Here is a 52,270-nt window from a genome sequence, read left to right on the forward strand (position 1 = left end):
ACAGATTTACAAAGCAGAATTTCTTATCCAGAGGTTGTTCACAACTTCCCATGGGGTGATGCATGACGCAGTGCTTGTAATAAATACTGAATATCATTTCACACACACGACACGTTTCTGTCATTGTTAGAGCTTGCCGTCACTGAGCTCATCTGTTATTACAGCATTCAAAATAAACCTCGAAGCATCTGATAATGACATCTGCACCAAGCCACAGTACCGAAGAGCAGTAAAAAAAGAAAGACAGGAGAGGGAAAATTCACCTCAAAATGTTTTTGTTATTTTATTTCTTCCATTGTAGTCCTTGTTATCCTAAGCTTGCAAGGTCTTGTCACTCTTTTTCCCAGAAAGCTTCTGCATGGATGTAAGGATGTAGAAATACAAATCAAGATAGGTGGCCTCTAAGTGGTGACTCTCGGGTTTTACTCCCTGTGCAACTGTTTGACTCCACACTCTTTTATAGATGAGACAAACAGAAACACGTTCTGTCACAGGTCACTGGCTAAAATAAACACACATGAACGAGACAGTAGATTGTAAATGCAAATTAGGTTTAGCATTTGCTTTAATTGGTTGGCAAAAAACTTAATGAGTGGTGCTCACTGTGCTGTTAAACAAGCTGCTGATCACATAACTGAAGAATGATGAAAGTAAAATACTGACATTCAGAGTGATTTCGTTTAGATTGGGGGATTCGTGTCACCGTCAGCCAGTGTTGTCGAGCTTTAAAAAAAGAAATAGGGAAAACAGCTAAAAAATACCAACTGAGCCAGGTCTGTGCATAGAGAATTAAACTGCATAATGTGATTAACAAGGCAGTTTGTTTTGTCCCAGGTACAACAGGCTCATTGCATTCAAAGAAGAGCTGAAAATAATACAACGGTCTCACTCTCTCTCTTTTTTTTTGCAGTTATGTAAAATGTTAATCTGATTATTATATTAGATCATTGTCAGCACCCTGGTCTTGTAGTCACAGACGGTGAAAAGCTATTTCAACATGTTGACAAACGGCAAGTATGAATTGAATCATTAAAGTGAAAGGTGAATGAGATTTGGCTAAAGTTTCTTTTCTGTGATTGAAGTAAAGCTGACACAGGTTTACAGTGAGTCAGTTCTGTGTCAGTGCAGTGAACATACACAAAGAAAACATCTTTCAAAAAACAAACAAACATTTAAACTGACAAAGAGGTTAACATTCTTCATAAATATAGAATAAATATAAAAAAATTCAACCCCACACATTCACTGTTGTCTATTCTTCCTCCTTGCTGCTCTCGGGATTTGATTTTTCACTTTAACGGGAAATCCAAAATTGGAGCAGAGCAACACTCACTTAACACAAAGTTCATCTGCAGCAGGGCGCTCAGGACTGAGGGGGACAGAGTCATGATTTCTGGGTGCAGGCTCGTTCATATGCCCTCTTCAAGGAGAGCTCTCTGTGACCTCAGTGTAACTAATAGTGTTGTTTTCACTCAGCAGCAGCTTTTTTTTTCTTTCTAACTAAAGCTTCTGCAGTTGACCTGATCAGTGTCAGTGTGGAACGAGTCCTGGAGTCGCTGTGGGAATTATTCTGTAAAACCTGAACTATATCGAAAGGTCTAAGCAGCTTTAAAATGCAGCGACGTGTCGTGACAACATACTGTAGCAACAGAGAGAGAAAACCGGCGCTAGGCTTAGTTCGGTGTGACGGTTATTTGCATTAACACTGTCAGATATGTTTTCAAGAACAATTCAGTTCTTAGAGGTCACACACAAACACCATGTGAAAAAAAAAATCTATTTATTTGAACACTGGAAGTTTATCTGTGGACTGAGGGTCAGTGCCCATGAACAAAGCCCACTCTCAGGCTCATCTAATCTTAAAAAAATATAATACTACTAAAGGATATCACTTTGTTCAACCTGTGACAAACTATCAAGAAGATGATTCGTCACATGACCATGTTTTCCACGATGTGAGGAACTCATTTGTTAAATATCAGCTTCATTCTGGAATAAAATAGAGCAATGTTGATGTGATACCGTTTCAGTAATCCATACTCGTCTGTCCAACTTTCTGATAAACTTTTTTTCCCCTCTTAAATAGCTTGTAGATATGTTCATATGTACCAGATTTAAGATATGTACTGAAGTGGACAGTTTACAGTTGAAAAATCAACATGCTCTGTGGTGGACAAACCACACTACGTCATGGAGACACTGTTCAGAAGCTGCAGTCATATGCAATTGACACCGAGACATCTGTGATTAGTTCAAGGCTCTGCTACAAAAACCCATACCAATCAATTACTACCCTCATCACAGTGCCAGCAAACACAAAGTTGCAGTCTGAGCTTAAGAAACATTAACCGACTCAGAATCTGAGGCATCAGTCGGTTTCGGCTGAGCTGTGGTTCTGTGGACGTTATTAGTTGATTTTCTGACCCGTCATATCCTTCATAGGAGCGGAATCAGAAAAACACCTTAGCTATGAGTAGGACCACGAACTGATCCTTCAGAGTACAGACTGTGAGATTATTTAAGCCTCCGCGAAAGAATTAGTGGGAAATCTAGATCATAGTTTACACTGAATTTATAGCATTATAGGGAACTCGCATTTCCACCAAAACATGATCATCAGTAACAAAACCATGTGACCAAACATCCTCCATCAGATGGCTGCTTTGCTTCAACGTGTTGAAGCTGTGGGTTTGGACAGAATGAATAAGATAGAGCAACAAACACAAATCATGATACAGTATGAACACTGCAGCAGCTCACACTCGGCTCTGCTTTGGGGGAAAAAAGACCCAGAAACCAGGAGCTCACTCTACTGAGGTTCCCTCTACAGTGCAAAGAAAGTGGACTAATGAGGTAAAGAAAAATAATAATAATAATAATTCAGTGATGAAGGGCGTTTGTGTGTTTCTATTTTCCAGCACTTCAATAAATAGTTTGCTGTATGATAATTATCCTACACAGACATGTACTCGTGTATCTGCTGACAGATTTCACCTGAAACATAAGGGGGTAAAGTGAAAAGTCAACATCTGGATTTCAATGGCAGCTGGTCTTAAATTCCCAGGATTTTCAGACAAAGTGTGCCAGACCCTCCACTGAACAAAAATATCATAGAGCAGCATGCTGTTCAAAGTGCGCACACACACATACACACACACACATGTATAAGACCAGATTCACACCATGCACCCAAACCCCAAACACACACACAGACAGACACACAGAGACACACACACACGCACACACACACACACAATTTGGCAAAATACTCCTTGGTAGTTTGAACTAGTCTCTCCATCCAAGTCCGCTCCTCCTCAATGGCAGCTTTCACGCGCAGCTTTTTGCATTCCCTGTTAAAAAGTAAGACTTGGTAGAATAGGAGGGATGCAAAATGGTGACGTCTGCGACATCAAGTGAAAGCAAAGGATTGATATCAGCTTGTTACATCTGTCCTCCCTCCCCTCCTCACTGCTCCTCCTATTCTGCAGTCTGTTGCTGATGAAAGTAAGGCAGGAAGTATTTCATTTCATTATCTGACTAGTTTTTCCTCTGAGCTGCCGGCAGACGCTGCACATTGTTGTCCCTCTCCTCTGATCTCACACTAGAGGGCGGCAGAGACATAGACAGCCCGGTGACTCAATGCTACGTCTTGAAATGACACTCCGATAACACACTGGCACCTCACAAACAAAAAGAAATATCCACACTTCTGTTGAGAAGGCTATTCCTCGTCCTTCAACGCACTCCCTACTCATCATCACCTCCTCCTTTTCCTCATACACATCCTCGCCCCTCTCCTCTCGCAGGTTTTCAAAGCGCTGGTCGCAGGCCAGGAGTAAAAAACAAGAGCAAGAAAGCACACCCTCAGTGGCTGTTTAGGCCATGTAGATGAAGGTGTTGATGTCTGCCTCTTCTCTCTTTATGTACTTGTGCTCGATGAGCCACTCGATCTGCTCCTTAATCATCTTCTTCTGTGGCAGAAACATGTTCTTCAGGATCTCCACCAGCTCCGTCTGCAGCTGGGCGTTGCTGATCCTCTTCCTCATCTTCATGATTTGGATGATGGCCTCCTGAGCGGGAAGAAATGAGCAAATGTTACACATTTAACAGCTCTACCGGCCTTCAAGAATATCAAACAGGGCTTAAGTTAAGAGATGCTACAAAAGAAGAAATGATGAAGGGTCTGATGAGCCCCAGAAAATCATCATTATCTGGCAGCTGGTTTCAGTTTACAGTGGCTCAGGGAGTTGCCCGCTATTGCTGAGATGGATCTCACTCGAGACGTTTTTGACCATGAATGATGAGACCTTACTATATAATCTATCAGCCTTGCTTCTGTGTACTGTACTCATACTCTCACCTCCTGTCTCACCCGTCTCAAGTTCTTTCTACTTATGAATCTGTCCCTGCGTCAACTTGAGTAACTCTCCGAGCCTCTTGGTCTGTCTTTAGTGTTTATGTGCTTGTTCTAATCCCAAATCCACAACCTTTAACTTCAGCAGCGAAGATACAACTTTCAGTGACAGAAAAATAGTGTGATGAGGGGCTAAAATAATATTAATAATAATTCAATTAAATATAAAAAGCAACATTTTACTTGATACATGAGCAACAGGTTCTCCCTTAAATTTCCATCAGTCAACATCCAGATCAAATCCTATTTGTTTTGTTTTTCATACCTGAGTTCTGAGTATCCTGAGCTGAACGATTCCTTCATTCTCCTCCTCTCTCATTCGCTCAGTGGTCAGCTGCAGACGACCAATCAGATTGATCTTTCCCCGCTTCTGCACTTTGGAGTTTTTGCTGAGAAAATGAAAGACGCAAAGAGATCCCAACTCTTAGGTTTAACAGTCATTTCAAGTGAGGTGCATTCACAATGCATATTGGTGGGTTTAATAAATAATGACAGCATTTTTCATACACACAGAAAAAAAAAATTATTCACTATGTAGTCCAAAAATGACATCATATTACTCTTATTTGTAGAAAGACCACTACATACATGAGGGAGAACTCCTGGTTGACGTAGAAGAGTGTGCTGTCTGTGAAGTCTTTGGGTGAGTTGACTGGAGGGTCGTAAGACAACACCTGTCTCTTTAGTTTGGGGAAAGCAACCAGAGACTGCAACAAAACAGACAGAACAGACGCTCACAATCCCGTGTACAGTTGTTACAATGGTCCCAGTTGATCATATTCTGATTATCTGTGTGCATAGGACTGTCCTACCCAGTTGTATTACTGTTAATAATAATGGTCTCACACTCCAGGAGTTGTTTTTGTAGATGAGAAGAGGCTTCGATCCTAAAGTCTGCCTGTGTTCTTTACCTGCACAAACCTTTTCTGATTAAATGATCAGATATTAGTCCCCATTAGAAATGTCAATCAAGACATTTAAAGAGTGTAGTTAATCTTAGTAAATGTTGTACTCCTGTGTACTTTGTGTGTAATGTAACTGGTGGATAGTAAAGCTTGGAAAGTTTTTCCTGCGGTCTCACCCAGAGTGTTCGGCGTAGCTCTGCGTCAGGCAGCTCTGTGGCCAGTTTGAGGTTCTCAAAGCTGATTCTCTCTCTGGGTCTCTGGTTCCAGGCAAACAACACTGCAAGCTGGAAGGTCGTCACCTCCAGGTCGTACTGACCCACCTCGTTCTTAAAGGTGATCTGAACAGAAGGGAGGACAAACAGAGGAGACAGCACGGGAGGTGAGAAGTGTCCATTCAGTGTCACTCTGTCAGTTTGGTTTAGTAGCCTGAAAAATGCCGAGGAGAATTAATAAGAGAAAATACTCAAAGCTGTAACTAAAACTACTGCCCACTCCTCACTCTCTTTCATTATTTCATCAAGTTCAGTTTTTCTATAATACTGTCAGTGTGCTCCAGCAGAACAGCCTTTTGATGGTTGAACAGCTTCATGAACGAGGAGGTGGTCTGCGTTCTGGTTTATCTTGTGCATGCGGGCCCACCCTTGTGATGTACATGATATGGTTTAACTGCCATGCTGCCGTGCAGATGGGTAAAATGGATTTAGTCAGATATGATGCATTTGTCATGGCGTCTACAGAGCATGACTAACAGTCTGCGATTTTTGTCAACACATCATATTTAACATTTTTGTAAGGGATGAATGAAACCTGCAAAAACAGCCACTGTGAGCTGCAGGTCACAGGCTGCACCCTCCAAAGCATCATTGAACTAAACAACTTATTTAACAGATGCAGGAAAAATAGAGGGGTGAAGAAAAGTGGGTTGAAAGTAAGTGAGGATTAAAGCAGAAGTAAGCGGAATATTTGTGTTAATATAAGTCTTAAATAGTTATATCTTCCGACGGCAATCACTTACATAGAGTGTTTGGTCTGAAACACGGGTCTGTCAGTCACTCTGCCCTGCTGTAAGCCGAGGAGAAAACTTTCCTTGTATCCTACAAGCTTTATCCAATGAGGAGAGAGAACGGCATGAAGGGCTGTGTGTGCAGCCAAGGGATGCGCGTGAATGTGGTGACGTAGGGACGAGGACCAATAGATCCATGACGAGGGCGGGGGCTGCTAACTCCCATCGGCTGACAAGAAGTTAGCCAAAACGACCGGATTGCTTACTTCTGCTCAAGGGGGCAGTTGTCGGTCTGAGAAGTGAAGCTCACTTCCGCGTTCAAAAAACTGCAATCCCCCCGGCTTCCTCTAGGGGCTGGTACCAGAAGGGAGCAACTCCAATTGAGCCCTATGTTAAAATAGCCGACTTTACAGCTTAAAAAAACATATTTACAGCCTGGTACATTTTATTTTTTTTGGTCTCAACCGATAGTTTCTACCCCCGCACACACTCTGAGGGGAGTGAACTCTACCGTTTTACTGTTATTAGGTTAAAGTTCTGGCCAATTAGGGCGCGGGAACGTTGAGTGACAGGAGACCGCTGCTTTGAGGCCAGTGGGCGGGCTCTCGGCCGGCCAACGGCCGCACCGCTCCAAATATGGCAAGTCAAATCCAACATGGTGCAGTTCAAACCCCCGTAGTAGCGGCACAAAACAGACCCCCCCCAAACCAATGGGTGACGTCACGGGTGCTACTTCCATTCTTTTTACAGTCTATGCTTCTGCTTTAATATGAGGAGGTTTAAAGACTCTACAACCAGGAGCAAAAGTAATTTTCATCTTAGTCATTTCCAAAACCAAATTACATTTTCCAGAGGTTTAAAAAAGTATATTCTAACTCTGTGAGATTCGGACTGTTGGTCCCTCAGGCAGCAGGAAGCCTGCAATGTCTACTCACAATGCCGTTAGACATGAGGTGATGCCAGTGGAGTTTGCGACCACTGTGATTCCTCTTGTAAAAGTCTTCCACCTCAGGGATCAGGTCCTCCAGCTCTGTGGGCAGCGAGACAAACACCTTCTCACTGCTTCGTGACCAAGCTCCTGCGTTCAGGATCTTAATGTTCACGCTGTCCGCTGCAGGACACAAGAGGAGAGAGAGAGTACAGCTTAAAAATATATTCTTCCATCCAGACAATCAAACACACACACTTTCAAACTAGTGGCAGCGAGTTACAACGCAAAACTTAAAGTTAACCCACTGGGACATAGGGCGTGCTCCCTTTTGTTTGGGTCCCCTACCACAAGCAGTTTTGCTTCTTTGGCATTCCCTTTAATGTACATTTGTTTGAAACTCCAGTGTCAAAGTGTTTTACACTGCTCTGTCTGTCTGTGTGTGTGTGTGTGTGTGTGTGTGTGTGTGTGTGTGTGTGTGTGTGTGTGTGTGTGTGTGTGTGTGTGTGGGGGGGGGGGGGGGTACCTGGGAGTGCCAGTTTGTTGTGTTTGTGCATCTCTTTGAAGACCTGATTGAGGTCTTCTGACACCTTGATGTCCTGAAACATCCTGGCCAGCTTGTTCACATAATCGGCGGGCATTCCTACTTCCTACACACACACGTGCATGCAAGAACACAAACAGGAACACACACACACACACACACACACACACACACACACAGGGGACATAAAAGCAAGACAATAATTCACAGTGTTCTTGTCAAACATTGCTCAAACATTTTTCTTTCACCTACAGTTGATTACTGAACATTTCTACATCATGCAACATTAAAGTGTCAAATACCACAGCATCTGCCAAGTTTATTTATATTCTGATTGAAATAATAAAATTGCTTGTTTGATGATGCCGGCACAGCACAGTAAAGGGCTTGGTTTATCTCTATGATGAGTTGGAGCTGTGCCAGTTTGCACTAACCACAATGTGCAACCTGCTCTGTCCTGGGACTATTCCTTTGACCTTTCCTCCCTGTGATATTTAAATCCTTTCCTTTGACCAAGTAGCAGTAAATATACAGTATGTCTATATTTTGTTGTTACACATTTTATTGAGGAGAAGCACCATTCACAAAGTTGACTTACTGACAAAAATAACGTCACATTTCCAGAAACTGTTGAGCAAGCTAAAAAAAACATGAACATGTTTTTGGTCTTTCATTAGTGTAAATGACATGAACCAGGTCAGTCGAGAAACAAGATTAGACCGTGTTAGATTCAGTCAAAGTTCTTCCTACGACGCTGAGCAGCTCTGAGTATTTTATCTGATTTATTCTGTACTTTTATTGCCTGTTGGTACGTATTGTAATGGGAAAGTATGATGCTGGTGCTGGTATTGGGTGTAGTAGTACTGTAGTGTAGTATTTGTGCCATAGATGCTCAGGCCAGCTCTTGAGAAGAATTCAAAAGCAGTGTAACTCACTCTCAGCCACTCCACCATGTTCTCTTCAATCTCGCTGTCTGCTGAAATGTCCAGAATCAGGCGGCGGGTCAGGTGAGCTTTGTGGTATCGCATGAACACGTCTTTATTCTGGACATACTTAAGCACCAAGAGCTGTAGGTAGAGGTAGAGATCAGCGTGAGAACAGAGTGATAAGGGAAGGTGTGAATAATAATGATGAGCCCCGTTTAGGAAAAGCCCAGCTAACAGAGCAGAGACTCACCACTTCTTTGAGTTTGAGCTCAATCTCCTCTGAGGTGAGTTTCTTGCTGAGAGGAGTTTTCCTCAGCAGCATATCACAGTAGTTTGCCAGCAGCTCTGGACATTTGGACTCCGGCTGAGTCTTCATACCCACACTGGATGAATGTGGAGACACACACATTTACATGAAGACCATAACATAACAACTAGCTTCAATTAAACAGAAAACACAATATTGCATCTTGATTCTGGACAACAACACCAGGGCCCAGTTGTTCAAGATGATTAATCTGGATCAAAATGATCTGGATTATGCCTTTCATCATGCCTTATTTTGCCTTTCAGGATCACGTAATCCATTTTACTTTTATCCCAGTTGTTCACTCAAAGTGTATTTATTTGAAAATAGAGTGTATGTATTGCTTTCTGTGCTGTTTTTTGTTTCTTCCATGTCTTTTAAACAGCCAGACCTTATCTGGCCCACAAAACAATAAATAAAAAAGCAACTATACATTACATTACTCAAATAGATTATGAATATCGGGAGGATATGGCGAAGTTAAGTGCGGCGAAGGCTGCAGAGGAGATGGATGAATAAAAGAAAAATGGCATAAAAAGGCTCTCACACCATCCCAACAAATAATAAGTACACTGGACTTTTGCTCTCTGTCGATTGGACCATTTTGTGACTTTGTGACATGCCAGGCTACAAGATGAGACTGTTGTTCACTCATGACGGACTAATATGGACACATGTGCAGACACACACGTAATCTGTATGTACTGTCTAGAGCTAAACTTCAGCTCTGTATACTACCTACTGCTGTAACACGTTATGTCAAAATGTCATAAGTAAAAGAATGTTATGTCAAAATGTAAAAAAGCAAAAGAAAAGAAAAGATTATGATAAAGATTTTTATTCTATGGGTAATGGGGGCGGGACTAGATAAGCTTTTGCTTCTCCCGCTTTCCCTTTCGGCCATGTGTATTGTATTATTTGAACTAAGATGAAGTGTGATGATGATGATTTAAATTGACATGCCCAAAATAAACAAATTGATTGATTGATAATATTTTTCCATGTGCTTCAAATTCAGACCTCAAATTTCAAATTCAAACTTCAACTTTCATTTTATTTAAATGTGTATATACTACATTATAAATGTTGTTTATTTGACCAGTTTCAATTTAATTTAAATTACATTTTGTTCCTGAAATCCACCCTTGGATCAAAGTTATCCCGATCCTACCAAAAGGTTTTGAACAACATAAACTGAGAGTTTGATCCAGATTAAAACCAAGTTTGAATAACGTGATCTAATCCACTTCCAGAATCTGTTTTTAGTTTTGAACAACACATTTTCAAGATTTGAGCCAATCCATAATCCGAAACCGGATCAGATTACTTTGGAACAAGTGGGCCCTGGTCGCAGGATGAAACTCACCCTTTCTGTTTTAAAGGCAGCTCCAGTTTGAAGATTGTGGCATCATTGACAACAGCTTTGTAAGCCTGGAAACAAACAGCACATTAAAATGATAACCACCATTGTCATAACAGAGGAGTGTGCAGGCGTCCCCCTAGAGGGATACCAGTGCTGCTTTGTCTCCACACGTCTAAATGCAAAGTGGAGCTGTGCTGTGGCCTGTGCTACAGACTTAGTCCTTTGTGAATGCACTAAAGAAACACAAGAATTCAAAGCTGGAATGAACTCAAATCCCTTGAGCATACAGGAGATACAAAATATTACACTTGGTTGATTATCATATCTTCTAGGAGTGATTCTCCTGGTCATGTTTCTGAATTGTGTGACGCTTTGGAGGTCACACACCTTATCTCTTGCAGTGAGGAAGCGAGGGTCATCCTGGAAGGCCTCCTTCACCAGCTTACTGAAGCGGTTAAACAAAGTCAACAACTGCTCCACGTACTTCTCAGAGTCCTGGATAAACAAACAAACACACAAAAACAAAAACATCTGACTATACATAATTATGTAGGCATCATCTGTTTTGACATTTTCATCTAAAGAAAAGAGGAAAAAGTGCTCAATCCAAAAGTCAGATAAACTTGACTGAATAAATTAAAGTAAAAGTCAAGGTTTAATCAAGACCATGTGTAAAAACTGAACATGAGACTGAGGAGATGTGCACCGTGTGTGTGGTTAGTGTGTGTTTGTGCACATACAGCAGTGATAGTCTCGGCAGCAGCCACCATGTCTGCTAGTCCAGCACTGATGATATGATCCTCCAGGTCTTTCAACATCGGCTCAATCCCATTGGGAACTTTGTCCATGAGTGAAAACATGAGGTGCAGACCTGCTCCGTGGAGAAGACAGTCAGTGTTACACAGAGGACAGGAAGCAGATTGGCTCAGTTCAGAACTTCAGGCACTTTCATATACACTGTGTGTGTGCTCAATTATTAGGCAAGTGAGTATTTTGACCTTATCATCATTTGAGCCACTTTGTCTGATGTAAAGAATGGGCTTAATATAGGGTGTTGATCACATTGGCTACATCCTCCTTCATCACACAAATACACATCACCCCATTATGTTTAAATCCAACACACATTCACGTTTATAAAACGTCTCCAACTGAGTTTCTGCCAACTTCCATAGAAAGTCCATGACAATTTGTTCATAAAGGTACAAATACCTATTGGCAATATATAGATCAGAAACTACTACTGATCATAAATAATAACAATAATAGCAATAAATTACAGATAGTACAGTTTGTGTCCTCCAAAACAAACCAGGCTCACTTTACTTATTGCGCAGCACTAAAGAAAAAAAAGCCATGTGACATCAGTGCAGCGTTACTCACGGTCTGTCTCGTTGCGTTTGATCATCCCTGGACATTCAGCCAAGATGGTGTCTTTGAACGACGTCACCAGAGCGTTCACACAACATTCCATAAGCTGTGAGGACACACGCACGCACACACACAACAAAGACTCACTGTTATAGCAATGATGAAATACACAGACAGGCATCACATTAACGTAAAGAGACTCCTCCAGGGTCATGATATTTTTTCAGGGTATGTTTGTTGCTGCTTGAACTAAGTGAAAGAAATTACCTAAAAGGAAGAATTTCTGAATAAATGGGGACACCGATTCATATCTGATATTCAGAGATCAGTCTTTCTTCATTAGTATTCAGATTTGACAACATGACGTCCATGTGGATTTTAAAACCCCATAAATAACTGGATGAATAAAAACATATATGACGTATGACATGTTAGAAACCATGTCTTCATTGCACAGTTTGTTTGCCAAAGCACACAGACAAGTTCCTGCTACTGATTTATAAAATACAAGTCTGTATAATGCTGTTCTACACCTGAATATAATGTGACAGACAGCGTAAATGCAAGTTAATCCAGGGGCCATCAGAGAACCAGAAAAACAGCTCATATCAATATTTGAGATCCTGTCAGTGACACTTACTGCTTGAACAGAGTTACATTCACGTCGTGTCTCTAGATATCTAAGTGCTCTCTTCTCCTCTTCTCTCAGCTTTGTGTCTGCCTGCAGGGAAACACACATTAACACAAAACACAGATACAAGAAACCAAGGCTCTTCAAACAATAAATAAACCCATAATTAAAACTCTGTCACACAAACACAGTCAAGGTGACAACTGTGGGCATTTCTGTCCAAAAGGTTTAGCTTCAAACAGGGTGATATTTGCAGTTTGTAATATTTTAGAAAAATATTATCAGAAAAATAGTGCAATGGAAAAGGTGAGGACAAATATTTGAAACTATAACAGATCTAAAAATAACTCAAGAAGACATCAAAGTGCTGGATTATTAAGGGAGGCCAGTTTGTGGGTTGAATGAATTTGTGTACACTTTAAACAGCACGCCTCCCCACATCCCCCAGCGTTTGTTAGTGACTTTCATTTCTACATCTAAAAGTGGGAAATCCCTCATATCAACACATCTACTGCTAACAGTCAACATTATTGTGGCGTACATATTTCATGTAGTTCTGGACGCCATTCTGTTGCAGGTAGGACGGTGCCTGTGTTCTGTAAAACCTCTCTGTGGAGTCCAGGTAGGCTTTCTCAAAGTTGTCCCTGTAGATCTGCAGCTTGTCCTCTGGGTTTGAACACAGGTTCACTGGTGTGAGACAAGAACAGAGAGTGGGTTTAAGAGTGGCCATCAGTGAATGCTTTCTTTTAAAAATTAGTTTATTCAGATGAATGTCTCTTCTCCTTACATCCCATGCCTTATGTTTACACTAGAAAACGGTAGAAGTAAGGGTTTATCACATACAAATCACTTCTATTTCTGTTTCTATCCATACCATCTGTGTTTCTGTGCCCTGCCACATGTGTGTTTCTGTCCATCTCACCATATGACTCTCGGACCCCTATAACCAGCTGGGAGTCGAAGGCCTCCCCCAGCCTCTCAGCATGGACCAGCTTCATGGCGCTGTCCTGCAGGCGACTCTTAATGTTGGAAAAGATTGACTCGTTCCATGTGTCCAGCATCAGCTGGAGAAATAAGGCGGGGGGGGGAGTAGTAAATGTGGATCAAGTGCACAATAAATGTTACATCCTAAGTCCATTTCCTGCATCCAAGAATAGTCGAGTTCATTTTATTCATGAGGTGCTTTTACTGAAACTTCTCTGGTCTGTCTGCTGAATCATTCTCCACCCACAACTTCCTCCTCCACAGCACTTTACCTGACACCTTCATCTCAAGGATGAAATATCACATGATTCATACTTTCAGCTCTTGTCTTACTGGAGGATTTCTAAGTTTACTGGCCCATAGTTGCTCACTGCATCCTACTTTACATTTAGACATACGTTTTCCTCCGTGTCAGCCACTTCTCACGACCTCTTTGTTTCTTTTACAACTGCTCTCCTTTGTCTCCTCTCCTGTCTTGATGTACTCTAGGGGATTATGATTTCAGGTCATTCATACATGATTTTTTTGCTGTTGTTTTAATTAATCTATTCCCCTCCTGCTTCTCTTAACTGTTAAGCGAACTGTTATTGCTGTCCACACTGAAGTTCTACCTTTTCCTGCCACTTCTGCACCCTGCTGCTTCCTCTCCTGTCATCTCATCACCTCATTCTTCCTGCTTTTATTCTGTGCGCTTGTTGTTGCTCAGCTTTTACACTGAATTCCTGTGGCCACAAAGTTGGGTGGGTTTTGCCCTCTCACCTTGCGTACGATGCTGTCCTCCACGTTTGTTTTCTTGTTGCTGCCCTGTTTGCCCATCAGTGTGATTTCCAACTGGCAGAAGGGTTTGGGCAGGATGTCGCACTGGGTGAAGAACTTCCTCCACTCCACAATGTAAGCTTTTAGCAGTGCGGTGTCATCCTGGTGGCTCAGCACGCGCTGTCATGGCAACAGATGCAAGTAAAAGTTAGGAGTGACAAAGGTCGACTTTGGCAAACTCATAATCCTTTGATCCATGCAGCAATTGTCTGACACATCTATCACTTTCTACAGGATCTACACAATGAAGCAGAGCAGTCAGTTTGACCACAGACGTTCTGAGAACAAATTCTGAGCTTTGTAAAGTGTAATACATGTGATGACCATTAAAACAGTCAGCTCTGATGTCTCCACCAAAACTCAAAATAGGGACAAAACAATTATTCAAGCCATGTGGAAGTACGGTGTGGTTCACAGTTGTTAAGTCAATTCACCATCTTTGATACACAATATTAGTTCAAGATGCTCAGCAACTTCATAAAATTCAACTTCAAAAATATTGTAATTTTTATGACCAGTGACCAGGCTGCTTATACAGACATGAGACCAACATGACACTGCCATTATTTTAATGTAAAGGGGTTTAACATGGGTTTACTGATTATATAAACAAACACACAAAAAAACAGACAACTTACAGCCTGTGCTTGTTTGATGAAGTCTAGGATGTCCTCTTTGAGGGCCTGGTGGATCTTGGCTGGTCCTTTATCATCCCATAGACACACAGCGTGGACATCTCTGGCAGGGAGAAATAATTGGTTTTTCAAGTTCATCATTAATGTTAATGAGTCTAAAACAACGGGTCTCATGTTTGTTAACATTTACAGTATGTGTGACTTTGAGTGAGGTGATAGTGAAGTCATCCATGCAATCTGCTGCAGTGACAACAATGTTTGGAAGAGCCTGGTACTTCCTATTATAGTTGCCTATAGGCTTATGTTGCCAAGCAACAAATACATCTCATCACTTTCTCTGAACTTTCTGAGTAACAAAACTTAATTCAGGTAAAGTCTCTGGAGGTTTAAAAATAGTTTCAAAAGTTGACGTCACATCCTCATGAAGAATCAAAGGAGGTAGAAGCAGCACCAGTCTCAGGACAAGGTTTAGTTTCAACCCAACATCATGGTCACTTAGAAAATACTGCAAAATCCTTGTAAACGGATGTAAACAGATCGAGCTGTTCCCTTGTGTAACTTAGTTTATAGAGTAACACACCAACAAAGCTAAATGCTGCCTGCCAGAAACTGCAGGCCATACACAACTGACACACAACTGCCATAACTTCTCCGCTAAATACACTGTGCTGCATGTTTCCAATCCTCACATAGTGTTTTGTATAACTGCAGAAGTATCTCCCTTCGCCTGGTCTTTGTAGAGCTGAAGAAAGTGATGTGTTGTAATGAAGCGCTCTATGTTCCCGTTCCTAAACCCACTTCCTCTTTCTCAAGACCATAATCAGACTTCTTCTCCTTGACCATTTTACTAATCCCCTTTGTTATTGAAGGGCTCAGATAAGTCAGGTCAGTTTGATTTATGCCACCCAGTATCAAACACCTCGAAGGCTGATATGGCCTTTACAATCTCTACAACACATGGCAGCCTCTGTATTCTTTGGGAAGCTTCAGTAGAACAAAAAATGAAATATTTTTAAAGAAACAATTTGGACAACTTGCAGATTATAATAATCCTCTTCAGACCTCAGTAAAAGCACCCAGTGCAATTTTGGGTTAAAAATAAAGCAGTAAACACCAACACTGTATTACAGTATGTCATTTTGCTTCAAGATGTTAAGTTGCACCACATCTTCCTATTTCATAGAGAAACACATCACTGCATGGATGAAAATGATTGTATCTATATCAACTTTAAAACATCTGCTGAAGTTTAAAGCAACTACAAGAAAAGAGACATATTCCATCCTACTACAGGCTTAACTACAAACACACGTAGGGATAAAGTAAAGTACAACACATGTCTATGAAAACTAAACCCATCTATTGATGTGATCTGTGTGTGGACTGCTCTGCTCTCAGGGCTGCAGCAGCAGTGGCTGTGCTGATCCAGCTTTAGACGACTGTCTGGAATAAAGCAGAGAAGGGACAGAGAGCAGATCTTACGAGAACAAGTCGAACCACTGTTGCTTGGTGACGGCCTCCTGTCTGAGCAATTTGAGAACGATGGGTCTCATCAAATCCCACTTGTCCTCAAACTGCAGGGACCCCTTGTTCTGGACGAGACATGACATTGGTGGATAGAAAGGAAGAGAAGGAGGGATTAAAAACAGCAACAAGAGGGACGAATGGAGGTTGACCAAAGGCTGGGGTTAAATGGGTAGTTCGATTTTGAAACTGGCCACTTTACTTAGATAGTACTTCCCACTGACCTCACATATGTAACATATCAAACTATGTCAATGCTTCATCAAAGCAAGTCCATGCATATTTCATACATATAACACTTCTCTATGGGATGATGACCCAATCTCTTGGAGATCAAATTACTTGTGCAATCACCAGACAACAGGATATATCCAGTTAATAATCATAGAAAAGCAGGGATTTCACTTAATTAATTCACATTTAATTAATAAATCCAGCCATGCTTGGCATTTGATTGTATAAATTTAGACAATAATGGTCCAAGCAAGTGACTTAGTGCAACTGAGGAGAACCTGTGGCCTGTTAATGTACTGAGCATTTAAAAAAAGTAAAACAACAGCTACTTCTGGTTCCTGGTTGTTGTCAGGCCCTGTTTCCTGTGTCTCTATGATGCCTGGCCTCACCTCGACCAGCAAATAGTCTAATATGTAAAAGGAGCAGTCAGATCCATCTGCAAAAAATGAAGGCTTGTATTGACTTGACAGTAGTGTCAGTAGAATCAATCAAAGGGAAAAGGTCCCTTCACATCCCGTGTAAATGAGCACTAGTCTCAGTGCTGCAGTAGTTGCACTTGTGATGCTGTTGTGTGCAGTTTAGCACCTATTTAGTTCACAGGAACAACACAATGCACGCTTGTAACTGGGCATTTAAGACCACCGTGTGTTAATACAAACTACATTTTTGCTATAGCCCTGGTTATTAGCCCTGACTTTAGCCGATGCTAAGTGAGGTACCGGTCTGTGAGGAGGGGGCGGGCGGCTGGTGAAGCCACTCTCCTCTCACCTGTGCAGCTACCTGTCCGATGAACTCATGACCCCGTGAAGTGGAGCTTCTCTGGGCCTGGTGCACACACACACACACACACACACACGCATACACGCAGGCGGGGTGTGCATCACGTTGAGCACAGGTTAGCTAGTTTGCAGCAGTAAGCCAAATGAAGGGGGCTCTTTGTTCGCCGGTCTGCTGACCAGAGGAAGGATGTCCAGCGTCGGGGTCGGGTCTCCCCTGAAACCGGGTCTCTGGTGTGGGTTTAAGCCGCTGGACACGGTGCTGGTTCGGCTCTGGGTGTCAGTGGCCGAGGTGCCGGTCCGTGGCTACGACTGTGGTTGTTGGGTCCGGGTTAAGAGGGGAGAGGGCGAGTTTGAGGTTTGGGGGCCGGCTGTGGTCAGGACCGGGGATAAACCGGTGGGGGAACGGACACCGGAGTTCAACAACGACAGCGGTGACAACTGTGACTTCAGACGCACCTATTGCTGCGTTTATTTTATATATTTACACTACCAGAACATGTAGCTGTGAGTCACGGCAACGAATATATACATATACACTCACGTACGGTGGAAATATGTGAAAGCGAACAGTTTAAATCTGCACATACATTTGAGAAATACGAAATATTCAAGTGCTTCTTACCTTTAACAAATTAGACGTCGCCATGTTTCTTCAACTTATCACCTCGCGGAATCTCGCGAGACAGGTACTACAGCTGGTTCAGGATGAGGTCATAACAACCTGCACTGAAATTAGAGCAGAAGTGGTAACAGCACACTGTAACTCCTACTACTCTGACAAAGAAAAGTCCCGCATCGATGAACGCAACTAAAAGTACGTGAGGACAAACGGGAAAATATACTCAAATGTAAAATGAAACTGCATCGTTTGAAGAGAAATGACGCTTTCACTGTTATACAGGGCTACAAAGTTACATGCATTAATGTAAAGGAGGAGAATGGGGTGTAAACGAAGACCTACAGTTAATTTCATGGAAATCCCGATTATCTGATCATTTTCTCATTCAGACAATTAGGCTAATTAAAAAATAAATAAATCAGAAATTAGTAAGACTTTAGTTTGCCCAAGATATGTTTTCTTCACGCAAACCATCCAAACTTAAAAAAAACAAGAAAACAATAACATACCACAACATAACATACCATACCATAATAATTACAGCTAATGCACACAAATCCTCACTGTAGAAGACATAAAAAAGATCTTTATAAGAAAAAAATATCAACATGGAAACACTAACCCCTAGTGGCCATATTGTGTCATTACAGCTAGGCAAGACACGGCAAGGAAAATGTATTGGTATGGCACAATCATAGACTGTATAAAACAATTCATACACCCGGCAATTCAAAGTGCTTTACCGAGACATAGAAATGCAAAAATCATAGACAATAAAAATACTTTTAAAAGAAGAGGAAGAATTAGATTCAAATCATGTATGGAATTTAAATAAAACCTGCAGCAAATAATAACATTTTCAACTGACAGTTTGAGCAGACAGATAATCGCACTATAATCTTTTCACATTGTTTGCTTAATTCTCTCACATATACGTATATATGTGTTTATTGCAAAATATATGATTAATGGAATAGGAGAAACAAACAACAAGAGTAAACTAGAAGAATATCTTACTTCAGTTTAAGTAGCTATAAAAGTAAAGTTCCAGTGCCTGAAAACAAGCCCAGGTTTTGATTTGATGCATTTATTTGTTTCCACAATTGCATTTACATTAAAGAAATGATGAAGCACTTTCCTTCCAACATGAGTTGTTATTTCATTAACAGGACAATGAAAACAAAAGGAAGCAGACTGACGACTTCTTTAATCTTTCATCTTTCATCATCAAGTTTTATCTTGAAGTATACAGGTAGCTGCTTTCAACCATGGTTTCATCACAATATGCACATACACACACACACAGGGAACAAAGAGATAGAGGGGAAGAGATAGAGAGATAGTGACAGAGGAATCTTTGCCCCTTGAGTCAGTTAATCATTCAGCTGTAGCACCCTGAGGGTCAAGTAGTTAAAAACCTGGTGACAGTCGCAGCTCAGAGAGGATTCCTCCATCACTGGTGTGGGGACATGGATACTAAACAGTGCGAGGACACATCCACAGACACACACGATGAGACCCAGAGTCCTGGACTCATGGCGAGGATCTGGAAATGTAACCCCAAGGAAGTTTTCACCTGGTGAGTGGACAGAGGTGACGAGAGGAGCCGAGGTCTTGGCACAGTCGGCAGTACTGATACTGATACTAAAGGCGCTAATTGTAATCATAATCTGTAGTTAACTGCTATGCTACTGCTTAAGAAAGCTTTTACAAATACTTTATATTTACAAGCCATTCTTAAGGAAAAAAACGTTTTGGTTGCCATGTTGTGAAAAATCCTCCTTCAGCACAGTGCTATGTCTTCCAAATGAACTCTCAAATTCATCAGTGAGTTGTCTAATGGACTGTTTGGCCACTTGTCCTTTGGATAAGTGCTGCAGCCAGGACATAAGACCACACTGAATTGGTAATTTTGCATGACAGAATTTATTCATTATTGGAGACAATATCAACATTTATAGTAGGATTTTGCTGATGGTTTCACTAACATGATTAACTGCAGACTTGATAGCTCAGTGAGATCTCTTTGATGTTTTTAAGTGCCAACTCATGCCAGAGGAGGATTTTCAACAACCCAACCCAAAACGTGTTCTTATTAATGGTTTGTTAGTGATATATAAAGCACTGTTCATTTTTTCATCTGTGAATAAAGCCAATGATTACACCTTTTTTTTTTTTTTTATAAATGCTGCCTGATCCGAAAGTGGTGATAACATGTTACTAATATCACTGATTTGAAAAGCTCTTTGAACTAAGATGCACTCATACTGACAGTATTTCCTTCAGGTTGGTTGTGATAGAAAACTGGCATGACAGAGTTGAGACAGATTCAACTGATCTTACACATTAGAAGTTACTTCCAGCATTAAATGTTTTAACTGTTCAAACCAGTGTTTAAAGATCAAAACAGTAGTTTTCAACCTTTTTGGCTCATGGTCACTGACAGTGTCTTGTTGAGGCTCCTTGTTCTGTTTTAAGTTCACCTAAAGAAAATCCCCTACACTTCCATACAGATTTAATATAGATTTAATATTTGAGACCCAGAAATGCTAAATAATACAATATTTTATTTTGGAAAAAATGGAAATAACCCACTACAAAGTCCATTATTAGAAATTTGATTCTTTTTTTGACCCTGTTATCAGAGCCCCCACAGATTTATCTTGTGTCTCTTTGGAGGGCCACATGCACTGGGAACCACTAACTGTGTCCATCTGTACCTCCGAGAGTTTCTGATAATGAGTAGATATTGAATGCTTTAAGTATATTTAGTTTTATAATACCTACAAGTTGTTGTTGTTTTTTGGCTTTTAGCCTTTAATTGATAGGATAGTTGAGAGAGACAGGAAATTGGGAGGCAGAGAGAGAGAGGGAATGACTTGCAGCAAAGGGCCACCATATTCAGGATTCGAACCGGGGCCGACTGCAGCGAGGACTGTAGTCTCTTGTATTTACTGCACAGACATGAGACCGGTATCAATACATGTGCCCCTTTAAGCAAAAAAAAAGTACATTTTTCAAAATGTTAAACCTCCAAAATCTTCTCTTCAGGAATACTTCAATGATGTTAAAAATCAAACATGCCCGGTCTTTTTGGATTATCCCCTCTTCTCTCTCAGGCAGCTGGCCAAGACGTTGGCCATGGGTCAGGGTCTGGCTGCGCTCATCTGTGGGACAGCCATCGCCTCCCAGTACCTGGCCACCAGCTTCCATGTGAACACACCGATGCTGCAGAGCTTCTTGAACTACACACTGCTCTGTGTCACTTACACCACCATGCTGATCTGCAGAACAGGTACAGTATACCTCCGACACTCAGGGTGTGATGAAACCTGAAACACAGTGTTGGGACAATTGTTAATTGTTAAATTACTGTAGTATGATTAAATGCTTCTGTGGTATTGTATAATTCAAATGATAAACCATGGTGTATAAACTGGAATCAGTAACTGTACCAAGATGAATGAGCAAAAATTGAGCAGTACAGTATCAAGCTGCCTTCAGGCTTGGTAGTGAAACAAACTAATGTCCATACTGAATTTCAGGGGTGTTCCCCTTTAAAATGAAGGGGATGGCAATATTTTACAGATTCTGAAGGGCCGATGGTGGAAGTACCTTCTGCTGGGGCTGGTGGACGTGGAGGCCAACTACGCTGTGGTTAAAGCATACCAGTACACCACCCTGACCAGTGTACAGGTGGGTTTGGGCTGTGTTTGTGGTTTATGGCTCTTCTGTACTCAAACTGACACTTAGCTGACATAATCTCACTGATGATTGGTTGAGGCCGTGTTGACCAGCAACTCTGTTTTTTGTCAATGAGGTCTTGTGACTTTGAGCTGAGTGCTGTGACAGAAATGTCTGTCTCTCTGAACCTACTACCCCATTTGATATTAACTGTTTCGAGGCCTCAGGCGCTGTCGACTGACTGAGGATTTCTGTCCCTGTCAAACATTTACAAAATATGATCTGGCTTAAAAAACATGCTGGAGTTATTCTTTAACCTTGTCTTTGCCTCATATTGAAATTGATACAATTCTGCTCTGGAGATATTCTGACAATATTTTGTAACTCTTTATACAGCTGGTATCTCTATCTTCTGTGACCTTGAATTATTTTAAATCTTGAATTTAATTCTACTTGTGAAAAATATTATACTGAGATTGCTATTTGTTTTCTCACTCATGTTCAGTTTGTTGTCAACAGATTTTGACCAAATGCAGCTTTAGGTCCGTTTGGTTTTATATTTGTTGATGATTGTCTTTAGTCTAACATGTCTCTGGTTGTATTCCTGTCCTTAGCTGCTGGACTGCTTCGTGGTCCCAGTCCTAATGCTCCTGTCCTGGTGGTTTTTGAAGACACGATACAGGCCAGTACACTATATAGCAGTCTGCATCTGTCTCCTCGGGGTGGGGGCCATGGTGGGGGCTGACCTGCTGGCTGGACGGGACCAGGGCTCCAGTAAGAACTTATTTGATGCGTTAACTCACTGATGTCCCAAGCTATAATCTGTTATGGCAATGTGATCCAGGCCTGTATGAATCACACATTACAGTAAAAGGTGAAAGATTGAAGTAAAATTTCAGTTTTTCCCCTGCTCACAGACTTAAAGGGTGAATGGGCTAAATGTATCTGTTTTTTTTTTTAAATCAAGTTTCACAGCATTACACCTTTGACTTCAGTCCAAAATATTAGTTTGATAATAAGTAGAGGGAGGGTCAGAGGGAAATCAGTTTCTCTGTCTCTTCAGTAGTAGCCTAAACAATCGAAATATTAGTTATTACGAATGTAAAGCTAATTGTTCCACAATCAGGCCAGTCTGTGTCATTCAGATAAAATTTGAGCACAGTGATGATATTTCTCTCCTCTGCTCAGCCTCTAACATCTTGTTGGGTGATGCCTTGGTCCTGCTCAGTGCGACGCTGTACGGTGTGACTAATGTGTGTCAGGAGTACACAGTGAAGAACCTGAGCAGGGTGGAGTTCCTGGGTATGATCGGCCTGTTTGGCACAATCATCAGCACCGTTCAGATGTAAGTATGTGTGTGTGTGTGTGTGTGTGTGTGTGTGTGTGTGTGTGTGTGTGTGTGTGTGTGTGTGTGTGTGTGTGTGTGTGTGTGTGTGTGTGTGTGTGTGTGTGTGTGTGTGTGTGTGTGTGTGTGTGTGTGTGTGTGTGTGTGTTTTAGGATGCATTCAACATGATGGTTACTCTGGTGTTTTGTTTTTTGCTCTTCATCATACAGGGTGATCCTGGAGCATAATGAAATTGCTCACATTCAGTGGAGCTGGCAAATTGGTCAGTACTCATGTTACACAGAATCATTCTCACTGACAAAATACATCACAACAAACTTTGTTGCACAGATACATATTGAGTTGTGCATGATGAGAGTCTTTTTGTGGTCTCAGCTTCTCTCCTTAATAAACTGAAAAATCTGATAATCAGTTTCCCTCAACACAAAAAAAATGTTGAACATGAAGGGGCAACAGATAACTGATGACTAGTCTTCACCAATATCTGCTGGACACCACGGATGAAATTTTCCCCCTCATTGTCACAAGACCAAAATAAATAAGTCATATTCATACACTATAAAGAAAGTATAAAGTAAAGTATAAATTAATCAGTATCAGTTCAAAAACACTAAGCTTTCATCTGATTGATGAGGTTGTTGCCACCAAACAAATAAGCTCCTCTACTTCAGCTAATTACTCTTAAACCACAATGCATCTGTTTCAAAACATCGAATCGAGAACATGTAGGGAACAGGCCTAATGAGCACAGAGGACATGGCCACTGCCTCTGAAGAATAACTTACAGTGAATATTTCTTGCTGGAGATGACAGACGTAGATGCAAAGATACATTGTACTGTGTGATGTTTGAACTATTGGTATAAAATAATAGGGTGTCGTTTCTCTTCTCAGGCCTCCTGTTCGCTACCTTTGCTTTGTGTATGTACACTCTGTACAGCTGTATGCCGATAGTGATGAAGCTGAGCAGCGCCACCTCCGTCAACCTCTCCCTGCTCACTGCTGACCTCTTCAGTCTCTTCTGTGGGCTCTTCCTCTTCCAGTACAGTGTAAGCACACACCCACACACGCTACTATTATCATGTAGGCCTATTGTGTGTGTGTGATCTGGGGATCAAACCCAGAACCTTCTTGCTGTGATGTGATGATCCTTTACCGACAATGTCTCAAGTTCAGGTTCTTTCTCCAGGGTGCACACACTAGTACTTCCTCCCACACAGTGACCAGCTGAATGTCACAGTGGCACAGCAGTGTTAATGAATAATATAATAAGGGTTAAAGTGTAACCTCAGTGTCACATGCTTTTACGTATAACCAACAGATTTACAGTCTAAAAACCTGTGTCCTATAAGTTTATAAAATGACTTAGAGGTTGAAAGTCAGTCACGCAGTGGCTTTCCTTCTGTTTCCCTAACAAACTGCTCACTGGACCAGCCATTTTAAATAAATTTACTTTTCATTTGATGCTATTTTTATGTCCCCACTTCATCTGCAGATTAAAGTATGAAAACGCATGGGGTAGTGTTGGACAGCTGTTTATGTAAACTATGTAGTGTGTATGACAGCTTGACAGCAATGTGTGACAGTATGAAAGGCAACTGTCCTCCAATCTTGCACCATCACATGAAAAAAATGTTATTTGTGATTTATTTCTCTGATGACTGACAGTGATTTTTTACAGTTTATCTGTGGCTCAACTTCTGTCGCCAACATCATGTTCATTAATTGCCTGCTCTGCCTCAGTTCTCGGTGCTCTACCTGGTCTCACTGGTGGTCATCCTCATCGGTTTCATCACCTTCAACGCTGTGCCGACACCAGCTCAGCCCGCTGACCCCACCACCTCCCCTTCCTCTGCAAACAACGATGACGAACACGATGATGACATCACCAGGCAGGAAGTGGCTGTGAGGATCACTTCTGAGGAGGAAGAGGATGATGAAGAGGAGCAGCACTGGGATGGAGGGAGGGGAGATGACAGGGAGGGAGATGAGAGGAGGGAGAAGACGAGGGCGTTAGGGCCATCACAGAGGCTGGAAGAGGTTTATGACGACGTTGTCGGTGTTGGACACAGCACTAAAATGTGAGCAACAGCACAACAACCTGTCAATATGTTGTATATATACAGTATTATTCTTAAAAACATTTATTATATTTATTGAGTTTTCTTGTAAACAATATCATACATGAATAAATTCACAATATGTAAAAGAAAGGAAGGGAAATAAAAGCACAAACACAATAAAAAACAGTGTCACATGTCTCATCCTTCAAAGGATACTGCCATTGTTATGTCACTGTTATAATGTTCTATCAGGACAGTCCTCATGGGTAAGGAGAACGTCTATACACTACTGACTTTGCTGCCCCTCTGTGGTCAAAACAAAATATCCTGTTGTACCTGAGGAACCTGAAGAGCTGTTGAACGCACTTGGCCATGGAAAATGTACATCTGAAGACACAAACTCTGGCAGGAAGACTCACAATTACTGAGGCCACTGTGCTCATGGACGTTTAATCTCTGAGGTCTACAGAGAGGTCCTTATCTCATGGCTTGTTTTTTGTCCTGACATTCATACATCAGTCACACAGTTCATCAGTGGATTCAAAAACAGCTTGAGTGCAATGTGTCCAAAAAACAATTGTAGCTATTTAAGAAATTTCTGTTTTTTCGCTAGTTATAAAGAAAATGTGTTTTACCGTGCCATTGTGATAGAGTAAATTACACTTTTGATCATTCCACAAATGAAGAACTCCACTATACATTTAAATGAAATTTGAAGTTTGGATTTGAAACACATGGTAAAATATTATTTATGTAAGCCTATACAGTATTTGCTTTTTTATTTATTATTTGTGGGCCGGATAAGGTTTGGCTGTTTGAAAGACACTGAAGAAACAAAAAACGACACTGTAGAAACAAAAAACAGCAGAGTGACCACATGCTGCTGTTTGCCTACCTACCTACCTACCTACCTACATTGTAGCCTTCAGTGTTATGCAGTGTCACTCGTTATCTGGATTTGGTAAAAAAAAAAAAAAAAAAATTCTATCTGGATCAGATTGATCAATCCAATTTTGCTTTGAATAACTTGGGTAAAAAAAAACAACATGATCCTGAATGGCAATACAAAATAATTCAGAATCTGTATCATTTGGATCCAGATCAAACCTTTTGTAGCGGGCAGTCCCCAGTGTTTACGCGTGACGTCAGCGCGGCGTAGCTAGGCGGGGCGACGCCGCTGTCGCTGCTGCGGTTGTTACGCTCCAGCAACACAGACTCATAAACATCGGCTACACCTGCTCCACCAGTTCAGCGAAGGCACGGGCTGTCCGCAGGGTTTATCTCGTTATTTCTTTCTTTCTTCCCGTTGCTCTGTCCACTCGGCATGGGGAACTGTCTGACTGTGGGTCCAAACGAGGCTCTGGTGGTCTCCGGTAGGTGCTCCGCGTCTCGCCGTTGTAACGTTTATGAGAGCTAACGGTTAGCAGGTGTCCGCCGGGGCTAAGTTAAGCAGCTAACTAACATCGTTAACTGTCTATAAGTAAAGCCACCTTCTGTTGTCAGCTAAAGCGACAGACGAGTCGACTGGCCTCGGTGTGAAATTCAGACGCCAAATCCTGAATGATCGACGTTCATCACGGTTTACTGTAGCTGAGCTCAGCTAACGTTAACACCGTCAGCCCCGTTAGGTCATGTGACCGACAGGCGTTGGTTTATTATCAGAAAAATAACGGCAAAGCTCTGCTGCTCATGAATGAACACCAGTGGCTAATGTTTTATCACAAACCGTAGTTAAAACCACGAAACGCATGTGTTTACAGTTTAAGCTCCGGTGTTTGTGGTTCACTGGGGCCCACATGATGTTACTGCTGGAGGGGGTGGGCTGAGCACCCGCCCACCCCTCACCTCTCTAAACTAAAGTGGTGGAGGAAGCGATTATAAAGTATCTAAGTTACATACAGTGGGGAAAATATATTTGATCCCCTGCTGATTTTGTAAGTTTGTTGTTCCCCCACAAGGAAGTGATCGGTCTATGGTTTTTAGGGTAAGTGTATTTAACAGAGAAAGACAGAATATCAACAATAATATCATCATGTAAAGGTTATTACATTTGATCAAGTGAAATAAGGGCAAAAATCAGCAAGGGTTCAAAAACTTATTTTCCCCACTGTATCAGTTCTAAATACTTAATTTCTTCCTGGTGTAAAAATGTACATCCATTGTCAGAATATGCAATTAAAGGATCAAAACAAAATAAATTAAATCAAAGGAAAAAAAAAAGTCCTAGCCCCAAATTGTTGGCTGTTTTGGACCAAATGTTTTTGCTTTGATTTGTGAAATACTGGATAATTTGACCCCTATCAACCTCAGAAAGGTTTGTTTGAATGAAACCATCAGAAAGTCTAATGTCGAAATCTCTTTTTCGTAGTAGTAGTAGTAGTAGTAGTAGTAGTAGTTTTTATTTGTCCCCGTAGGGAAATTGAGTTGCAGCAGATCACACTCTTGACATTTCATCTAAAAAAAAACAGCACAGTACAACTTTCACACATAGATTAACACTCATCATTAACACTTATCATCAGTGAGTCACACTTTTTTATGTTTATCTCAGCCTTAACCTGGTCAGACCAGCTGAGCAGGCTATGAGCCTGTTTAGCCTTTAGTGAAACTGTTCACAGAACACATTATCTGCAGCAAGAAACTAAGCACTAAAAGCTTGTAAAAATAACCGTGTTAAAGAACCTGTTAACAATGTGTTGTAATTTCTAAGATGATAGTAGTTTTGTAAAATCCCAATCTGTAAAGTAACTCGTGAATGCAGATGGATATATGAGGTCTATGTTTCAGTATTAGTGAAAATGATGATGACAGATGAACACAAAGATTTGTCTTAATTGAAGTGTTCTCCTTCCCTCAGGTGGTTGTTTTGGCTCCAGTGATAAGACCTACGTGGTGGGAGGCTGGTCCTGGGCTTGGTGGCTTCTCTCAGACACCCAAAGGTGACAGCATAGTACAAGCAGTTTTATCTATTTATTCTTTTCCTAACTCATTGACAGAGCCCTTGTGACAAAAAGTACACACAAGTGGATTAAGCTGTCAAAAACACTCATTTGAAAGAAATTCTCATGGTTTTAAACAGGTTCACTTCAAAGGTGTTTTTACATATTCCCACTTTTCTTGGCTGTTCAGCAGAACTGTGTCAGAGTCACCCTCCATAATGTGCCGTGGGAAAAACAATATTGTTCATGTCTTGTTAGCTACCAGGCAATGAAGCACTTTTATATTCCACAGTGCCGGTCATCGGCCCTGCCCCGTTTTACAGCTGAGATTGTGAAATATTCCATGACATAATTTATCTTTGTTGTAAATTCTACATAAACACACTCCTCTACGATGCAGAGTTAAGGCAATTGGATTATTCCATGTTGCAGGTTAGCCAAACACAGCAGTGGGCGGTTAAAAAGCATCTCAAACACTTACAGTAACTCCTTTTTCAGTGTCTGAATTGTCTAGTGTTTAAACAGGCATGTGATTGAGTTATTAGCAATATTGGCCATTACAATATCTTCAGAAGCTTGTTAATAACGCATTCACCTCATAAATCATGTCAAATCAGTTGCTAACAATTGAAATAAATCAGAATTGTTCTCTATTTCCTTCATTTTAAAGAAAATTAACCAATTCAGTTGTTAAATAATTATTTGATGAGAAAAAATAAATATATTTTATGACACAAACATAACTAACTGTCTGAAATTACTATGCTGAAAAATATTTGCCAAGTAACATATGTAGAGGACAGGTCATGTGTTATGTTTTTTGTAAGTTGGTCTGTTTAAAAAACATGGGTTAATTCAGTTTGAGTTTACCATAATTAAGGGCTGAGACGCGATAATGGATCAATAAGGTGAAATTTTCTGATACTGGAGGAGGTGCAAATATCCGATTCTTTAGTGCTCCAACAGTACAGTGTTAAATCTACACAGATTTTATTTGACAGTTAGTCAATTTCTAATTGTTTTATATTCATCTCTTTGTGGCACATCACAGTTTTGCTCAGTCCTTTTGAAGCAGTTCACACATCAGAGACATTCACACAACTCTTGATATACAGCTCTGAGATCAGTTCATCCTTGCTCCTTGCACGTTTGCATCTCTCATAGTATTTGTGTAGACTTCCATCACGTCCACACAAAAGATATTCTCTCATTGTGTTGGTGCATTTCTCATCTGATTCTGACAACTCATGAAAATAGCTTGTACCTCGGCCACAAATGATGACAGACCTCTCAGCCTGTGTGACACTGTCCTGCATCAGTGTTTTCAATCAAATCACTTCAAACTTTATGAACTCTATGAAAATCCCAATCCAGTCACACACACACAATGGTGAAGTCATTGACTGACTTTACAGGTTTTTGATACATGTCAACAAGCTTTTGATAGTTTTAGACGTGATCTAGTGTTATGAAAAAAATATAAAATACTTTGCATATCAATTTGATGGACAGGTGCGTAGGAGAGGGACAGGTACTGTAGATCGGTAAAAGTGTAAAAAGGTTTTACCTGAAGGTCACAGCACCGAAACATTGCCACATTTTTTCTGTGCAAGTATTACAGTGTGCAGGAGTCTCTATATTCTGTTCTGATCTAGTGTTAAGAGAAATGCATCTGAGAACCACGAGTTGAGAGAATGGTGAAAATTGCGTCAAAGCCATTGAGACAAATAATGAACATGCTTTTGCTCCTTGCTGTAGGATAACATTGGAGATCATGACTCTGCAGCCCCGATGTGAGGATGTAGAGACAGCAGAGGGGGTCGCCATCACTGTCACAGGCGTGGCTCAGGTAAGACCACAATCCAATGTCTTCACTGCGTCAGTCAATCCTTTTTTAATTTGCAAAGAGATGTACAATGTACAATGTTGTCTATAGACTGTAGCACTGTCTACATCCAATATCCTGGGTGTTGTTGTGGAGAGGCTTGTGTGTGATCACTCCATCACTGTCGTCTTCTTCAGATTAAAGTCATGACAGAGCACGACTTGCTGGCAGTTGCTTGTGAGCAGTTTCTGGGTAAATCAGTGATTGAAATCAAAGCCGTGGTTCTGCAGACTCTGGAGGGACATCTGCGCTCCATTCTAGGTACAGACATTCATTTTAACTTTGTGTTTGTTCAATTTAGGACATATCATTTGTTTTCTGGCATGCCAGTGTAAATCATTTACTTGCATGATTTTTGGCTGAGTCCCAGGTGCCATCTTCACAGGTCTTCTTTGCCTGACCAGCAGTTCTAAAGCCAAAGAGACTTGAAACTTTAAAAATAACTTCAACAATTCATACATTTTTAATATAGCTGCTCTTGTTTGGGGGGGGGGGTGAACTAATCCTCTTAGCTCTACATTGGTTTAACAAGAAAACCTCATTATTCTTTGACATTTGTGCCACTTAATAAAAAGGATCACTCACACACAACCCTGGAGAAAAATCTCTTACTCTATTTTCACATACACCCAAGAATAAAAATAAAGACTCAGTACTCTTTTGCAGGTACCCTGACTGTGGAGCAGATCTATCAGGACAGGGACCAGTTTGCTAAATTGGTCAGGGAGGTAGCAGCTCCTGATGTGGGCAGGATGGGCATTGAGATTCTCAGCTTTACCATCAAGGTGAGTTAAATGTTTCTGTGTGAGTCGGCAGCACACAGTATCTGGTTCTCTGACAGCGGCCAGGAAGTGTAAACATAAGAATACATGAGCACAAGCAAACTTCTTATCACCATCCTTTTTTTTTTCATGTATTTTTGGGGGCTTTTTTTCTGGTAAGACAGCTGGGGAGAGACAGGAAAGAGGGGGAGAGAGTGGGGATGACACGCAGCAAAGGGCTGCAGGGTGGATTCAAACCCCGAGCTGCTGCAGTGAGGACGATAGCCTCCGTTTATGGTGTGCCTGCTCTACCAAGTGAGCCCTATCACCATCTTTCAACGTCTCAGGGTTTGAGTGTTTTTATATATGGACAGTGGAGTTTAGTTAAATATGAAGAGCAGTGGAAGACAATGATTTCGAGGCCACTCTGAACCCTTAAGGAGTTTTTTCTTGTCCTGTGTGGCTAGTAGAGATAAACACTGGTTTTATTATGTACAGCGACACAAAGAACAAGTTCTATTGCTGTCATTACCGTGACTACCATCATTTCCAGAGGACACAGTAAACACAGGACAGAGCTCTGGGCTTCATTAGGAGCTGTATCGTGTTTATCCCAAAATGGACCGCCGGTCTGCTGGAGCCTCATGAGCAGAGCAGACGCAGACAGTGAACCAGGCTCCACAGGGGCTTTCCATTCAGCTGATGTGGCTCATCACTTCTCTCACTCGCTCTTCCTCTCCTCCTCAATCATGTCCTGGCCCCTCTCCCTCAATTCAAGCAAGAGAGATGAGGGTAAAAAATTACATTTTCGACAAATGGCACACGCTCATTCACTCCAGCATGATTTAGAAAAGACAGAAACTACTCATGGGATGTCACATATTATAGATTTTCTTGGTACGGTTATTGCCAGAGAAATTATCACGGTATTAGGATTATCACAATTATTATGCATCAATAAATTTCACAACATTTGAATGTGTAAAATCAAATATAGTCAAAATATAATTACGTTACTAATTATTTACACAAAATATTGTAAGTATCTATTAATAAAGGACCAGTTATTAAGTGTTTGATATATTAACGTCATTAATTGTCATCAAATGTTTACGTTTATTTTAATAATTGTTTTAAATTACAAATGACAAGCTTACATTGAAATTCCTACCAATTCAGTGTTACGTTAGATAAATGGACCAGTATCTGTGCATTCACCTTTACTTTGGCGCATATCTGCCAATATGGTTCCGACATAATCTTTTTTGGAGAGTGACGGTATTTAATAATCTTTGCGATTAATTGTGGCGTTTAATACCACGATTAATTGTGAAAACAAGTAATCGTGACATCCCTACTTATGACTGAACTGTCAAATGTGTATGAATAAGCAACAAAAGAAACCACATGGATGTCTGTTGACTGCTGTGCTAGCTAACATCTGTCAGTGCCTAAATTAAAACTTTAGTTTCAGTTTGAGGATGATACAACAGATCAGATGTCTTTTCCAAACTCACACTGATTAAATAGAGGACTAATTGTGATAACTGCATGTGCAGCTGGACAAGTCTTTACCTGGGTATTGTCCAGAATGAGCCAAGATGCTGCTGGAGCACGAAGTGAGAAACAAGAGAGCGTAAAGAAAAACCCTTTGACCTGGTTAAACAAAGGATTTCTCATTATTCATTCATGACTCTGTGTACTTTGTCCACACAGTTTGCCTTACATTACACATTTTACAGTAAGTCCCTACAGCTCCACCAGCGCTCTTCAGATCAACTGACCAATCACTAAACAGATTCCATCAAGGTGTTTTTCCATCCGGTTAAAAACATCTGCACAGAACACACCTGTGGTTTCTCTCCCTATGTTTCACAACTGTCATAAAAGTTTAACAACTATCCTGCTCCTATTTTATAGTTTTGTGGAAAAATACTGTTGCAGAGTTTGTCAAGTTTGGTAAATGTGAAGTAGTTTTACTGTGTTTCACCTCTAATAGTACTATTTCAGAACAATTAATAAATATCCTCATGGTACAGTATAGTTCACTGTGATATTTTTGTTTTGATACTGACTAGTGCCTAGAAAACTATTGATCAGGATCATTTATAAATCTTCTGCTTCTACGGACACTTGTCAAAAATCCTTAGGAAAGAAAGAAGAAAGATGGTTCTTGTGTTCTTGTTGATTCTGAAGTTCAGGTTTATTTACTCTCCTTCGCCTGAGATAGACACGGCTTTTTTCCACTGGTCCGTTCATGAACACATCATCGCAGCAACACTTCTTCAGATTTGGCTCAAATATTCAACTGAACTCACTCAAGGATGAACCAGCTAACTGTTACTTTATAAGACATGTTATAGACTCGTCTTAGGGGATAAAATGGCGAGGGACATTTTATGAGTGTAAACTCAGCGAGGAGAGATTGTGACCACATTTCCTGTAACCTGACTGGTTGTTAGAGGCAAACAACCACATGGTGGTAATTCTAGTGTCGTAATGCATGAGTCTAATGCACCATAGAAATGGGTTGTTGTATTTGTGAGTGCTCTTTTGTATCCATCTCTGTATGACTCATGAGCTACAATTAAGAGCTCAACATGTGAGTATGGTCATACACTAAGTCACACAAAAATGCGTCAGTAGTTTTGTGTTTACTTCAAAGCATGATGTAACAGAGCCTGTAGTGAATATGTTTTTAAATCCTGTAGAGGCCGTTCTGCTTTGATTTCTCATCAGAGAATTCATCTGTTCTGAGTTTTGTGAGTGCTAATTTATTGGCTAATTTATTGGCAGGGGACTCCTCCTGTAGAGTTCACTCTTATTATTGATTAGAGCTAATTGAAGAGTGTTGCAGAGTACACAGTGGCTGACCACAGACAGTGCTTTGCTAGAAGCCCAGCTATCACAACAGTTAGTCCAGGTTGATGGTTTCTGTGATGCAGAAGGACAGGTTGCTCATTAGCGGAGGCCTCAGACATTTCAGTGTTGTCTTTCATCTCTCTGATTCACAAACAACATTTTCATGGCAATTTGTGAGTTGGTGTAGATAATATATCATTCGTAATGTGTCTCCGGTTGGACTGCCGATTGTCCTTATGTTGTTGTAGCTGACACCTTGTTACTTTTCGTGTTCGGACAGCACTGTTGACAGTTCATCCAGTTAATGAGGCGTTTTCTTGTTCCAACAGCTCTTCAGTGCAGGCGCAGGAATAAATAAGCTGGTTGCCATGCACAGATAGAAGGTTTCCATTTGTAACTTAAGCACATACTGTAGCATACGGCTGTATTGAGCCATAGCAGGAGGTTGCTGGTTTGACTCCTGACTGGACTGTGTGTCAATTCTCCACTCTCTCTCCCAATTTCATGTTTCTCTCTACTGCAAATATCATTGAAGGCTTAAAATAGCCCCAAATAACAAATGACAAATCAAATCAAATCTCCTCTCCTCCTCTCAGACCTACTGAGATGTTTTCGTTACAGTGGTTGGATACAGTGTGTAGAACAATTGTCAGTTCCCTTCGGTGCTGCTTCTTTTGAAGAAAGGATGTAATATCATGCTTGTAGTCATCCCTTCATTGTCTCAGAGAGATTTCCAGTTGATGAACATTGAGAGCCAAATATGATTTTGACAGATGGGGTAAACCAGTTGTCTCAGTGAAGCTCTCCTTCATTACAGTCTCACTTCGGCTCTGATGGATGTGTATGATTGTTGTGTTCTGCAGGGAAACGCTCCCCTGTGATAAACCATTTACAGGAAGCTGAGTTCTGTACAGTGGCTCATTTATGGTCCCTTTTGTCTGTGTTTGCAGGACGTATATGATAAACTGGATTACCTGAGCTCCCTTGGGAAGACGCAGACTGCGGCTGTCCAGAGGGATGCAGACATCGGTGTGGCTGAGGCCGAGAGGGACGCTGGGATACGGGTAAGGAGGCTCTAACAGAAGTGAACAGAAGCGATTCTCTTGTGCTCAATAACCCAACTGATCATTGCTGAACTTCTTGCTCATCTCCCAGGAGGCAGAATGTAAGAAAGAGATGATGGACGTCAAATTCCTTGCGGACACCAAGATGGCTGACTCCAAGCGGGAACTGGAGCTGCAGAAGGCCTCCTTCAACCAGGAGGTCAACACCAAGGTGGGCACCTGCAGGTCTTATTTGAACTTATGCAGGACATAATGTCTGGGGAGATCATGCAGATGTAGATACGTTTGGCTGTTCACAAGCAGTGGCCCAACAGTTGCTCAGTCATTACATACTCCTTTACAACCGAAGCAGTGAGTCAGCGTCAACATCATCCGACAAGACAGTTTCAAACAAAACGTGTGTGTTGTTGAGGCATGACGGTCCGTGTGATGATATTTTCAGAAAGCAGAGGCTCAGCTGGCGTACGAGCTGCAAGCAGCCAAGGAGCAGCAGAAGATCCGTCTGGAGGAGATCGAGATCCAAGTGGTGCAGAGGAAGAAGCAGATCACCATCGAGGAGAAGGAGATATCACGGACAGACAAGGAGCTCATCGCTACAGTCAAGAGGCCTGCTGAGGCCGAGGCCTACAAAATGCAGCAGCTGGCTGAGGGGCATAAGTAAGTAAAAAATCCTCTACTTACGAAGCGTTCAGCCCGTTTCATTAGCTTTATAAACCAGCATGCAAAAAGTGCAAGGTCACTGAGAGAACAAGTCTCCAATAATCCAGAATTGTTTTTTCTTTTGTTTTTTTTTCTCTCACAACTGAAAAGTCGTTTTAACCAAATGTTTTACAGAGTGTCTGTTTTTGTTTTATTACAATTTGATTATATAATTGAGTTTAGAATATTGGTTGACAGCCCTACAGCATTGGTGTTTGCTTTTTTTGGAATAACAACAAGCTCATAGCAGACATGTCATGTGAATGTAATTTGCTTGTAGCAATGGTCTCCGTTTATGAGCAATACGTTTATTGTAGGGTATTTGTTCAGTATTTGTGGCCCTTTTTTTGGAGCACATGAGAACAGTCGGGTTTATTCGAGGCATCCCAGATGAGAGCAAGAAATGGAAATGTTATTCTGATAACATTCTGTATCATTGCTGATTGACCAGCAGGGCAGAGGACATGTTATCTCAAATGCAGCATTGAAGAAGAGCAGGTGCATGTCTGTTGTTTTATTGGTTCACATGCAGAGAGAGAGAGAGAGAGAGGTCTGGGAGAGACAGACAAAGAAAGACACTTCAGACATCAGTAAAGACTAATGTACACATATTTAAAGATATATTCTGCACCACTCTGTTGTTTTAAATCATTTTAATCTATCTCTATTGGTCCTGCTTTACAGTTCTGTCAGAGTAGCACTACTACTAGCCTACTATACTTTGGTCAGAGTTTTATTTCTTCCTTAAGGACACCCAGGGTGGATGCTTACATATCACAGGCTGGAAACTCGTCCTTCCAGTCTACAGCCTCGTGTCTATGTGCGGTGGCCTCTACTTCACCGAGCACTTTTATGATTGTGTTGCACTTTTAGTCAAAGTTCTTTGTTTTGCTCTAAACGATACCATCAGAAAGGTCATTAGACAGTTGTCAAACGTTAACATAATTGGATTTTGTGTGATTAAATGTCCTATAGAGCCAAGCAGGATATGAACAGTAGTGTGTTAATGTGATGTGTTGATAGATGAATCAGCAGATGTTTAACATGTGCGTTCCCCCTGCAACAGGACAAAAACAGTGCTGATAGCTCAGGCGGAGGCAGAGAAAATCAAGAAGATCGGTGAGGCAGAGGCTTCCTCCATCGCAGCTGTGGGCAAAGCGGAAGCTGAGAAAATGAGACTAAAGGCTGAGGCCTACGAGCAGTACGGAGAGGCAGCCAAGACTGCCCTGGTCCTCGAGGCTCTGCCCAAGGTAACACACAGACCGCTCGCTTCTCCTTAAAGGTTACATGATAACACAACCAGCTTCTCTACACACCAGAGTTCACTAGTTGTTTGTGTTCAATATTTTTCATAGCAAAATGAGCCAGTTTAAGGTAAGTGTATGATCCCCAAACTAGGAATGCTTTCTAGGAATATTTTCTTTAGTCACTACATTATTCGTATAAAATCTGTGTGTTACTCTCTCCTGCCATGAGAGAGTAACCTTAGGAAAGAGAGTGGAAGCAGCCTGCTGTTTCTAAATTTAATAAACCCGCCCACCAGACCCTCTAAATGTTCTGTTCCATTGTGTGTGTGAATCTCCTCAGCATCACACAGCACAAGCACCTGGACAACTGTAGCAACCCTAACCCCAAACCAGCATGGAATGGCTTTTACACACAATGCAGTGATGTTAGTATGTAGAAACCTTATTCAGTATTCAACTCTGGAACCCAAAGTCAAAACCTAACACAAGACGGTGAAAGAAATCAGACATCCAGATGTGGAATGATAGCACAAGGAAAGGGACATGCCAGCTCTGATACTAACAAGAGTAAAAACAAATGACTGACACACAGCACAACTTCATATGTAGGCTTCTGTTTTAGGGAGACAAACAAGATTTGATTTCTGGTCAGTAATGTAATTCTATGTAATTCAGCAATGTGAAAACAAAATAAACTGGCAGGTCCCACCAGTAAGAAGGCAATATCTACAGTATACAAAGCTTTGATTGTGAATGGAGGGGCAAGTGTCAGGACAACTGGTGTGGAAAGACTGTGTATTTTTTATATGATTGACACTGTCAAGTTAAATGATTAATAGAACGACTGACATTTAACATGACATCAACAATGACAACAACCATATCATGTTTTTTCAATGGAAGGGTATTGGATAAGTTCTTGGTGTCAGCTGATCACAAGTTCATATCGGAATATCTCTCGTCTCGGTCCCACCTCCGGATCACCACTCGCTTCATCTTGGGACTGGGACTGTAGAATCTATCACATGATCAGTGAATATTTAATGTGGCCAGTGTTGTTCTGCTTGGAGTTAACACAAACCTGTTGTCTTTGCAGATTGCGTCCAAGGTGGCAGCGCCGTTAGCCAAGACCAACGAGATAGTCATCCTGAGTGGGGAGAGCAGCCGCGTGACAGGGGAGGTAAACCGCCTTCTGGCTGAACTACCCGTGTCTGTCAACGCTCTCACTGGAGTGGATTTGTCAAAGGTAAGCATGCTTTACCATATGGATTTGTAATAATGTAAATGTGTATGAAGTATTATCACATTGAGAGTACTGAATCAGATCTGATAGTAAGTCAGTAGGACTTAGTATGTAGGACGGCACTGACAGATGTTTTGATTTAGCTGATGGTTCTTCTGTACGTGTTCACATATTAGTTTCATTTGCTATTTTTTCCCTATTTCTTACTAACTTTGTTTAGTTTCTTCCATCGTTCAGGGCAGGTTGTCCACTGACACAAACCAAAAACAGCCTTTTATCAGATGTTTGGTTTATTCATCCATGTTTCATTCTGTGATTTCAGTGATTCACTTTTCATCAAATTGGTGAACATGAGCGATACATCATCAGTCAAAGTAAAAATAAATCGAAGCAGCAGAGGCCAAGAAATTGTCTTTGAATAGATATTATTTTAGTGAACGGCGAACGTCCACTATTAAAAGTCCACACGTCCAGTCAGCACGGGTTTTTTGTTAAATGTTTGTAGTTTTCCTCACACTGTTAGAGGCCAATTAGACTCTTTGTGATTAGTGAATTGATCTTAAATGCATTCTAATACAAAAACAATGCCTCACGCGTGACAGCATGGTGTCAACTGTTTTTAGTTTTGTGTGTGTGTGTGTGTGTGTCGCCACCACCATGATACAGTCATCAGGTTTGTAGTTGAGATGCAAATGAAGGCGGAGTTTCAGGATGGGTGTGTCCTGTCAGTATATCAACATGCTGACGGATGCTGCAGCTGCTGTGATACCAGCTCAACACGTCCTTGAGCATTTTTCTATCTCCAACCACATCTTTTGGGAGAAACCTGAAAACATTAACTGTTCAAAAAAAATGTAGGTCATGAACACCGCCCGGCTCACTGAAGGAAAATAATGTGTTTTTTCATTAAACAGATCCCACTGTTGCAGAAGATGACCGGTCAAGCCTGAAAAACGATGACTCCACATGACTCCAGTATCTGTTGTATGCACTCTCATAGACTGCCTTTATACACTTGAAAATCTTTGTTGTTTTATACGTATACTGTATAACAAGTGAATCTTGGAAGCCTCTGGTGCCTTACTTTATACAGGACCAGAAAATCTGCATGCATTGCTGCTCATTCAAAGAACTTATATTTAATTTCAACTCTGGAATTTTTTTTTTCCTTTTTTGTATTTTTCTTTCCTTTTAATTTTTTTATTTGAATTGTATATATTGGCCCATTTGTATTCATGTATTCTAAGAATGAGAGCTGAAAGTAGACTGGCGTAACAGTTACAACCCACTGACTCTCACCCAGGTTACATTTATCTTATCATGTGACCTGACGGCTGATGTTAACACTTAGTCTTTGGTATTTCTACATCAGGCCTCTACTTTTTCAGACAATAAGGCTCTCACTTTTTACTCTGGGTATGTTTTAGTTCATTTCTACACCTCTACATCATATTTATCATTAGACACATCTGCATTCCCTAGATAATCTGACCTTTATTCGTATTGTACATGTTGCAGTTTTTGACTAGTCAACGTGATTCAGGTTATTTTAAGTCTCAGTGATTTATTTTTACTATTTAACAAAGGTGCTCACGATCTTAAAAGAAGCCCCTTTTGTTGTGCAGATTTCCATTATAAGTTATTGCAGAGTTTTCTTCAGGTTTTGTCTGCTCTGAAAGTAGTTTCATTTTCTGCAAAATGCTGTCATCAGGCTTGATTATTACAGTGATTTTAATGTATTTGTTGATAGAAAAACAGAAAGCAAACACAGATCTTGTAAGATGGTTAGCTTGTCATGTGGTTCTTTTAATATTTAGTGAACGTTTTACTGTTCAACATTGATAGTTTTGGCTGAAAAAATTGGTTGGTGTTTAAAAACAAAAAAAAGAACTTAAAAAAAAAATATATGATTAAATTCTGAAAATGAAAGGCCAAACAATGATGCCAAATAGAGTAGACTGTCTTGTCATGTTACCAGAAGGAGGGACTAGAGATACTGCATTAGTTAACTGACCAATGTTTAAATTCGCACTAGAAAACCTGTAGATTCCAAGCCATGGTCAACAAGATTGCCTCAACAAACCAAACTTGCATTTCACTTAGAATTGCTTTCTGTTTAATGTGTGTAAATATTTGCACTTTATTAACTGTCACATGAAATATAGAATGATATTTTAGCAGAGTAATTTAATTTATGTAACAATGGTTTATCTGTGGTACTTGATATGTTTTATTTTATGCACTAAATGTTAAGCTCTAGCGCAGCTGTACACAGGATCTGATGTTCAGTTAACTGTCAGAGATTTCTGGAAATCGATTGGCCAGAAGGTGGCAGATAAATTATATATTATTGGGTAGAACCACTCAACCCCTTCCGTGAAATTGGATTTCCTCCACTTCCAGGAGAAGTGACTGAACTCTGGTAACAAGAACCAGCTCCTCGCCTCTCAGAGCTGCACTCGCCTCCACCAAACTCAGACTAGCCTGGCAGTGATGTTTAGATTGAAGCTAATACCTAATACAACGGTAGTTTTAGGGTGAGCACACTGACACAGGATTCACAGGACTGTTATCATTGTTAATATTTTTTTTATTATTATTATTATTATTAATGGCTCATCCTATCATTCTTTGTTGGTGTAGTGACTTGACAAATACTGTGACCATATTGATTTGTTTTTGAGAAGCAAATATTTTGAACTTCATGTGTGTTCAGTAGATGAACTTCAGTAGACTCTTCTGTCAAATGTTTTTGTGAAATTATTACTCATTTGTTTTATAAATCTTATTTATGTAATACATAGACTGTGTGTCTCAAAGGCCATAAATTCCTGAATGCTCTTGCTGCATGTCATCTGTCTGTACTCAGATTATTCGGTTCACCTTTAGCTAACTGTCATTCTAATAAATCAAAATGCCATAATTTATGTATTTGCCATTTCATATTCTTCACATTTTATTTAAAGATGCGGCTAATTGTTTTCTTAACAAATTCTGTTTTTTAATCCTGTTTCAAAAGATAAAAAGACATGTGCCAGATACCACATAGATAAGATTATTTGACAGTGATATTTAATTCTGCACTACAAAAATATAATATAAGCTATGTCCATCAGATTGTATCAAGGAACCAAATTCATGTTTTGCAGAAACACTCCATCTGTTCAGCAAATACAGGTACAAGTAAGTGGTAAAGTGTATTGAACAAGTAAAATAATATGAGTAGTATTTTGTTTTGGGGATGTAAATACAGCCTCAGCTCAGTGTCGGTTTTCTATCAGGTATATGGTAGTTTATTGTGCAACTCTGCAGAAAATGTTTGGTTTTTAAATCCACATTTGTGAAAACCTAAAAACTCTTGGCCCCTCAGTCCTCCTATGATGGACCCCACTGGTCACACCACATCTTTATCTGGTTGTGTGTTGTGTTGTGTCTTTTTGTGGACGTTTTGTGTGTCTTTGTTGTCACATTGAGCCTAATAATGTGGTTGATTAATTGTGTTTTTGGAGGGGTCACTGTGTCGTTTAACTGAGCTCCATGACTGACCAAATGAATATTATCTATGGTTGAACAGGCTGTGGGCCTATCTGATACAACGCAGACCAACAGGAATGACTCTTTATGAGAGTAGACTTTCTTCTGATAAGTACATGTTTGTGCTTTTAAAAAGGGAGAGGTTTCCTTGTGTAATTATAAGTATTTACCGACGTTTGTATTGCTGGCCTGAGCAGTTCTTACTCCAGCACCTGAACCCGGGGAGTGATGGATGATCCCAGCCATTGAGCATTTTAATGTGCAGGCGTTTGTCTGAGGCACCTAAACGCAGCATCGGGGTCCTGCGGTGTTTGCGCATGCCCGACAAGTGTTGCTGCCGTAGCCAGACAGCAGCACGGAGAGCCGAGACACCGGGGAGGGTCTCTACATTTTAACAACAAAACCAACATTATATCTCCACAAAATGAAGTTACCTTACTCCTAGATTCATGAGGAGTAAGTATGACCCTCTTTAATACGGGTGGCGTCGGTGTTTGTGGCGAGCGGAGAGCTGAAGTTTGCTGAGCAGCTGGCCTGCTCTCAGCAAAGCACAAAGAAGCTCCTTATTTATTGTGGAGCTTGGCTCGAGCTAACGCACTCTACGACGTTGTTTCACCCGGGTTAACGTCCACTAAAGGCGGCCACCGTGGCCCCTGTCGCCGGCCCTGGTTCGTGTTGTGTCACCGGACCGGTCCTGTTACCTTCATTAGCTCGGTACTAACTTTTATTTATCTATATAAATCGCAGCAGATTGGATGGGGGGCAGGATGGCTGGACAGATGCTAACGTTACCCAGCAGCTGAGTGTGTGAAAGTTAACCTGCTGAGGAATGAATAAATAAATACATGTGATTCAACGCGGACAAAGGTCAGCAGAGGCTTTAGCTGAGGACTCACCGTGTGACCTGAGTCTGTGGAAAAAAAGGTCACATTATTAATGAGGATGCTTCTCCTCCTCATCTCCCTGAATGGAAACTCTTGGACTTGTAGTCAAATGCGTTTTTGATTCTGTGTTAACACAAGGACCAGTTAAAAAAAAAATCATGTGGTTGGTTGAACCCATTACAAGTCAAGTCAGCTCTAGTGAACCAGTTGGTGAATCACAGACTGACTGACTGTAAAGTCTGTGGTGATGAATCTGCGGAGCGATGTGTGAGCAAGAGGAGAAACCTCCCTACCAAACCCCTCAGGACGCAGCCTCTCTTTTGTTTCTCGTTGGAATGTATTAGAAATCAGATGATCGATTGGGCAGCTGTTTTGATATGCGATGACTCACTCAGGTCATTTTCCATGGTAAAGGAGAGGAATTTAGATTAAAGCCTTGAATGAGGAGAGATGCTGCTTATGTAAAGTCAGTGTTTTGATAGATACATCTGTGTTGGTATGAACGGGTTTAGTGTTTGATGGTCTGAATGACACCTGATCCACCACTCAGTGAGGTGGGTGTCAGAGCCAGTGCTGACCAGGTGAGTTGGATCAGTGAAGCCACATCACTGTCTGATGGAGATGTGAATGTTTGAATACTTAATCTAATATCCTTGTTGTAAATGCTGTGTTTTTATGTTAGACCTGTGATGTAAGCTAACTGTAACAGCACATGTCAGCTGGTGGTCACTATACAGTAAATGCTTCAGCCATATCAGTAGATGATTGGGTTTGTAGAAAATAAATTCAGATATTTTATAACTATTGATTTTTGAGGTGAAAACCTGTTCTAATCTCCAGCATCTGAACTGAGATTATAAACTGTGAGAACATTTATACAACAACGTCTCTGGCTTTTGGACGGTTGGTTGGGAAACACGAAGATGACTTTGTATCAGCCCTGTGATCTGATCAGGAAATAGCTTGTATGGTTACTCACACATTTTATGCCAATTCATCATTGATTCACAATCTATGATTAATCACTGGTTGACTGGTGTTCGTGAACTTAAATTGATGAGTGCTCTCATTTTGATTTGTCTCCAGCTTTTCATAGTATCACCTCCTAAAACATATTGATCAGGGGCTTCGTTTCTCTCACTGACTCCCTCTCGTGTGAGTTTTGAAGAAGAGAGCTGTGTCCTGGTCCCACGCTTGGGTCTCTGTGCTGTTTTGTTGAACAGAAAAAATCAGCTTCTTCTCTGCAAGGTGCACAGAGCGAGCTTTTACAGAACCATGATGTCAGTTTATTGCCAGCTGCCATTTGCAAAAGGTCAAACTGCACTGGATGGGAAAATAGGCGATAGCGAAGTCATCTCACACCAACGTAAGTGTCTGTCAGCGGCTGACTTGCGCCTGCTCTGTTTCTCCCCAGTATGGTGAGGAGAAGGTGTCCCATGCTGCATTAGTGGAATAGTGACATGCTGGCCTGTCTGCCAGCATCAGGTGACCCTACCATCCGACTTCTCTCCCGTACGCAGATGAACACTGGACTTCAGAAATGTGAGTGCTTTTCTCCATCATGATGTTTTTATGTCTATTAATGAGTCGTTTTCAGCTTCAGGGATGGAGCTGGTTCACATTCTCATTTAGCCATCACTCGATAACTAAGGTTCACATGAAAAGAAGGACTGATTCTGCAACACTGCCATTGTTTCTGACCCATTCAAGTGCTAAACATTTTTCAGTATATTGAATTGAATTGAATTGAATTGAATTGAATTGAAAGTACTTTATTAATCCCAGAGAAGGGAATTTAAATGTCACCGTGTACAGGACAGCCAACACACAACATGACAACATTAAAAAATAAAAAAAATGTCAGTACCGGTAAATATTTTTTATTTGTTGGCTTTTCAGGCCTTTATTGGATAGGACAGTAGAGAGACAGGTAAAGGGGAGACAGAAAGAGGGGGAATGACATGCAACAAAGGCGTTGTTTAGTTCGGTGGGTAGAGCAGGCGCCCCATGTGCAGAGGCTGTGGTCCTCGCCGCAGCTGGGCCCGTATCGAATCCTGACTCGGGCGGCCCATTGCTGCATGTCATTCCCCCTCTCTCTGCCCCCCGTTTCCTGTCTCTCTATTACTACACTATCAAGTAAAGGCAAAAAGCTCCCCAAAATATACTCAAGATCAATGTAATAAAGTGTTACACTGTAAATGGAAGAAAACTGCGCTGCCTGCCACCTGCAGCCTAACAACAGTGATCATGCATTTTAAAGTGGAAAGCTCACAGTTAAGTGCTTCACTTGAATATGTGATTGTTGTATTTTGTTGTGACTGTTGTTACACTGTGCGTTTGATGCAAAACATTAATGGAGGTGAAGTGCGGTTTTTGTTCTCCATAAAAGGCCCTGACAGCTGTAATGACTACACAGCTGTGTGTGTAGCAGAGGAAAGTGCAGCTCACACTGTGTAGAACATCACGCCCACACTGTGCCTATTGTGTGACAATTTAGTGTTGAGGATATTATAGGACATAGTGCTGTATATGTTGCTGTGCTTTCCTGTTGTCTGACCTGTCCACACATGTTGCAGGGGAAACTACACAGAAGATGAGATCTGCCAGCTACCCAACCCCAGCAGAGTTGGATGCCTATGCTAAGAAAGTTGCCAACCACCCTCTGACCATCCAGATCTTCCCCAACAGTGTCAAAGTACCTCAAAGGAAGCACATTCGACGCACAGTCAACGGGCTCGACACATCGTCATCCAGCCAGCGCCACAGTCCCTACCCCTCTCAGGTAAGCGCCAGCGGGGGCCTGTTGGCTGTCCTCGGCGCGCCTGCAAAAGGCGTCATCAAAGAATCCGACGGCTGCCGCGCTCGACACCTCCACAAGGCCATCATGAACCCTCACAGTGGGCCGTACCCCACTCAAAGCACTTTAAATCTCCCTCAGCCTGCACCTCACCTACAGGGCCCGCCTCCGGCCGCAGTCCAGGCTGCCCAGAAGCAGGGCATGGTTCACCCACAGGCGCTACAGCAGCAGCAGCAGCAGCAGCAGCAGCAGCAGCAGCAGCAGCAGCAGCAGCAGCAGCAAAGCATGACTCACCCTATGACTTTACAGCAGCCTCAGACTATGCCTCACCCGCAGGCTCTACAACAAAGGAACATGGCTCATTCACAGGCTCTGCAGCGGCAGCAGAGCCTGTCCCAGGTTCAGACTTCACAGCAGCAGAGATTGGCTCATCCACAAGGGATACAGAGGCAGCAGAGTCTGCCTCACCCCCAGGCTCTGCAGCAGGGCCAGTCGTGTCCGTCGGTCGGCCCGCAGCAGCATCTCTCTCATCTGCAGACACTGAAGCATCAGGCAGCTCCTCAGCAAGCTTTACTTACGCAACAAGGAGTGACTCAGGATCTGCGCCACATATCTGATGGAGCTCAGCTTCCGAGCCTGCAGCACACCCAGGGCCTCGTCGGTTCGCAGCCCCTCCCCCAGGCTGTGGGTGCAGGACCCCCCACCATGCCTAACAGCCTCCAGCAGCCCCTGCCCGGGGCATACGGGCCCCGGAAGCTCCCCGACGCAGATGCCCCACCAAATGTAACTGTATCTACCTCCACCATCCCACTGTCCATGGCAGCCAGCCTGCATCAGAACCGGCCCAGTGACCTGAGCAGCATCGTGCACCAAATCAACCAGTTGTGCCAGGCGCGGGCTGGCATGGGCACCACCTCAGTCTGTGAGGGCCAGATCGCAAACCCCAGCCCCATCAGCCGCAACCTGCTGATCAATGCCAGCTCAAGGGTGTCCTCCCACCACCCAGCCCTGGGCGCTGTGCCCAGCTGTCTCATGGTGGGACCCCCAGACAAAGCTACAGCTCAGCCTCCTAGTGCTCTCCACTCACAGCCCAATATAGCTGCCACTAATAGTATACCTGCCTTTCACACTGACCCAGAGAAGGTACAGCTCCAGCAGCAGCAGCTTCAGCACCATTTACAACAGCAGCAGCAGCAGCAACAACATCTACAACAACTGCAGCAGCTGCAGCTTCCGCCACAGCAGCGATCCTGGGCCCAGCACCAGCTGGCCCACATGCAGCAGCCCCCCGAGGGGGCCCATCCCTGCAAGAACCCGAGGATGGAGGCTCCAGCTGAGTGTGCTTTCCCCTCTCAAAACCTGAACTACTCCCATAAGCTACCAAACACTGCACAGCCCTTTCCTCTGAAACACCCAGCAGAAAAACCCCGACCTTCGTCCCCCATCAACTGCCCAGTAGGTTCGATGCCTTACGTCAACAGCCACTACATGCAGCCACTGTGGGGCAGCCTTCCCGCCACAGCAGGTAACAATGGGTCTGGCCCTCAGGATCTCCCAGTGGCTTTCCAGGGAGGGCAGGCTGCTGCCTCCTCTGACCGCATCCCAGGGGCAAAGTACAGGCCAGGGAAGGAGGGCCCTAGCGGCCCGCCTAAGTTAATGCAGAATGTGGATTTCTTAGGAGCGGACTTCCAGATGCCCAACTTTCAGGGGCAGAACTTGGATGTGATGGAGAAGATGCACAGGTCAGCCATGGGCCAAGCTCAGGAGCCCAGTAATGGCAGAGCTGTCCACGCTCATCACCCAGGCTACCGTTAAGGCGTGTGCTTATCCCCTCTTGGTGTCTTGAGTTTAGTCTCTACAGCTACTTTCAGCTTCTGTGGTTTATTCTTTAAGATCTTGCAAGTGATCAATTACATTTTATTGCTTCAGAGCTTGATTTGTAGACCCACCAGGTTGTGATGTTTCAAAGTATTCCTCAGGTCTTAAGCCATGTCGTACCTTTTTTTTTTTTTTTTTTGCAGATGAAGGGTTTTTGAGGTTGACGTCCACGGTTGAGTAGATTTCCTCTTTTCATCACTGGCATGGATGTGCTGCTTTTTTCTCATGTATATATTGAGTCCTAAAATCCTCACAGCAGCTGAGAATATGCTCGCCACATGATTGTCACAGTGCTTCTCTGAGTTTGACAACATGGAACAACTCAACTTTTTTCAGCATTTGTGGCCTTACAACTGCCCAAAGGCATGATTCTGGATGTCCTTGTGTAATGTTTTTTGGGTTTTTTTGCAGTTATTTATCCTCTCAACAGGTTTGTGATCCATTTAAATTAGAAGGTTACATGTATATGCAATTAATAAGACTGTTGTCCCAGGAGCTCCCTCCCTCAGTTGAGGTGTGCACTGTTAAGTGAGAGCCACGGCTCCTTTGTCAGGAATACAACATGGCTTTCGAACTGCACAGTGAGCGGTCCAGGTAGTTTTTGCGTCGCTGCGCAGACGGGCAGCGACGCAAAAACAGTGAACCTTCCACTGCTGAGCAGAGTTTAGTTCTAAATAAGACAAACCCAGCACTAGCAAAAACAGTAACATCCTCTGTTCTTTTTTGAGTTGCAACTAGGTTTCACTTACAGATGGAAAGTTTAAAGTGCCCTCTTGTGTGTGATATTTCGAGAGTAGTTATTCTTTTATTACAGTTTTTTGTTGTATTTCTGTAGATGGTCCTACTTGAAATGTAGAAATTACTTTTTAAATGTTATGGTTAACATTTGGCAAAAGGAGCAGAAACTCCATTAGCCCGTATTTGTCTATAGCTAATGTAAACAGAATGGCATCCCATTATTATTGAAATGGTTTATATATGTGAAAAGCAAATTGATCACTTGCAAGCATGCAAGTACTTCAAATAATGCAAGTTGGGGAAAATGCTTCATTTCCCCTCCGACACATTTCCTCACCACTTTACTACTGTAATGCAAGTGAATTGATGTGGTGTGGACATTATCTGTGTGGCTTGTGGTGGGCTGGTCATCTACTAATCACCAGCCTCGCCCTGTGTCGTATTTCTGCTACCTATAAAGAAAACAAGAACATTTACTGCAGGTTGTTTTGCTAGGCGCGTCTAGCACGAAGGTCTGGACCCATTCGCCCCCTCTAAGTCCTTCTTTTGGGTTCATGTTGTCCGGGCGTATGTTGCTCTGCTGTCCTCTAGCCTTCTGGAAAAAGCCTTAAATGTCACAGTAGTTATCCTCCAACCATAACGGACTTTCTTTGCCAGGATCCTAAATTATGTATGGCTTTGTTGTGAGAGAAAGAGGTTTTTTCTTTTTCTTTTCTTTTCACTGAGCTTCGTGTCATTTGAAAACTGTTCAAACTGTACTGTCGGATCATTGGGCATTGTTCATATGTTTAGGCAGTGGGAATGGGAGATATTGCCTTAAATGGAAATATTAAGGCAATATTGCCGCTCATACCTGTTCATAAATCACCCATCCTACTGTCGCAAATGTTGCCTAATTATCAAGGGTTTAAGATGATTTTAAGATTAAAATATGAATAGTATTTAGCAGAATTAGAAGGTTACGTAGAACAGGGCTGTAGCAGTTATTTTAAAGTATTTGGACTGTGTTTTAGTTGTTATACTTAATAAATATCCTGATATGGTTTCTTAATTTATTTTTCGGACCACTGCATCCTGAAGCCATAGGTGATTTCACATTTGGTGCCATAGGGGACACACATAGACGCAGACAAACTAAACTGTAAACTGATTGTCTGCGCTCAAGAGGCAAATAAGAAGTTTGCATCTATGCTTTTATCTGATGTCTTTCACAAGGCCGACCACGTCTCCCTCTCTGAGTCGGTCTCCAAACTCAGTACAGGTCAAACCAGAGAAAGAACGGTGAGATGATGCGTCACCTTCAGAGAAAGACAGCCGAGATGCCAGCTGTACCTTTTATCTGGATTTTGGTTTTCATACTTGATGGCAGTTTATTTTATTTCCTGGCTCTCATTTTTGATGTGCCTGCCCCTTGAAGCTGCTATTGAATTTAATCTTAACTCACACTAGTATGATTTGTGCGTGCGTGTGTATGAATAGTAATGATGTATGGGCTGTATCAGTGAAAAATAAGTTTCTATTTATGGGATGGGTGAAGGAAGGGTGAAAATTGCCACCACTGCAATGCTGGTAAACAGGTCAATGACTGTTTGTCTATTTACCAAACATATTTTGGACACGATTCTAAATGACCAGTGTTGAAAGTGGCCAAGTGATTTTCAGGAGTCTGTCCCACTGTGGCCTATAGACAGACACCTTCCAGGCCTGCTGGGCTCTCTGTAACTACAAGTCCACAGTCACCGAGTGAAAACACTAAACTATTTAGACCTGTCCTGTTAATTCTGAACTGCCTCGTTACAGCCCAAACATAGTCAGGTTCTACAGTTTCATATGAAGTGCCTCCACTGGGCTTAGTATGGAGAAATGTGTGAATGGACGTCGAGTGTGTGTATGTTAAGCTTGGGTACTTGCACACAGGTGTGCACGAAGTTTATCTCTGATGGGGGACCAAGCCTCTTAGTGTAACTACTGATACTGTGTCATGGACTGAAGTCCTGAAGTGTGCCACGATTCCTAGACACTGTAGGGATGTGTGAACTGTTTGCTGCTGACTCACTGACCAAAGTGACCAAGCGTCCCTCTCTGTAACCCCCCCCCCCCTCTGGCCAAAAGCCTTGGCAACCTTGTAGTGGGAGCTGATGTTCTAACAGTAATAAGCAACAACCTGGGGACATAAAGCAGAGCTGCTGCCCTCGTCTGGACAGTGAGAGAAAACCCTGTGAAATGAAAGTTTAAAGATGTGAAGAGAGCATAAAAAATCTAGAGCGAGTGGTTCCTGTCTGCACAGTCCACCCCAAAGTTTTCCTCTCTAAAAGGAAAAAAAGATACAGATGTTGTGGTATCTAACCAGAACTTACTGTATGTTTTGTGGTTCCATTTCACAATATTATTACCATGTAGAAATCTTGTCACCCACAGTACATGTTAATATGCACTGTCTGAATCTAGTCTACTTAAGCACATTGCAGCTCATGTTCGTTGACGCAGATGGCAATATTTATTGGGGCACAGCTATGTAACAACTCTCTCTAGATTTATCTTTACTCCAGTTAATGATTATCTTTGATGATCAAAGATCTATCATGTGAACGGTGGTGGAGGGGGGCCTTACTTTCTCTACTTTGTGAAAATGTGATATTCCAGTTTTGCCTAACCTTCAGGAATAAAATGTCTTGCACAAACATTCCCCCTAACCAAAATAAAGTTTGCAAACACAAAGCCTTTGAGTGACTGTATTTTTTTTTTATCCACATAGACTGTCAAGATAATTTAAATGCATGTTGGAGCCAATGTATAGTGAATACATTTTTGTTTTTTCAGTAAATACAAATTCAGTCAATTAAGACCTATAGTCTACAGATGTAGCCTGTTTACAAAAACAATTCAAGTAGAGTTTGTGGTAATCAGAGGTGAGAACGTCTGTTTTTGCCATTTTCCCTAGTCAATGGTGAAGCTTCTTTTTTAGAATATGAAGTGGGAAGGAGGATGGGCACACTCTCACTTATTTGTAGAAAGGCTTTATGAGATTTCTAAACTGTCTTTAGTGCATCATGTCAGGAAGCACCCTGTGTTTGAAGGAGATCAGATGAATGACAGGCCACGAAGACGCCAAGCTATAGTTCATATTGTATGATAATGTGTTTTGAACTGATCCTGTCTGCCCTGGAAAACACCACAGTGTGCTGGGTATATTAGTGTGCTCTGTGAACAAACTGAATGAACTGCATTATCTTATAGAGGCCTTTTGTATCTTTGAGCATGATGTAAGCTACAGGAGATATTGTGGAAATACATTTTTACAGGAAGCATTGGGCTGATAGAATAAAAACTTTATTTGTCTGTTCCAAATAAAAACAGAAATTCATCTTTTAATATGACTCCACTCAGCATTTTAAAACACAATTGAAATCCACACCTAGGCATTTAAAAACACTATTAAAACACAATCACAACAGATGGAAACACAGTACACTATGAGTGATCAGGGTGTCTTTCCTCATCACTGAGCGCCATATTAAAAACTGACAAGTGTTTTTCTTTTTAAACTGTACTTGATGGTTTGTGTTGAACACATTTGCTGAATGGTGCTGCTTTTACTGCCTTGTAATACACGAGTTAGAAATATATCATGAAACACAGCAACATTTTAGAAAACACACTTCTTGTTTGCAACTAGGCAGAACCTAAGAGTACATTCAATGAATGTGATGATAAATGTTGGAGGGACACAATGATTTTGTGACTGATTGTTGTGTTGCCATCAGATGGGAGATGTAATTTAGCATGAATAAACTAAATGTAGTGATACAAAATAAAACTAACCTCCAAACCCTGCAGTGATTTTGTTTGGTCAGTTGTGAGAAGCAGAAATTATTTTTTAAGTTGGTAGGCTACTGTGAAGACTGCAAAGATGAGCAACACTGGTATAAATTTGAAGTTGTAGTCATGTGTCAGGTCAAGTGTAAATAACTGCTTACTCCAATGCTGGACTGAGGGCAGACTACACACTATAGTGACTCACTATACCAGACTGTCTTTGACCAGGCTAGAAGACAGAGAGGTCCCAACTGGCTGTGTAGCCTAGCAGAGCCAGCCCAAGGCATAAACCAACTAAGCACCTGCTATAGTGAGTGACTTCTGTTGATCCCTAGAAAAACCCTCAATTGTTGCTGTTGCACTTCAAATTGTTGTTGCACATTGCTGCTGCAGTTTATTAAAAACAAACAACAACAAAACAACAGATGATGTGTTTACAACAAATGCATTATTGGTTTATTTTGTTACTTTTAGGTGTAGATGATATTCAATATCCCTCTTCCTATATCACTTTGAATATTAAGTGCAAATCAACCCCAGGCCGCACTTTTAGCTGATTCGTAATGACAGTTTAGAAAAATGAAATAAGTTTGTAGTAAGTGTGTAAATGATCAATAATCAGAATTATTGGCAGGGGGCACCAAAATAAAATTTTGCTTAGGGCCCCATGGAGGCTTGGGCTGGCCCTGCTATGTAGCAAATAGAAAAACTTAAATTTTCACTTAAAAACATGTGGCAGATTATACAGCAGCTGATCTTAAATCAAAACACAGACTACTGGGTTTGATTTTTTCTGACTTTGAAACAGTCCCTGGACAAATCCCTCGGTGTCATACTTTACTTTGAAC

The 52,270-nt window shown here is 41.6% G+C and overlaps 4 protein-coding genes across 5 annotated transcripts; 3 read left to right on the forward strand and 1 right to left on the reverse strand.

Annotated features, from left to right (window-relative positions):
- Window positions 1-532: 532 nt before the first annotated feature.
- LOC310995646 (cullin-5-like) lies at window positions 533-18,042 on the reverse strand. 2 transcript variants are annotated; one of them, XM_083984754.1, is made up of 19 exons: window positions 17,987-18,042; window positions 16,310-16,419; window positions 14,831-14,930; window positions 14,136-14,312; window positions 13,315-13,456; window positions 12,934-13,079; window positions 12,402-12,482; window positions 11,774-11,867; window positions 11,131-11,261; window positions 10,778-10,885; window positions 10,394-10,458; window positions 8,971-9,103; window positions 8,730-8,861; window positions 7,777-7,900; window positions 7,258-7,433; window positions 5,496-5,657; window positions 5,003-5,121; window positions 4,680-4,803; window positions 533-4,070 (listed from the first exon to the last, which is right to left on the reverse strand). In XM_083984754.1, the coding sequence occupies exons 1-19, from the start codon at window positions 18,008-18,010 to the stop codon at window positions 3,876-3,878; spliced, it is 2,343 nt and encodes a 780-aa protein (XP_083840880.1). In that variant the 5' UTR covers window positions 18,011-18,042; the 3' UTR covers window positions 533-3,875. The 2 variants fall into 2 exon arrangements, with proteins under 2 accessions (XP_083840880.1, XP_083840879.1); XM_083984753.1 differs by having other exon boundaries at window positions 13,267-13,456.
- Window positions 18,043-19,452: 1,410 nt separating this feature from the next.
- On the forward strand, window positions 19,453-25,097 carry LOC310996285 (solute carrier family 35 member F2-like; the record flags this gene model as incomplete). Its single annotated transcript, XM_083985662.1, has 8 exons — window positions 19,453-19,562; window positions 21,103-21,278; window positions 21,552-21,679; window positions 22,282-22,441; window positions 22,856-23,012; window positions 23,223-23,275; window positions 23,907-24,061; window positions 24,756-25,097. The coding sequence occupies 8 exons, from the start codon at window positions 19,453-19,455 to the stop codon at window positions 25,095-25,097; spliced, it is 1,281 nt and encodes a 426-aa protein (XP_083841788.1).
- A 1,203-nt stretch (window positions 25,098-26,300) lies between these two features.
- LOC310995545 (flotillin-2) lies at window positions 26,301-40,647 on the forward strand. The gene is made up of 11 exons (XM_083984632.1): window positions 26,301-26,448; window positions 27,933-28,014; window positions 29,773-29,863; window positions 30,037-30,160; window positions 30,566-30,684; window positions 34,473-34,586; window positions 34,678-34,797; window positions 35,029-35,243; window positions 36,352-36,535; window positions 37,629-37,778; window positions 38,690-40,647. The coding sequence occupies exons 1-11, from the start codon at window positions 26,400-26,402 to the stop codon at window positions 38,723-38,725; spliced, it is 1,284 nt and encodes a 427-aa protein (XP_083840758.1). The 5' UTR covers window positions 26,301-26,399; the 3' UTR covers window positions 38,726-40,647.
- Window positions 40,648-41,643: 996 nt separating this feature from the next.
- On the forward strand, window positions 41,644-50,288 carry LOC310995551 (protein FAM222B-like). The gene is made up of 3 exons (XM_083984638.1): window positions 41,644-41,765; window positions 43,608-43,735; window positions 44,770-50,288. Exons 2-3 carry the CDS (start codon window positions 43,654-43,656, stop codon window positions 46,803-46,805), a joined length of 2,118 nt encoding a protein of 705 aa, XP_083840764.1. The 5' UTR covers window positions 41,644-41,765; window positions 43,608-43,653; the 3' UTR covers window positions 46,806-50,288.
- Window positions 50,289-52,270: the final 1,982 nt, after the last annotated feature.

Source organism: Trachurus trachurus (genome assembly GCF_905171665.1).
Source record: "Trachurus trachurus genome assembly, chromosome: 13".
NCBI lineage: Eukaryota > Metazoa > Chordata > Actinopteri > Carangiformes > Carangidae > Trachurus > Trachurus trachurus.

Excerpts from the sequence above, each read along its gene's own strand:
- LOC310995551 (XM_083984638.1), top strand. The coding sequence starts at position 43,654 with ATGCTGGCCTGTCTGCCAGCATCAGGTGACCCTACCATCCGACTTCTC. Across the intron at positions 43,736-44,769 it reads GAACACTGGACTTCAGAAAT|GGGAAACTACACAGAAGATG; the intron begins GTGAGTGCTTTT and ends CACATGTTGCAG.
- LOC310995545 (XM_083984632.1), top strand. The coding sequence starts at position 26,400 with ATGGGGAACTGTCTGACTGTGGGTCCAAACGAGGCTCTGGTGGTCTCC. Across the intron at positions 30,161-30,565 it reads ACATCTGCGCTCCATTCTAG|GTACCCTGACTGTGGAGCAG; the intron begins GTACAGACATTC and ends ACTCTTTTGCAG. Across the intron at positions 34,587-34,677 it reads AGAGGGACGCTGGGATACGG|GAGGCAGAATGTAAGAAAGA; the intron begins GTAAGGAGGCTC and ends CTCATCTCCCAG.
- LOC310995646 (XM_083984753.1), bottom strand. The coding sequence starts at position 18,010 with ATGGCGACGTCTAATTTGTTAAAG. Across the intron at positions 7,434-7,776 it reads CAACAAACTGGCACTCCCAG|CGGACAGCGTGAACATTAAG; the intron begins GTACCCCCCCCC and ends TGTGTCCTGCAG. Across the intron at positions 4,804-5,002 it reads AACCAGGAGTTCTCCCTCAT|CAAAAACTCCAAAGTGCAGA; the intron begins GTATGTAGTGGT and ends TCATTTTCTCAG.